Genomic DNA, 66044 nt, shown 5'->3' with positions numbered 1-66044 from the left:
TCCATATGTGTTTTGTGGACCTGGAGAAGGCATTCGACCATGTCCCTTGTGGCATCCTGTGGGGGGTGCTTCGGGATTATGGGGTTCGGGGCTCGTTGCTACGGGCTGTTCGTTCCCTGTATGACCGGAGCAGGAGCTTGGTTCGCATTGCCGGCAGTAAGTCAGACCTGTTCCCGGTGCATGTTGGACTCCGCCAGGGCTGCCCTTTGTCACCGATTCTGTTCATTATTTTTATGGACAGAATTTCTAGGCGCAGTCAGGGAACGGAGGGTGTCTGTTTTGGTGGCCGCGAGATCTCGTCTCTGCTTTTTGCGGACGATGTGGTCCTGTTGGCTTCATCAAGTCAAGACTTGCAGCGTGCACTGGGGAGGTTTGCAGCCGTGTGCGAAGCGGCGGGGATGAGAATCAGCACCTCCAAATCCGAGGCCATGGTTCTCAGTCGGAAAAAGGTGGATTGCTCCCTCCGGGTTAGGGGGGAGTTGCTCCCTCAAGTGGAGGAGTTTAAGTATCTTGGGGTCTTGTTCACGAGTGAGGGAAAAATGGAGCGGCAGGTCGACAGACGGATCGGTGCGGCGTCTGCAGTAATGCGGTCATTGTACCGGTCTGTTGTGGTGAAGAGGGAGCTGAGTCGTAAGGCGAAGCTCTCAATTTACCGGTCGATCTACGTTCCTACCCTCACCTATGGTCATGAACTCTGGATCATGACCGAAAGAATGAGATCGCGGATACAAGCGGCAGAAATGAGTTTCCTCCGCAGAGTGGCTGGGCGCACCCTTAGGGATAGGGTGAGGAGCTCAGTCACCCGGGAGGAGCTCGGAGTAGAGCCGCTGCTCCTCCGCATCGAGAGGAGCCAGTTGAGGTGGCTCGGGCATCTGTTCCGGATGCCTCCTGGACGCCTCCCTGGGGAGGTGCTCCGGGCTTGTCCCACTGGGAGGAGGCCTCGGGGCAGACCCAGGACACGTTGGAGAGACTATGTCTCCCGGCTGGCCTGGGAACGCCTTGGGGTTCCCCCAGAGGAACTGGAGGAGGTGTGCGGGGAGAGGGAGGTCTGGAGTACTCTGCTCGGACTGCTGCCCCCGCGACCCGGCCCCGGATAAAAGCGGAGGAAGATGGATGGATGGATGGATGGGTATTTCTTACAGTTTTTAAATAACCTTCTGTGGTGTGGGTTAGAGGTGTAAAGTGACTTTTAGTGTTCCAGTACAAGGCTTTATGGGTGCTACAAAAACACTGGGACTGGAAAGTCTCCTAGAAGTGTCCTGTTTGTTAGCATTGACCATGTTATCAGAAACAGCCAAATACCTTCAAAATGGCTCATAAATCCACCCGTTGATGCACTGATGGCATCCTCTCAGTTCATCTCTGCAGATGAAATGTGGGAACAAAATCCCACTCATGACACTAACAAGAAACCATCAAGTCTGCACCCTTCAGAAGGACTGTGTATTCTATTACTTGGTGTATTCAGACCTTCACTTTTTTCACATTTATGTTGCAGGCTTATGCTAAAAATTCCTTAAATTCCTCCATGCCCCCCGCCCCCAGTACCCCATAATGACAAACCAAAAAGAGGATTTTAGAAATTTTTATAAATTTATTACAAAAAAACTTATCACATCGACATAAGTAGCCAGACCTTTTACTTAGTTGAAGCATTTTTGGTAGCAGTTACAGTCTTCTTCGGTATGACATGACAAGCTTTTGCACACCTGGATTTGGGAGATTTCCTGCCATTCTTCTCTGCAGATCCTTTCCAGCTCTGTCAGGTTGGATGGGGCCCATCAGTGGATAGTGATTTTTAGCTCTCTCCAGATATGTTAGATTGAGTGCAAGCCTGGGTTCTGGTTGGGCTAATCAAAGACATTCAGAGTTGTCCGAGGCACGCCTGTATTGTCTTTGCTTTGTGCTTAGGGTCATTGTCCTGCTAGAGGGTGAACCTCCAGCCCAGAGCACTGTGGAGCAGGTTTTCAGACTTGGCTCCATAACCAGGGGATATTCCATGGAACACCTTTGGCCGGACTGAACCAATAGGCATCACTATCACAGCCTGCCCCGGCCTCATAAAATACAGGCAGTCCCGGGTTATGAACATCTGACTTACGTACAACCCATAGTTACGAACCACCCCCTTACTGACCAGAAGTTAAATTTTTGGCCCTCTAACAATGACATGAAAATTCATATTAAGCCTATTATATTGAAAATTCGTGGGGGCGTGGGGGTTATTCTCCAGCTCCCCGCAACCCTGTATGGGACAAGCGGTTCTGAAAATGTGTGTGTGTGTGTGTATTGAAAATTCAAGTTACATACACATCACACGCACATCGTCTGAACCGCTTGTCCCATACAGGGTTGCGGGGAGCTGGAGAATAACCCAGGCAAAACAAGGCGCAAAGCTGGAGGGTGAGGGGACACACCCAGGATGGGACGCCAGTCTATCGCAAGACACCCCAAGTGGGACTCGAACCCCAGACCCCCCGGAAAGCAGGACCTGGTCCAACCCACTACACCACCGCGCCCCCCTCAGGTTACATACAATGATTCATAATAATAAACAGACACTACTTTGCAATGTGTATGAAAACATTGTGTCTCTACAGTGGGTCGTTGGCTCTTGGGTGGGGCCCGTGAGCCCAGATAGGAGTAAAACTTCCTTCTTTTCAGTCGAACCACGTTGCTGTTAACAGTGACTCATGTACGGAACCAACTCATAAGCATTTGCTAAATCCAAGAACACCACACGGAGATCTGTTTTCTCCTTCTTGGCAGTCTGAATCTCATGCCAGATCATTCTGGTGTGCTTCAAGCACCCCAAGTATCCTGGAAGCCCTGCTTTCTGCACAGAGGTACCAATCAGCCTGTTGGCTTTTCAAGTATGCTAACTTCATCACAGGTGGGTGCGGTAGCACAGCGGGTTTAGCCTGTGCCTGCTCTCTGGTGGGTCTGGGTTGCCTTGCAACAGACTGGTGTCCCGACCTGGGTGTGCCCTCTCCCCCTCTAGCGTTGTGCCTTGTGTTGCCAGGTTGGGCTCCGGCTTGCCGCGACCCCACTTGGGATAAGCGGTTTCAGACTCTCTGTGTGTGTGTGTGTGTGTGTGACTTCCTTGCTACAACACCAAAGAAAATCTTCCCTTCAGCACTGAGAAGGCTAGTAGGCCTAAACTAGCCTACCTCAACAGTATCCTTCTCCTTAGAAATAAAAACAGCCATCAACAACCATGAAAATTTTAGTGCACATTAAAGTACCCGGTATGGTACCCCATTTGGGCCGGGTGCAGAGGAGGCCCTTGCCTGCCGCCCTACATCTTGTACCTCTACCCACCTCTGGGGGGACACATCCATTTCCCACTCTATCTCCCCTACATGGGGTATATCTACCGGCAACTCAAGTCCGCCATCATGCTCTTTACCAGAGTATACCTCACACAGATAACCATCCAGCTCCTGCTTTTCTACCCTTAACATCCCAGACTTCTTACCAAATAGAGCCTTCACAAACTTGAAAGGATCTCTGAAAAACACCACACTGGCCAGCTCCTTCTTCCTCCTCCTCCTCCTAAGAGCCTCCGCCCTCCTTAATATAGACATTATACTTTTTATACCTGCCGGCAAAACACAAATACTCTCCCTTTCCCCCTCCTCAGCTCACCTCCATCGTCTTTCAAGCTGCTGCCTTCTCTCCATGACAAGCCACTCTGTCCCTACCTGCTGCCTTAACTTCACAGAACCAGCTTCTCTTTATTCCTCACCTGCATTATTCCAAATCACTCTATCCTGTAGTTATAAAAAACCTCCCCCAATCTATCTAACATACTCTCTGCTGACCCCTTCAACTTACTCAAGATGCCAACTAAATCATTATTTACAGTATCCCATACCCCAAGTTCTCTACTTACTGGCCACTTAACTTTTGACTGTTGCCCCCTTTGACTTTTCCTTCCCTGGTTTAACCCCTCCTGTCTGCACAACCTCACCTGCCTGGCTTTACCATCCTGCAACCCAGTGCCCAGTCCTCCTTCTATGGTGCCAGGGGTACTGATATCCTGCAGAGTCTGGTGTGAAACCTGTCACTGAACTTCAACCGACTGACTTGACTTCCCAAGAAGTAGTGATCAATGCGGGGCCCATGCCTTCCCACATCAAGGCACCTCCTCCTTCCCTGGTGAGCCCTCAGGCCCCTTGCCAATATCACCTTCCTCCACCCACACACACAAATCTGCAACTGTCTTCCATCATCATCCAGACTGGTTCCCCCGATGTACAACTCACTGCTCGCAGCCATTTATATTCTATTAATAGTCTTTATATCCCTTACAACCACACAACATAAACACTCAACTCTCCCTGGTCTGTTATACATATTATGCTTATTTTGCTACATCACTTACCCAACAGTTTTGCTTTGGATTGAGCAAAACACCCCAGTAAGGAGTTAAGTGGCCTTTAATACTGCTTGTTCTTGGGGTGGCCCGTGCTCATGAAAATGGGAAAACAAATTACTATAGAAGTTTGTCATGAACTGGTTGCTTTGTATTGCATGAAAATGAGAAAGGGAAGAGTAAGTTAAAATTCTTGTCATTGTAACTAGACATTTGTAGATTACTTTTGCTGAAATCATGTCTATGATTGATACTCCTATTTTGGTGGAAATTGTTTAGTCCTTCCTACAAGAACAAAAGGAGGCCATTTAAAGGTCTCTTTTTGCACTCTGGGGAAGACAGGTGTAGATATATATTATTTGTGCTGATGATGGCAAATGAGACGTATTGTGGAGTTTTGTAAAGTTTTGAGTTTTGTAAATATTGTCCATAGTTCTTGTTTGTCACTTACTTGGGCACTTGCAGAGGTGCTCTTTAGTTAGGGCTGGGATGAGTTGGAATCTAGGCGATCAATCAAACCCAAAGCTGAGCACTGAGGGTCATGCAGTGGCACAAAACCGTAAGTGGGGCCTGTAGTGCTAAGGGGCAAGCTCAACTAGGTCTTGGAGCCCCGTATCTAACAGTTTCTGGGGGACTGTGACATGACCTGAATGACAAACTAAAGAGGCTCGCTCAGCTGGTGATGCCAGCCAGGTTGTAGGGGGTATTATCACATGACTACCATCTGCTCCATAAAATGGTTTGAAACACTCTACAACCTGTAATTTCAGATGAAGGTTGCAGGGAGAATGATGTTTGCCTGTACCTTGACACTGCAGGGGTAGATGTCACCCTCAAGCATTTTTTTCATCATTGAGGGCATTGCAGACTATGTCTTTTTATTGTGAACCGCTCCAATCCTGTCACTTTTGTGAGGGCCAAGGTCACACAACTGTAGACTGTAAGGGCATTAAATGTAGGTGATGCATGGAGAATGGCCATCAAGCTAGAAACTGTGTGGGCTGTCACTGCTGTGCTTGGTGTGGGGGATAAATAGAGCTATCTGTCCTACAGCTGTCTCTGCAGAAGTCCACCCATACTTTAGACGGGACTTCAAGGATGGTGGTGACTGAGGAGAACAAGAGGCTGATGCAGTCAGCAGAGGCCAGGGAAGAAGGCAGTGAGAGTGGCAGTGGCTGGCATTGTCATGGTTGCGCTTCGCGAGGACGGACTCAAGTGCAGAGTTTTGTAAGCAGACGTTTACTAAAGCCAAATCGGAATCCAAAAGCAAAGTTGAGGGACAGGCGTGGGTCAGGCGATCAGCAAACGTAGTACAGAGGGCTAGACAAAGAACGAGGTCAGGAATGTACAGGCAAAGGTCGATATCGGAAGAGTTACACTGTGGCTTGGCTCGAGAGGAAACAAAGGAGGCAAAACAAGGTTCAGCATCTGGGCTTCCTCGGCGTCTCTCTTTATTGCCATTCCTATTAGGAAACAGCAGGTGTCGCCAATGTGCCGGCTGCAGGGGACATGACAGGCATGGACAAACCTGCTTTAGCTAGCACAGCTGTTGAGTCCTCGGATGGAGCGGTTACTGTTGTCCCTGGCAAGAATAAAGACCATAGTGTGATCAGAAGAAGAAAAAAGTGCACAAAGACGGTGATGGATGTACAGACACAACACCAGAAGGCTAAGAAGCATCTTAATCCTCATCCACCATCCTAGGTGGTCACGGGGTAGTAGGATAGTTGAAGGAACCATCACACCCTTCTCCCCAGGTTGAGATTTCCTCAGACAGTGCTGGGGGAGTTAGACCAGGGATCTGAGGTTGATGAAACTACTGTGTAATTTGAAAATTGAATATTTTATTGTAGGGGCGGGGTGGCACGGCAGGCTCAGCTTGTGCCCACCATGTGGTGGGTCTGAGGTTCGAGCCCTGCTTGGGGTGCCTTGTGACAGACTGGCATCCCATCCTGGGTGTGTCCCCTCCCTCTTTGGCCTTGCGCTCTGTGTTACCGGGTTAGGCTCTGGCTCGCTGTGACCCCATTCGGGACAAGAAGCTTCTGACAATGGATGGATATTTCATTATTTTATTTGCATGTTCTTATTGTTTCTAATGTTTTAAGTTGTTAAATTGTGGTAGTTGGTAGTATGGTGGAAAGAAACTAACTGTAGTTAAGAATCACACGTCTGCAACTATGTCTCTCCTAGTGTAATGCAGAAATTGTATTTTCTATGAGATGTACGTCCTTTTGGAGAAAAGTGTCTGCTAAATGAATAAATGTCAGTGTAAATGTAGTTTAATCTCCTTCTAAATTTGCAGTTTTGATTTAGTTGATGTTTTCCTCCTAAGCAGTTTACAATGCTTATCTACTTACAATTGTTTAGCTAGTTGTACAGCTGAGTAATCTTAAAGGAACTGTCACGACCTCGACCGCACCCCAGATGCAAACACCTAGCTGTAATCAGCAGGGCAAGGTATAAAGAGTGTCACTCCACCACTCCCAGGGTGCAGAATCTCATAGCGGCAGCTGTCTATCCTCCATTATCAACCTTCTAGTTAACCTTGCGTCTCCCTTCCTTGTTCCCCTTTCCTACTCCTCATCCCCGGACCCCGCAGCTTTGACCCTCGCCTCGTCTCAACCACGATCTCAGATCAACGTCTGCACCTTAGTTCTGGCCCAACACCTGTCCCTGACTGTAAGTATTGCTTTGCTCCTTCAGTATTGTAAAAGAAAACCCCACTTTTGGGTCTTACCCATGTGCACTATAGGAACAGTTTACAGTAAATACCTTTCTCAAAGGTGCTGCAGTCAGAAGTGTAATTCAAACCTGCAACCTTTGGATCCAAAGGCAGCAACTATAGCCACTACGCTACCAGCTAGCCCTACAGAGTTTATATTAGAGTCACTTTCTACATCTCAGATAATTTAAGCTCTTTTAAAATGGGATGAATACAACTTATGTATAGTTAACATAAAAAGATACTTCTTAGTTGTGTTAGACCAAATTCTCCATGTTTCAGTTCCATGGAAAAAATCACCAGTTTCACTTTCAGGTTTATGGGTTTGAGCCTATAGGATTCATTTCTGTTAACTTTCTGCTGTAAATAATTTACTAGAAAAACACAGCATATCAGCAGTTCCGGGAGGTCATTTTAAAGGTCAGACAACTGTTTTCCAGCAAAGTAAATAGCAGCATATTTTGGAGATATTTATTTAGTAGTTTTGTGAGTAGTTCCTGAGGTATGTATGCAGTGTTGTATCACATGGGGTTTTTTCATGTGATATATCTAAAATGGTTGTTCCTCAGTTGTAATTTTGGTGCTTACAATATGTTAAAATTGACTTTCTCTTTTAATGTTAATGTTACTAGTATATACGGAGGGCAAAGATTTTTGATTTTAGCTGCCCATAGCTGATATATGTCCTTGTTTAATTAATCACTTGAATGTATTTTGTAAAATCTTCGTAGTTGAATTTTAATAGGAAGCATATTAACAAATTGGCATTTAATCCTCATCCTGGAGATTTTATCTTCATGTGTGTTTTTAGGTCTTCATTAATTTCCAGATATAGAATAAGCCAATAAATGGAATGTATACAAATACAAGAATGTATAATTGAAGAAAATCCTACTGAACGAGACTTTTTTCTTATTGTTTTGTATGTAATTTGGTCAAGGTTTTAAATTATGGGAGGTGTCAAAATGTTTTATCTTGATTGCAGCAAAAGTACAAATTTGCACTTTTTACAAAGTTGAGTGAATTACCCTTTAAAATGCCACTTAGGCTTGTAGCAAATAGCTTGTAGCAGAATATTATTTATTATAAACATTATTAGGTCTCAGTGTTCTTTTCAGGTTTCAAGTTTCAAGTTTCAAGTTTAGTGTCATAGGTACAAGTACCATGTACAAGTATGAAATTCTTCTTGAATGCTTCTCCACAGACTATGGACAAAAACAACAGAAATACTGCACAAAACAAAACAATGACAATGACAGTGAGTAATGTGAATAACATTGACAATGATTAACAGTAACAATAATAACAATAAATAACAGTAGACAGCCCGAGAAATCAGAATGTGAGAATGAGAATACGAATGTTTAAGTGACAGTGTAATTTACCAATGTGCTTGGAAGGAACAGTCCAACTCTAGTTACAAAAGGTGGCACATTGGTGAGTGTTGTATACTCTTACAACAGTAGGGTAAAAGCTGTTCCAGTACCTAGCAGTGCGGGTTCGAATAGACCTGAGCCGCTTTCCAGATGGCAAAAAAGAGAAAAGTGCCCGTGCAGGGTAACTATGATCCTTCATGATGCGCATCATCTTTCTGAGGCAGTGTGTGGTATAGGTGTCCTGGACTGCTGGTAGCTGTGTGCCGATGATTTCCTGAACTGTTTTGATCACCCTCTGTAGGACTTTCTTGTCCTGTATGGGGCAGCTGCCACACCAGGTGTGATACACAGATGTTATCATAGTCCTACCTGTAATAATGAAAGTATCAGAAAATATTTTTGTTTATCTTGCTTGTTAATAAAGGAATATTGTTTCAGTAGTTCAAATTTATTAATTTTAGCTCTTTAAGCCATGACCTGGAATGAAAAATACAGGACTGAATATATCTGTATTGGCAGCAAGAAACAAGAAGAAAATCTGAAAATGGTGCCAATGGTCTAAACCTCCCACTATAGTCTAATTGATTGAAAGTGTGTAGATGGTGGGGGGTGCGGTGCCACAGTGGGTTTGGCCTGTGCCTGCTCTTTTTTGGGTTTGAGGTTCGAGCCCTGCTTGGGGTGGCTTGTGACAGACTGGCGTCCCGTTCAAGGTGTGTCCCCTCCCGCTCTGGCCTTGCACCCTGTGCTGCCAGGTTAGGTGCCGGCTTGCTGCGACCCTGCTCAGGACAAGCGGTTTCAGACAAGGTGTGTGTGTGTGTGGGCGTGTGGATGCTCTTCAATTATTTTATTGTAATATGTGAATGAGTTATTGACCTGTTTGACTTTTAAATGCACATCATTTACTGTTCTGTTTACCCAGTTCAGTCTGTATGAAGTTTGCATGTTCTCCCTGTGTATGTGAGGGTTTCCTCGGAGTGCTCTGGTTTCCTCTCACAGACCAAAGGCATACAGTTCAGGTGAACTGCTGACTCCAGATCGCTTATAGTGTGTGACTGGGTGACTGGGTGACTGAGTGTGTGTGTGTGTGTGTGTGTGTGTGTGTGTGCGCGTGTGTGTGGCTACCCTGCGATGGACTAGCATCCTGTTCAGGGTGTCCCAGCTGTAGCCCTCAGCCTATTGTTACTGGGATAGTCTCCAGACTGCTATGACCCCAACCAGGACAAGCAGTGAATGAAAACGGATGGATTATCTGACATTAACAAGTGCATTAATCAGGTTGTTTTTTGTATGTCTACACCTGATGTCTACAGAGACCCTTACCTGGTGTGTCCCAGACTAGAGTTCTGAGGTGGAGGTGCTGTCTCAGAAATTAGTCACTCTGGGGAGTGTAAGGAGATGGAAACTTCTTCAAAAATGAGTCTGAACAGAGGGGAGCTGTGTATGTTTGTGCTTCTACACATATTTTGAGATGAACTCAGTCCTGCCTTAAACCTTTGTATCCAATAAATAACTGAATATTTATTATATTGAGGGGGTGCGGTGGCGCAGTGGGTTGGACCGCAGTCCTGCTCTTCGGTGGGTCTGGGGTTCAAGTCCTGCTTGGGGTGCCTTGCGGCAGACTGGCGTCCTGTCCTGGGTGTGTCCCCTTCCCCCTCCGGCCTTACGCCCTGAGTTGCCGGGTTAGGCTCCGGTTCCCCGCGACCCCGTATGGGACAAGCAGTTCTGAAAATGTGTGTGTGTGTGTGTGTATTTATTATATTCAATTATTATATTAAATTTATTATATATTATTATAGAGGGTGCGGTGGTGCAGTGGGTTGGACCGGGTCCTGCTCTCCGGTGGGTCTAGGGTTCGAGTCCCAGTTGGGGTGCCTTGCGACGGACTGGCGTCCCGTCCTGGGTGTGTCCCCTCCCCCTCCAGCCTTACGCCCTGAGTTGCCGGGTTAGGCTCCGGTTCCCCGCGACCCCGTATGGGACAAGCGGTTCAGAAAGCGTGTGTGTGTGTGTGTGTGTGTGTGTGCGCGCACGCGTGTGTATGTATGTATATTATTAAATTTAGATGTTGTTCAGAGAGTAGAGCGAGTCTGAGTGCAGCACTGCAAGTCTTCATGGTAAAATGAAATATGGAATATCTGTGTCCACTGTGTGCAGCAATGAGACAAGGTTCACTGAAAGATCTAAGTGACAGACAGATGTTGACTGGAATGTCTATTAGAGGTTCCTATTTGTGACCACAGAGTCCAGCAGGAGAGAACAGCCTCACCTGTACCCAGCTGTGTGTCCATGAAGAGTGACTGGTCAATGGAACACCCACTGAAATTCCAGCAGGGACAGTTCAATGGAAGGTAGAAATTCTTGGAAATTAAGATATGTCTGTGCTGTCTCCATGTTCATGTGACATATAATATCTACACCCAAACACACACTGTCTGAAACTACTTTCCCAAAGCGGGGTCACAGCGAACCGGAGCCTAACCCAGCAACACAGGGCACAAGCTTGGAGGGGGAGGGGACACTCCCAGAACAAGACACCAGTCTGTCACAGGGTACCCCAAGCAAGACTTGAACTCCAGACCTGCCAGAGAGCAGGACCCAGCAAAACCCGTTGCACCGCTGTACCGCTGCACCACCATGCCCCTCTATGCAGTATTCAGATAAGCTTAACTAGGAGGTTACAGTGACAGAAAGACTTACTGGAAAGTCTACTAGAAGTTTCTTATTTGTGACCACAGAATCCAGCAGGAGAGAACAGACACACCTGTACCTAGCTGTATGTCCATGAAGAGTGACTGCTCAATGCATCAAACACCTAGTTTCCAACAACAGTTTCCTACAGAAGAAGACAATTATCATATACTACACAGCCCTTGTGTCTTTTCTATTTATTACTACTTTTTATATTTTTTTCTATAATTCTTTTGTCCATATTTGCCTGTATTTACACTAACGTTTATTTAGCAGAGATCAACTGGAAAGACCAGAGTCAGTACACCACCAGGCAGATTTATCTACTATTTTCAAGGTACATAACCATTACGACTACTACTGTAAATGTAACAACAGTTGAGCCCTTCTGGGACTTTGACTAGAACACAATTTTCATCTCTGCTTTCTTAACCTGTTCACAGTTCCTTCCCTGCTGTGCTGACAAAGGGGGTTGCAGGTATTGGAAAAACTGTGTCTGTGCACAAATTTATTCTTGACTGGGCAGAAGGAAAAGCAAATGGAGATACTGATTTCATATTTGCTTTTACTTTCTGGGACCTAAATCTGATGAAGGGTAAAAACTACAGTCTGATAGAACTCCTTCACCACTTTGTTCCAGAAATGAAAGAGTTTGGATCAGCTGAGCTTGAAAGGTGCAAAATCTTGTTCATCTTTGATGGTCTGGATGAGAGTCGACTTCTTCTAGATTTCCAGAACAGTGAGAGCTGGTTTGACGCAACAAAGTCAACATCTTTGGATGTGCTGTTGACCAACCTCATTAAGGGGAATCTGCTTCCCTCTGCTCTCATCTGGATAACCTCCAGGCCAGCAGCAGCAGGTCAGATCCCTCCTGAGTGTGTCCACCAGGTGACAGAGATACGAGGGTTCAATGATCCTCAGAAGGAGGAATACTTCAGGAAGAGATTCAGTGATCAGGATCTGGTCAACAGAATCTTTACACATGTGGAGTCAACAAGGAGTCTCCACATCATGTGTCATATTCCTGTATTCTGTTGGATTTCAGCCACTGTTCTTGAGAAGCAGTTTGATAATGAAGGTCGTGGAGAAATCCCCAAGACTCTGACACAGATGTACACACACTTCCTAATCCTTCAGTCAAGTCTAAAGAATGAAAAGTATCAGAAAAATCAAGAAACTGAGCTTGATAAGATTTTAAAATCAGAAAGACAATTCCTTCGTAAACTGGGGAAACTGGCTTTTACAAACCTCCATACAGGCAATCTCCTATATTATGAGCAAGATCTGAGACGCTGTAACATTAATGTCAATGAAGCTTCGGTGTACTCTGGAGTATGTACAGAAATCTTCAAAGAGGACTATGGACTGCATCAAAGGAAGGTTTACTGCTTTATATATCTGAGCATTCAGGAATATCTTGCTGCTTTATACTCACTTTTATATGAAAAAGCCACTATTAACAAATCAATACTATTTCCCAATAAGACCTGGTCTGACTTTCTGAACAGTTCAGTGGATAAGGCCTTACAGAGCAAGAATGGACACTTGGACCTCTACCTCCGCTTTCTTCTTGGCCTTTCAATGGATTCCAATCAGAGTCTGTTACAAGGGCTACTGCCAGAGAGCAGAAACAGATCATTTGATACTGAAATAATAGTCCAGTACATCAAGGAGAAGATCAGGGAGAATCTGTCTCCAGAGAGAACCATCAATCTGTTCCACTGTCTTAATGAGCTCAATGACAATTCTTTAGTGGAGGAAGTCCAAGGTTATCTGAGCTCAGGAGAGCTTTCAGCAAAAGACCTCTCACCTGCACAGTGGTCAGCTCTGGCCTTTGTGTTACTGATGACAGACAAGGAACTGGATGTGTTTGACCTGAAGAAATAAATCAGATCAGAGGAAGGTCTTCTGAGGCTGCTGCCAGTGGTCAAGGTCTCCAGAACAGCTCTGTAAGTACTCATGTCCAATGTTTAATTCATTTATTGCAGATTTGATATATAAATTTTAGCTTTACAGGTTGCCGCTATTCTTGTGGGAAGAAAACATACAAAAAAATCTGGGTCAGTTCCTCAGATAACAGGGTCTCATGCAATGAAAAATGTGTACAGTGGCATGTGAAAATATATACTCTTTTTTCATGAAGCAATCTTTGTATTGCTCAGTATTGTAGCATTTTTGTCAATTACAATTAAATGAAAAAGTATTTAACCCAGCAGGGGTGCGGTGGTGCAGTGCCAGAGCGGGTTTGGCTGGGTCCTGCTCTTAAGTGAGTCTGGGGTTCGTGTCCTGCTTGGAGTGCATTGTGATGCACTAGTGTCCCCTCCTCCTCCGGCCTTGCTCCCTGTATTGCTGGGTTAGGCTCCGGCTCGCTGTGACCCCTCTCAGGATAAGCGGTTTCAGAGTTTCAGACTGTGTGTGTGTGTGTGTGTTTGTGTGTGTGTGTGTGTGTGTGTGTGTGTGTGTGTGTGTGTGTGTGTGTGTGTTTAACCCTTTCCAGTTTCCTTTGCTTTTGCAGCTTTTTGACATTAAATTTGTTCACATATTTTTGTTAGTTTGAATAGTTTATGAGGGGATGCGGTGGCGCAGTGGGTTGGACCACGGGCCTGCTTTCCGGTGGGTCTGGGGTTCAAGTCCCGCTTGGGGTGCCTTGCGACGGACTGGCGTTCCGTCCTGGGTGTGTCCCCTCCCCCTCCGGCCTTACGCCCTGTGTTACCGGGTAGGCTCCGGTTCCCCTGCGACCCCGTATGGGACAAGCGGTTCTGAAAATGTGTGTGTGTGTGTGTGTGTGTGTGTGTGTGTGTGTGTGTGTGTGTGTGTGTGTGTGTGTGTGTGTGTGTGAATAGTTTATGAATGGAGCCTGAAAGAGAAAAACTGACAGTGTGGAAGACAAGGAAATGTGCAATCATCGGCGTGAAAAAGCCATTGCCTCTTCACAGTCTTGTTGTGCCTAAGGTCACTGCAGTGTCAAAGAGAAATATTATGATAATAAAATGTCATACATTTTTAGCACAGTCAGTTGCTTTACATGCTGTTGAAAGAAAGTGAATTCATAGAATCTGACAATAAACAAGCTTGTATTTACAATTTCTTGATTACCATTTAAATTTACTACACACATCTTGTGATGCATCTTGACATGTGATAAGTGACATGCAATCTAGAATCATGCAGGGTCATCAAGCACCGCTGTCCAGGTCACCAAACCATGGTTTATCAGACCCTAGCCTGTGACTAGGTAGCACAACCTTAAACCCACTGCTCACATTTTCTGATCCACAGCTATCTAGATGCCTTCTCCACAGTATCAGTAACAACAACCTTCCACCAAAGCCTCAACAACCTACTTCAATAGGCACAGACTTTGGCCTCCATCCATTTCAGCTGCACTGTTCCATCAGTTTCTCATACTTCTTTTTTTGCTCATTGGCATTCTCCATGCGTTTTTCTCATGCTGCTGTAAGCTCCAGCAGGACAACGTGTGTAGAAAGTTTAGACAGCAGTGTTGGGTACCGTGTGTGGGAACAAGGCAGCAGCAGTTGTGGAAGAAGTGAGATGGAGATCAGCAACTTTTTGTCCTGTGCCTCCATTCAACTCGGTTCCCTCTTGTCCAAGGTTGTTACCAGACTCTGTGGATCTGTCTAAACGTTACATTCCCACAGTGTCCCTCCCTCCACTTTCACTCAACAGGGAACACTTGCGGCAGATCACGAGACACCCGCATAAAAGGGGAGTTAAGAGCGCAGCAAGGTGTAGAACCTCCGTTCAGCCTTGCTTCTCGCTCGTGTGCCTGCATCTTGTCTCCCATTTACCTCGGTTTCCCTTTCCTTGTCCTTCTTCCCGAACCCTTCTCCCGTGTCTTTGAGTCCTCCCGGTATCCCTTCGACCTCCAGCCTGTCTTTTGCCTATGTTCGCACATCTGTGACCCTTTGCCTGGTTTTTTGGACGACGAGTTTGGATCTCCCTTAATAAAGCACCCTGAGCTCCGCACTTGGACCTGGCGTCTGTCTTCCAGGAGGAAAACATGACACATAGCTCCTGGTGTTTTGTAGAACCGCTGCATACTGTTTAAAGGTAGTTGTCAATTTCTTCCTTACAGCAGAGCAGCTGCTCACTGCTGCCCCAGCAGCCATCTCTGCTAGAAATCCTGCAACAGTGACAGTCTGTCTTTTTTAAAAAATACATCTTTACTCCACCAGAGCAGCTCTTTCATCCCCATTCATTGAACTGCTGTTACAATACTCTGTTCCCTATTTACGTAGAGTGGTTACTTTCCTTCAGTCCTGGGTGTGTCCCCTCCCCCTCCGGCCTTACACCCTGTGTTGCTGGGTTTGGCTCTGACTAGCCGCGACCTCGCTTGGGACAAGTGGCTTCCGTAACTGCGTGTGTGTGTATGGGTTACTTTCCTCACAGAAGGCTGAAAGCCAGGCTTCCGACTCAACCTGTCCAGACTGCCCTCTTTATGCTCTGTCCAACATCTCTCCAGCTGCCACCAGTTTCTTCTAGGTTGTCAACCAGTATATTTTTGTCAAACATCCCAGCTCGTACATTTATCACATGCATCTTGTGATGTACCTGGACACTGCATCAGTCATGTAATTGCAACACAGTATAGTTCCAATTCCTAGTCATACAGTTTTTGCAGCTGCTGTGGCACTCCATATTTAGGAAAATATGACAGTAAAAAATGCTGACAGTGGTGCTTGAAAGCTTGTGAACCCTTTCGAACTTTCTGTATTTCTGTATTAATACGACCTAAAACGTGACCAGATTTTCATGTAAGTTGTAAAACTATATAACAAGATCCCTATTAAACAAATGAGACAGAAACATCATACTTGTTCATTTATTTCAGAGAAAATGATCCAATGTTACATACCCATGTGTGGCAAAGGTATGTGAACTTTTGCTTTCAATAACTGACCTGACTCCCTTGTGCAGCAATTAGCTGACCTTTGCAACTAAATGTTTCCAGTAACTGTTGATCAGTCTGCACATCAGCTTGGAGGAATTTCAGCCCATTCCTCCTTACAAAACAGCTTCAACTCAGGGATGCTGGTGGGCTTCTTTGCATGAGCTGCCTGCTTCAGGTCCTTCACCAACATTTCTATAGGATTAAGGTCAGGACTTTGACTCAGCCATTCCAAAACATGTACTTTCTTCAGCTTTAACCATTCTTTGGTAGAACAACTTTAGTGTTTAGGATTGTTGTCTTGCTCCATGACCCACTTCCTGGTATTTGCTGCTACAACTCAGAATTCATAGTTCCATCAACAATGGCAAGCCATTCTGATCCAGAGGCAGCAAAGCAGGCACAAACCAGGACAGTGCCACCACCATGTTTCATAGATGGGATGAAGCTCTTATGCTGAAATGTGCTGTTGGCCCTTTGCCAAAAAAAAATAAAAAACTTCTCATTTGAGCCAGAAAGTGCAATTTTCGTCTCATCTGTCCACAAAACATTATCCCAATAGATTTCTGGCTTACCCATGTGGTATTTAGCAAACTGTAGGCGGGCAGCAATGTTCTTTTTGGAGAGCAACGGCTTTCTCCTCGCAGCCCTGCCATGCACACCACTGTTGATCAGTGTTCTTCTGATGGTGGACTCATGAACACTGACATTAGCCTATGGAAAAGATGCTTTTACATGCTTCCTGGGGAGGGTAACAATGGAGTTGAATTTCTTCAATTTGTACAGGATGTCACTAACAGTAGACTGGTAGAGTCCAAATTCTTTAGAAATGGTTTTGTAACCTTTCTAGCATGGTGAGCATCAACAACTGTTTTTCTGAGGCCCTCATAAATCTCCTTTGTTCAAGCCATAAGATACTTCCAAAAACCTGTGTTATGAAGATCAGACTTTGATAGTGAAGCCCTACATTTCTGTTCTTGAAACAATGTAGGGCCACCCCCACCCACATCTGATTGTCATCCCATTGACTGAAACACCTGACTTTAATTTTCCCTTCAAATAAACTGATAATCTGAGAGATTCACATAGATTTGCCACACACAGATATGTAACATTGGATCACTTTTCCTCAATAAATAAATTAACAAGTATAATGTTTTTTTTTTGGAGGGGGGGCGCAGTGGTGCAGTGGGTTGGACCGGGTCCTGCTGTCCAGTGGGTCTGGGGTTTGAGTCCTGCTTGGGGTGCCTTGTGATGGCCTGGCGTCCCGTCCTGGGTGTGTCCCCTCCCCCTCCAGCCTTATGCCCTGAGTTGCCAGGTTAGACTCTGGCTCCCCACAACCCCATATGGGACAAGCAGTTCAGACTGTGTGTGTGTGTGTGTGTGTGTGTGTGTGTGTAAGTAATGTTTTTGTCTACTTTATTTAGTTTTAGGACTTGGGTGAAAATCTGAGGGGGAGGTGCGGTGGCGCAGTGGGTTGGACTGGGTCCTGCTCTTCAGTAGGTCTGCGGTTCGAGTCCCGCTTGGGGTGCCTTGTGACAGACTGGCGTCCCGTCCTGGGTGTGTCCCCTCTCCCTCCAGCCTTACGCCCTGTGTTACTGGATAGGCTCTGGTTCCCTGTGACCCCGTATGGGACAAGCAGTTCTGAAACCGTGTGTGTGTGTGTGTGTGTGTGAAAATCTGATCATATTTTAGGTCATAGACTTTCAAGCACAACTGTAGGCTGGTTCATGTAAATTAACGTTTTACATGTGAAAACTTCAAGTCTTGCACCACTTTAGTGGTATGTTTTATTTATAAGCATCTGTCCAAATTTGATAATTTTAAGGCTGAACCAGTGCGGACTGACAGAGAGATGTTGTGAAACTCTGGTATCAGTTTTCACCTCAAACTCTTCACACCTGAGAGAGTTGGACCTGAGTGACAATGACCTGCAGGATTCAGGAGTGAAGATAATCTCTGCTGGACTGGGGAACAAACATTGTAAACTGGAGATACTGAGGTCAGTACTACTGGGGAATAAACACTGTACATGATCAGTAATGTGTGTGTGTCAGTGAGAATACAATGTTGAGTGTATGTGTGTGTGTGTGTATTTCTCTACAGACTATCTGGCTGTTGTGTCAAAGAAGGAGGCTGTGCTTCTCTGGCTTCAGCTCTGCATTTGAAGCCCTGTTCACACCTGAGAGAACTAGATCTGAGCTACAACCACCCAGGAGACTCAGGAATGAAGCTGCTCTCTAATCTACTGAAGAATCCACACTGTAAACTGGAGACACTGCAGTAAGTAGTCTGTGCATGTGTGTGTGTGTGTGTGTTGTTACTACTAACCCTTTATACATGTGTGTAAAAGTAGTTCTACCAAATGAATGAGTCCATGTGTCAGTGTGAGAAAAGTATAGTGCTCATAGTGTCAGTTGCTCTCCCACTGTCACAGGGCTCTGAGTTTCCACACACACTTCATAGTCAGGTTGTGTGTGTCTCTCAGTCACTGTGTGTCCTTCTGCTTCTCCTACAGTGTGGACCATGGTGGACAGTGCAGGATTAGACCAGGACCAAGGAAATGTAAGTGTGCTTGTACTAAATGCATTTTAAATTACAGAATTGGGTGAATAATTATGGTGGCTCATAGATATTAACTGAGAATGTTGTTTTTTTTTTTTGAAATAGATGTGAAGGTGTTTAAGGTAACTTTCATAAATGATGTATAAAAGATGTATAGATCTTATTTTTATCAATTTACATTTCTGCCATACAATTTCAAGGGGTTATTTTTTCCCTATTAAGAGTAACTCTTACAACTACCAGTTGAAAAACATGGTTTGGACCATTAAATCACAACCACGTGTTGTGGTAACATGTTGAAGAGATTATTTGTTCAGGAAAAAATAATTACCAAAGAGTGAATAGACAACATATCTGTACAGCACAGAAGGTCATGTTGTCACTTGGCAGTAAGTAGGCTGCATTTTCACTCAGTGGACAAATGAAACACTTTAATACACTGAATTTTGAAAGTATCAGTAACTTTACAGAAAGCAAACTTCAGTAGAAAATCATGTGGAATACAAAGTAGATAATCATTGAGCAGCATGGTTGCGTAGTGAGTAATGCTGCCATGTCACACTGTCTGGGAGGTGGGTTTGATTCCTGCTGAGTTTTCATGTTCTCGTTTCATGTTCTCCACATGTCTGTTTCCTCTGGGTGCTCTGGTTTCCTCTCACAGTTCAAAGACATGCAGTTCAGGGGAGTTGGTGATGCTAAATTGCCATTAGTCTCTGAATGGGGGAGTGACTGTGTATGTGCGAGTGTGGGTGGCCACCAACGATGAAGTGGTGTTCTGTCCAGGTTTTAACTCCCCCCCAGCCTTGTCCCCAATGCTTCCAAGAAAGGTTCTGGATCACTGCAGCCCTGCTCAGGATAAGTGGTTATTGTAATTGGATGGATGTATACTATTGCATTGATATCTATTGCACATTTAAACAGGGATTAGGTAAAACCAATATACAGTGTGGGGATTTTTAACACAATTTTAAATGTTTCTTTACCCTTTTCCATCTGCAGACTTCTGTCAGCTCACACTGGCCCACAACACAGCACACAGAAGCCTGTATCTGTCTGAGGACAACAGGAAGGTGACTTGGAGGCAAAAGGAACAGAAACATCCTGATCATCCAAACAGATTTGACTCTTTACCCCAAGTTCTGTGTGTAGAGAGTGTGTCTGGTCGCTGTTACTGGGAGGTTCAGTGGACTGGAAATGGTGCTAAAATAGGAGTGACTTGTAAAGGAATCAAGAAGAAAGGAAACAGTGATGAATGTCGGCTTGGATTTAATGACAAGTCCTGGGTTCTCTGCTGCTCTGATAGGAGATACTTTGTGTGGCACAATAAGAAATGCACTGCCATACCTGTACCCCCCTCCCCCAGAGTAGGACTGTATGTGGACTGTGTGTCCGGTACTCTGTCCTTCTACAGCGTCTCCTCTGGTGAATTGACCCTCCTGTACAGGTTCACCACTATATTCACTGAGCCCCTCTATCCTGCATTTTGGGTTCAGCGGGACTCCTCAGTGTCCTTGTGTGAGCTGGATTAGGAAAGCAAACACACATACACAACATTGTGTAGTAACTGTGCTGAATGTGTAACTAATGTTCTAATTATAAAATGTCATTCTATAAACGGTTCATTCAGGCTTCTGAGTTTGATTTCATCCTCTGATTTCCATGTTCTGGTGGAGCTTCTATACTCCAAGCTTCCATGTTCCATTTCTTTGGTTCTTGCTGCCTTCTTTGGAAGTCTTTACGCTTTTTCACTGTCAGATTGAACATTTGTTTTTTGGCAGACTTCTTGACAGTTTCAGACTGAACTGTATTTCACAATTTTTAAAGATTTAAAGATTTGTTTTCTTACTATTTAGTCCCAGATATAGGGTCACACAAAAGTAGTACCACAGAGAGATCTTGAGCCCATAATCTTTTTCTCTCCGAAGACAGGCCTGTGTGTGTGTGGATGTTGCTCTCAGGGGTTTGAATTTCTTCGTTTGCTTTCATTTTTTTTTCCTGCTTACTATTGCAGTGGAAGGGGGTGCGGTGGTGCAGTGGCGCAGGGGGTTGGACCGGGTCTTGTTCTCTGCTGCGTCTGGGGTTCAAGCCCTGCTTGGGGTGCCTTGTGATGGACTGGCATCCTGTCCTGGGTGTGTCTCCTCCCCCTATGTCCTATGTTGCCAGGTTAGGCTCCAGTTCCCTGCAACCCTGAATAGGACAAGCGGTTCAGATGGTGTGTGTGTGTATATTGCAGTGGGTCACACCTTTTGGTTTGTGTTATTTTAATTTATACAGTCAACGGTGTTATGGGGCCTACGCTGTTACTTTATGAAACAATTGCATGAGTTGTCCACATAAAGTCATTACCTGGAGTGTCAGGGGCATGGGTCCTGCTATTAAGAGAAATAAAGCTTTAAAATTCTTCAGAAAAGTGAAGTTAGCAATTGCTTTACTGCAAGAAATCCATCTTTGCCCAACAGAGCATTTGAAACTGAAAAAATAATATGTTTGTCAAGTTTATTTTTCTTCAGGTTTATCTGAAGTTCTGGCTCGCTTTCTGGACAGCATTTTACACTTCTGAATGTTTATGCCTTGTGTCATGTTGAGTGTAGGAGACCAGGAGAACAGACTCAAATGCTGATGCTTAAGTCACTTTATTTGTATCACACCAGGGTTGCACCCACAGATCAGATCAGAGCAGAGCAGAGCAGAGCAGAGCAGAGCAGGAAGCCTTGGAATATGGGTGAGGAGAACCTCTCTCAGTTTTAGCTTCCACGACCAGGTGCATTGGAGTGGGTGCTTTTATACTGCGTCTCCGGGGTTGTCACCGGAAGGTCGTGGTGGTCGTCAAGCATGTGCTTGCTAGGCGTGCAATCATTGGGCGTGCCAAGGGTGCCAGTGACAGTACTCCCCTCCCTACAGGCGGCACCTGCCGCCCTATGGCATGAAGGAGGATGGCCCCTGGGGTGGGGCCTGGGCCGGTCTGGATGGGACCTGAGGAAATCAGCAACAAGAACAGGGTCCAGAACATCAGACGCGGGCACCCAACGCAGCTCCTCTGGGACATAAGCGTTCCAGTCAACCAAGTACCACAGGCCCCCTCGCCATCGCACGCATAGAATGGGTCCTCATCGACTGCCACTGACTTGACTGGCGGCCTCGATGTGACATCACCAGGTGCCTGGAGAACAGAGGACCTGCACGGTTTGAGCAAGGAAACGTGGACAGTGGGGTGGATTTGCAAGTCTGGGGGCAACTGCAGCCTATAGGAGACAGGCATGACCTGACAAAGGACCTCAAAGGGGAGCTGTGGTGGAAGCGACTGATATCCTGTTGTAGTCGCTCCACTTGCTCATTGGACTGGGGGTTGTAGCCAGAGGTGAGGCTCACCAAGATGCCCATCTTTGTGGAGAATGCCTTCCACACTCGCAAGGTGAATTGGGGTCCACGGTCAGACACAATGTCCTCAGACAGACCGTATAGACAGAAGACTTGTTGGAATAGTGCCTCCACCACCTCCAGGGCCGTGGGCAACCATGACAAAGGGATCAGGTGGTAGACTTTGGAAAATCAGTCAATAAAGGTTAGTATCACAGTCTTACTATCTGAAAGGGGTCTACTAGGAAGTCCACTGCTACATGAGACCAAGGCCGCGAAGGCACTGGCAGTGGTTCCAGCAAGCCAGCAGATCTCTGTGTTGGAGTTCTAGCTTGGGAGCAGATTGTACAGACCTCCACGTACTCCTGGACATCCTCCTGCATGGAGGGCAACCAGAACCTCCCTTGGAGGAGGGACAGTGTTCGACGCATGCCGGGGTGACCAGCCATGGGAGAATCATAAGCCCACTGCAGGAGTGTTGGTTGCATTTTCACAAGCACATATTTCTTATCTTCCGGTACCATGGGTGGACTGGGCTCCTGAAAGAAGTGCCAGCATATTAAGGCTACAACACAGTTCTCGGGTAGAATCGGTTCGGGGTTTTCGGTCGGGGCATCACTGGCAGACAGCCGTGATAGGGCATCGGCCTTCATGTTCTTAGAGACCGGCTGATCATTCATTGGCATCCATCAGTCTAGAAAGACCATGGAATTGCGCCTTGGTTTTGTCCACTTCATGGTGGTTTGCATCGCCGGCCATGACTGTGAAGGCCCAATCGAGAGTGACAGTCCTTGCCGCAGTTGCAACAGATGTGCTGGGTGCCATTCATATGTTCCACTTGAAGCCTGACCTTCCTGCGTCTTCGCCTCTCCTCAGCCTGTAGTCGCAGCTTTTGTTCGCCACGTCCCAGACCTTGATGAAGTTCCCGCCTCTAGCTGCAACGATCAGTTGCCAGCTCCTCCCAGCCGTTCACATTAATGTCAAGCTCTCTCAAATCCTTTTTGCACACATCCTTGAAGCGCAAATGAGGCCGTCCGGTTGGACGTACAGCAAAGGCCAGTTCCCCATACAGGATGTCTTTCGGGATCCTTCCATCATCCATCCGACAGACGTGCCCTAGCCACCGTAGCCTGCGTTGCCTGAGGATGGTCTGCATGCTTGGCAATCCAGCCTGATTAAGGACGTCACTGTTAGTAACTTTGTCCTTCCACGAGATCTGGAGGATGTGTCTGAGGCAACGCAGGTGGAATGTGTTCAATCTCTTCTCCTGGTGGGCATACAAAGTCCACGTTTCACTTCCGTAGAGCAGAACTCCAAGAACGCAAGCACAGTAAACTTTGATCTTAGACCGGCTGATATGATACAGTAAATTGGAATCTGGTAAAGAACAAGGCCCATTGGGTCTGGTATGGGTTCAACCGGCATGCTTTCTGAAGATACTTTAGGTTACGGTGGTCAGTTAGTACCACGAAGGGGTGCGAGGCCCCTTATAACTACTGCCTCTATTCCTCCAGGGCTAATTTAATAGCAAAGAACTCTCAATTTCCAATGTCATAGCTCCACTCGGCTGGAGGCAGCTTTCGTGAGAAGTACGCACTGAGGTACAATTTTGGTGGGTCACAGCCCTGACTCCGACGTCTGAGGCATCCACCTCCACCATGAATGGCAGTGTGGGGTCTGGGTGTCATAATATTGGTGTTATCGTGAAGCAACTCTTCAACTCTAGCAACGCTCATTGTGCCTGCTCACCTCAAGTCAGACAGGTCTGCTTAGGTGCCGTAAGGGCCGTGACGGGGGCAGCTATGGAGCTGAAACCCCTGATGCATTTCCTATAGAAGTTGGCAAAACCCAGGAATCATTGCAAAGCCTTAACAGTTCTCTGTTATAGCCAGTCAATCACCACCTGAACCTCTTCTGGGTCCATAGCCACGCCCATATCATTCAGGATGTAGACCAGGAACGGCACTCTTGACTCGTAGAAGAGACATTTTTCTCCCATGACATAGAATTGGTTTTGCAGGAGCCATTCTAACATTGTCCCTACCTGGAGGATGTGCTGTTCCCAGGTCTTGGAGAAGATCAAGATGTCATCCAGGTACACCAGGATGCAGTTATCCACGAGGTCTCCTAGTAAATGATTGACAAACTCCTGGAACACTGAGGGTGTGTCAGACAAACCAAAAGGCATGACCAGATACTCATAATGACCCAGGGTGGTGCTAAAAGCGGTCTTCCACTCATCTCCCTCCCTGATGCGATTAGGTTGTATGCACTTCGAAGGTCCAATTTCATGAAAATCTTTCCACTATGCACTCATTCTAAGGCTGCAGTGATCAAATTCAGAGGATGGGGGTATCGCACCATAATAGGGTTCAACCCACAATAGTCAATGCAGGGACGCAGGCCCCCGTCCTTCTTTCCCACAAAAAAGAAACGTGTAGAGGCTAGTGTTGTGGAAGGTTGAATATAGCCTGCCTTAAGTGCTTCAGTAATATACTCTCGCATGGCCTTTGTTCAGGGAGAGACAGGGGGTACCCCCGCCCACAGGGGGGTGTGTTTCCGACCTAACTTTCTTTGACTTCTTTACTGATCTCAATATTTGGTGGAATTAACACAGTCTGTATGAGTGTTTTACCTTGGTTGTTATACCTGTTCCAAAATCTACCAGGCCACCTTTTTTTAAAAATGAGAAATCTTGATCTCTAGCTTCATCTGGAACAATAAAAGGCCAATTAGGTTATCTAAACTTTATCAACCTAAAGATAAGGGTGGAACTTTTGTGCGGAATACAAGATTTTACTATTGGACTGTACAGATTAAACAAATAACTAATTAGTTCCAGGCTAGACCAGAGTTGCTGTGGGTGGGTATGGAGTCATCCCACCCAAGACTGTTAAGATCTTTGTTTTTCATTCAGAAATTTCCTAAGATCCCATCTTTATCCAAAAAATTTTCTCATATTCAACACTCGCCTTCCTTGAATAGATTTTAAGAGACACCAGGGGAACCAAAACCCAGATCTACCCCCACCAATTCACCACATCAGACTCCCGAAATGGCTGTCTAAAGGGGTATTGGATATATCATTTTTATTTTGCAGATGAATCACTGGTGAGCTTCAACCTTTTAAGAAATAAATACTTTTGTTAGTTGTGTCCATAATCCAGGGCAGCAATGAAGTGACCAAGTTATAGGTATTTGCTGCCCTGGATTATGGACACAACTAACAAAAGTTGAGAATCAGCTCATCACACCAAATGATTCCAGGGGCATGTTTTCTGAATTATATACAAGTTTATCAAATGCTGGCACTTGCTCTTTTGATGCACTGAGGGAGATTTGTGAACAGGACCTTGAAGTGACAATTTAGCGACCGTGAGTGGTCGTCTATGTGCTGAAGTCTTCTCAGTGTGCACCTCCCTCAGCATCTAGGAAAAAACTTCAAATTCATTCACGGAATTGATCTCAGTCCAGTGCGCCTTTACAGTATGTTCCCAGGGATGTGTCAACTGTGTTTTAAATGTAAAGCCTCTCCAGGCACTTCCATCCATCCATCCATCCATCCATCCATCTTCTTACCCGTTTGTCCTACTAGGGTCGCGGTGGCAATAGGGAATGCAGAGCAGCGCAGACGCCCCTGTCCACTGTAACTTCCTCCAGCTCAACCTGGAAGATATCCAGCCACTCCCAGGCCAACTGGGAGATATAATCTCTCCAGCGGGTCCTGGGCTGACCTTGGGGTCTTGTCCCAGTTGGCCATGCCTGGTATAACCCCAAAGGGAGGCACCTAAGCGGCATCCTTACTAGATGCCCGAACCATCTCAACTGGTTCCTCTCAATGTGGAGGAGTAGCGGCTCTACTCTGAGTTCCTCCCAGATGGCTGAACTCCTCACCCTGTCACGGAGAATGAGTCCCACCACTCTGCAGAGAAAATTCATTTCAGCCACTTGTATCCATGATCTTATTCTTTCAGTCATCACCCAGAGTTTATGACCATAGGTGAGGGTAGGGACATAGACCGACTGATAAATAGATGTAGGACTACTCTGACATATTCTGACAAAGAAATGTATTTTAATGTTGTGGACTACACCTGAAGTTCCTGTAGTAGTGGAGTTATGTAGGTATGAACTAGTTATGGTTAATTCCTAATCCTATCCCAAATCCTCTAAAAGTGGATGATGGAAGTGTTTAAATTTTTCTCACTTGAAAAACTGATATTTAATTTTCATAACAATTCCAGTGAATTCTGGAACATCTATATAACCATCTGGAAGTTATTAGAAAGGGCTACATGATCAGAAAAGTGATATATTGTAATCTTGAGACCCTCAGCCCTTGCTCTGTGTATGTGGACGTATTTACTTTTTCTCAGTGTACTGTCTGTCTGTATGTTTCAGACAGCGTGTGTGTGTTTTTGTCAAGGGGGACCTTCCGGTCATGAAATGTAAAAGAGTTGGGAACCACCGGTTTTACACACTGCACACGGTAATGTTTATTGAGGTCTCAGAGGCTAAACACTGACACAGCTTTGAACACTTGAAACACAACTGATGATGTGATGTCAACTACACTGATACAATGAACATGCAGCCCTGAACACAGCACTAAACATGGAACACAGTAGGTCTCACACACTAAAACACCAAGAAATTACTGCCCTACTGAGGTCTTAGCCCCACCCGCATCTCCTGTTGTGATGCCACTGCTATGACCTGCCCTCACCATGACCGGGTCAGGTCTTCTAAGAGGATTTCTTGGTTTTGACGAGGCCCTTCTCCACCAGGCACCTGTACAACTCCTGAATGTAGGTGTAGATACACTTCCAGTCCGGCTCCTCCATCCGCAATAAGTCATCTACATCCAGCAGTGGGGGGCAGTCAGCCAACTCTCTGCAAAATAAAAACAGACAAAGATGAAAAGTGACCCTTGGGAAGACACTGCAGAGCTTACATGAAATGTGCACAGCATGGGTGTGTGTGTGTGTGTGTGTGTGTGTGTGTGTGTGTGTACAATGGCACTGACTCTGCCACCCTGAAGGCTGTGTGGAAGTTGTTTCGACGCTCGCTGGCCTGGAGTGCACTGTAGTCAAAGGCCGTAGGAAAAAAATTGTGAACCAGGGCACAGAAGGCCAGTCCATCACTCCAGCTGGACGAGAAGTTCTGGATGTCCACATTCTGCTCCATGGAGACAGGAGACCATGTATAAAGAAACGATCCTCTGCTACTACATTGCTGCATGTGTTTTGCCGTAGTCTTGTGTCATATCCATCCATCCATCCATCCATCATCTATGTATCAGTGTATCTATCTATCTGTTTGTCTATCTAAAAGGCAGATAAGTAAACAGATGGACAAATAGACAGATGATGTACATGCTGTCCTGCAGAAGGATTTCTAAAAATACCTAAAAGCCATCATGTGAAAAATCACAGCACATAATTATCAAAACTAAAAAACTTTACTGTAAACTGTGTGTGTGTGTGTGTGTGTGTTCCAGGTTTATTTCTACAGGTACAGCTCCTTGCAAAACTATTCAAAACCCTTGAAAATTATCCAGAGCATTGTCTGGATTACAAATTATATGTATAAATGTTATTTATATTTTTCCAATCAGTATTTTTATTGTAAAATCATATACTGAAAAACTAAATTTTAGTAGCTGTCTTACAGTGCTTGGGTGGTGCAAGAGTTTGCCAGAAAGCATCTGAATGTCGTAGCTAAGATGCGGAAAAATGTTTTGTAGTCAGATAAGACCATAATAGAGTGCTTGGCCAAAATTCAAAATTCTATGCATGGCACAAGACTGACACTGCCCAGGCCTCAAGAAACACCATCCCTACAGTGAAGTGTGGTGCTGGCAGTATCATGCTGTAGGGATGCTTCATCAGCAGGACAGGGTATCTTATCAAAACTGAATAAAGAATAGATTGCGCAAAATACAGAGAATTACTGCAGGAGAACCTGCTTCAGTCTGCTGAAAAAATGAAGTTTAGGAGAAATTTCACCTTTCAGCAGGACAATGATCCAAAACAGAGGGTCAAGTCCTGACCTCAATCCTACTAAGAATCTGTGGCACTATTTGAAAACTAGAATCCACAAGAGTCATCCAACCAACCTGAACAACCTGCTGCAGATTTGGCAAGGTGAATGGGGAGAAGTAACTTAGTGTGCACAGTGCACAAAGCTGTTACCCCAAAAGACTTAAAGCTATTATTGCAGCAAAAGGTGGCTCAACCAAATATTAATTTGTGGGGTTTGAATATTTATGCAAGCAATTACATTTCAGTTTTTCTTTTTCATTAAGATAGGACCAAATAAAAACTCATTTTGCCTTTGATAATTTAGTGTGAGAGCTTAAGGGTTCACAATGAAAATGCTGATTTGAAAAATATGTCTAAGTATTATTTATAATCTAGACAATGTTGATAACTGTCAAGGGCTTTTGAATATTTCTGAAGGCACTGTATTTTCAGTCATGCTGAGGTTCAGACGAGTATAAGTGGCATGGATGGGTGAATTCAGTCCATCTCAGGCCGAGGTGTCCTCAGTGTGGACAGACAATTTAAGGAGCTGTGGCCTGCAGTTGGGTATGATGATCAGCACACTGACCTCGTAATTGCGGGTCTTGGCGCGACACCAGTCCAGAAGCATCTGCTTGACATTCTTGTTGTCGGTTCCTGAACCAGGAGAACGCCGGGTCCTTGGGATTCGCACCACAGCTGGACCCATAGGGCTGTGGAGAGACACTGGGGCTTGAGCACAAAAACACAACCTTAGCGCAGAAGTTTGAAGGACACAAGGAGAACACACTCCTTTGGAGCTCAGTCTGGTGTCACTTCCCCTCACCCTCCTGCCTCCCTTTCCAGCTTTTGGGCCCAGGCCCGAGGGCTTGGTGCTGCAGCAGTCTTGGGCTTCATCATCTGCTTGCGTTTCTCCGCCTGTCTCCTCTCCAGCTCAGCCACACCTCCACGGGCTCCACCAGCACCCGGCAGAGCACTGAGGGAAAACAGGTGTATTATGGGGATCACATGAGATCAGAGAGAGAGAAAGAGAGAGAGAAACAAACAAACAAAAAAGAACCCTTTAGAGCCACACCTGCTGACTGCCATTCTGGATGATGAGCAAGGGACAGTCTGTACCTGCTGTCCTGCAGACACAGAAGAAGACAGAGAGGATGATACTGAGCTCCTCAAGGTACAAACAGTGAGTTACAAACAGAAATATTTTGCATTTCGTTAGTTTGTTTTCAAAGGAACTGAATTTAAACCCCTGGTCCTGTAAGTATAATAATAATAATAATAATAATAATAATAATAATAAGAATCGTACAAGGAGATTTGTGGCCATCTCACCAGACACTTTAGTGTGAGCACCAGGAGTACTTCCCATTTTTAATTCTTTTCACGTTACTCACAGTAAGAAAGAATGAGGTTAAGGTTAGGAGTAGCGTAATGGTTACAGTCCTGTTGTTCCATACTTGAGTGAGATACTGTGAATTGCTTTAGCCCTACCCCTAACCCTAACTCTAACCCTAACCCCTCACCCTAACCCTAACCCTAACCCTAACCCTAACTCCTAACCCCTAACCCCTAACCCTAACTTTAACTCTAATTAGCCCCTAATGCCAACCTGAGAACCATGGAGGGAGAGATTAACTTCCTTCACCTCACCTGGACCACTCTTTTGTGACCCTGCAGTGGCCTCCCTATGGGTCACTCCTACTTGGAGGCGGTCCCCAGGGGCCCTGGGAGGCTCAGATGGATCTCCACCAGGGGACAGGCTGAGGGCCTCAACACTGTGCACTGCATCCTCCAGCTGTGACAGTAGGTGGATGGGGAAAAACGAGAGTCAGTTATGGACGGTTAGACAGAAAGGTACATTGACTGTGATAACTCTAGATATATAATCTATACAGTTAAGTTTGGCTACAGTAATTGCAGCTTTGAAGACAGCGAGGTGTTGATGTGTTTTGTGAAAGATAGAAAAATGAAGTGTGTATGTATGAATGTGTGTGTGCATTGACAGTCTGAAGAAGAGATTACAGTGCAGTGAAAAAGTATTTGCCCCTTCCTGATTTTTTTTTTTTTTTGCATATTTGTCACAATTAAATGATTGAGATCATCAAACAAATTTTAATATTACACAAAGATAAACCGAGTAAATACAAAATGCAGTTTTTAAATAATGATTTCATTTCTTAAGGGAAAAAAGCTGTCCAAACCTACCTGGCCCCATGTGCCCCCTAAACCTAATAACTGGTTGCGCCACCCTTGGCGGCAACAACTGCAATCAAGCGTTTGCGAAAACTGGTAATGAGTCTTTCACATCGCTGTAGAGGAATTTTGGCCCACTCTTCTTTGCGGAATTGTTTTAATTCAGCCATATTGGAGGGTTTTCGAGCATGAACGGACTGTTTAAGGTCATGCCACAGCATCTCAATCAGATTTAAGTCTGGACTTTGACTAGGCCACTCCAAAACCTTAATTTTGTTTTTTTGAGCCATTCAGAGGTGGACTTTCTGGTGTGTTTTGGATCATTGTCCTGCTGCATAACCCAAGTGCGCTTGAGCTTGAGGTCACGAATTGATGGCCAGACATTCTCCTTCAGGATTTTCTGGTAGAGCACAGAATTCATGGTTCCATCAATTATGGCAAGTTGTCCAGGTCCTGAAGCTGCAAAGCAGCCCCAGACCATCACACTACCACCACCATGTTTGACTGTTGGTATAATGTTCTTTTTTATGAAATGCTGTGTTAGTTTTATGCCAGATGTAACGGGATGCACACCTTCCAAAAAGTTCAACTTTTGTCTCACCAGTCCACAGAATATTTGCCCAAAAGTCTTGGGGATAATCAAGATGTTTTTTGGCAAATGTGAGATGAGCCTTTGTGTTCTTTTTGGTCAGCAGTGGCTTTCGCCTTGGAACTCTCCCACGGATGCCATTTTTGCCCAGTCTCTTTCTTATTGTTGAATCATAAACACTGACCTTAACTGAGGAAAGTGAGGCCTGCAGTTCTTTAGATGTTGTTCTGGGTTCTTTTATGAGTTCCGGATGAGTCGTCGTTGCGCTCTTGGAGTGATTTTAGTAGGCCGGCCACTCCTGGGACAGTTCACCACTGTTCCAAGTTTTCTCCATTTGTGGATAATGGCTCTCACCGTGGTTCGCTGGAGTCCCAAAGCCTTAGAAATGGCTTTGTAACCCTTTCCAGACTGATACATGTCAATTACTTTGTTTCTCATCTGTTCGTGAATTTCTTTAGATCACAGCACGATGTGTTGCTTTTTGAGATGTGCTTCACTTTGTCAGACAGGTTCTGTTGAAGTGATTTCTTGATTCAACAGGTCTGGCAGTAATCAGGCCTGGGTGTGGCAAGTGAAATTTAACTCAGCTTTCCAAAAAATGTGGTTAATCACAGTTCATTCATAATTTAACGGGGGGGAATTACTTTTTCACATGGTGCCAGGTAGGTTTGGACAGCTTTTCTCCCTTAATAAATGAAATCATCTTTTAAAAACTGCATTTTGTATTTACTTGGGTTATCTTTGTGTAATATTGAAATTTGTTTGATGATCTTAATTATTTAACTTGGACAAATATGCAAAAAAATTTAAAAAATTAGGGAGGGGGCAAATACTTTTTCACATCACTGTATCTTCCATTTGGTCACTAAGGAACATGGACAAGATATGGAATCCGCTGACTTCAGCTTCCGGAACATTCTTGGCTTACCTTGAAAAAACGTACAACAGGTGTGTGGACACAACACACACACAGATACACCATCAAAATCCGGTTGGTGTTACCTGGAGTGCTGGTCCTGATTCGGGCTTTGGGTTTGTCTCTGTCAGCAAGAATAGAACATGGAGCTTTTTAAAATCCGTTTCTGTAGTTCAGCGACCTTTAATAATAACATTAATGTAGACACACACACACTTTCAGAACCGCTTGTCCCATATGGGGTCGCGGGAAACTGGAGCCTACCCGGCAACACAGGGCGTAAGGGGAGGGGACACACGCAGAATGGGATGCCAGTCCGTCACAAGGCACCCCAAGCGGGACTCGAACCCCAGACCCACTGGAGAGCAGAACCCGGTCCAACCCACTGCGCCACTGCGCCACCGCACCCCCTTAATGTAGACATTGTTTATTAATTTGTGAGAGCACTACACGGGGACACGAAAAGCTGGGGCATGGAGTGTGTTTACATTCAGAATGTGTGACTCAGCATTGTGTGTTGGCTCTCTGCGGTGTCTTGCTTGGTCCAGGGTGTGAAAAGGACAGCCTGCTCTACATAAGAAAGAAACACACAGAGTTCCCCGAACAAGTGAGTGAGTAAGTGAGCGAGCAAGTGAGTGAGTAAGTTAAAGGGAGCAAGCAAGCATGCAAATAAGTATGATAGAGTATGTGAAAAAGTGAATACAAGCATTTCTGCATCCATCACTGACTGTCACCTGTATCCAGGTGGTGGGACCTCCACCTACCTACAGGTGTGTAAGGGATGCTCATTTACATCAATTCGTTGTGTACACTTTTCTGCAATGAACACTATGTAGTAGTGTAGGCCCATACTTTATCTACCCAGGGTGACCTACACTGCCAGATATAAGCACTTGCCTTCGGTGTTTCCCGCGCTGCAGGTCGCCGCCCCAGGAGCCCTGCTGGAGGAGGAGGACGAGCTGTCCCTGACCTGGATAGTAAAGGAGAAACTCATGTCGATGCTGATCTCCTTGGCCTGTGGTCACAGCTGCTGATTGCCTGGTTTGCTGATGTTGATCCTGCTGATCACAGGTCCAGATCTCCCAGGTTACTGCTGCTAATCTCTTTGCTCACCACTGCTTATCTCCCTGGACATGGCTGCTGATGTGTCTCCTAACAGCAGCTCCTCAACCCTCTTTCAGTCCAAAAGCCACGTCCCTGGGCTCCACGATTGGCCCCCGGGCTGGTGGAGGAGGGGCCGTACTGAGGCAGATCCATAAATGAAGAGGAAGAGGAGGATGCCCCACCACCCTTATTCTAAAGCAGGATGGTTTGTGTTCCAGTAATTAACTCCTCCTCTCCTTTCATCTTATTTGGCTGCCTGTGTCCTCCTTCCTCGTTGGACCTTCTCAACAGCCTGTGCTGTTCAAACCCCAGCTTTTGATGATGGGACCATCCAGAGGACCAGAAGGATGGTGCATTGGCCTGTTCATGCATATAAGGGTTAAACCAGGCCAGCCAGCAGGAGGCGCTGAAGAGCAGTGCGTGGAGGGCAGCCGGTAGCAGCAGCAGGAGGGGGTTAAACAGGAGGAGTGGAGAGAGAACAGCGGGAGGAGCAGGGGAACATGTTGCCTTATTGAGGCAAAACTGAGCAGGACAGAACTTTGCAGGGATGTCATGTTTATATGAGTCATAGGAACATTCTCTCTCACACATACACACGCACTCACATACACGCACAACCACAGCCACAAGATCCGACATGTGCCAGAACACATGAACACATATCCATACACAGACAGGGAACAGATAAAAGAGACACTCTGGCTAAAGGATCCTCGCACTCAGAGCCGCCCCATTTACTCGCACCCTGAACCAGCTAAAAGTCGAAAGCCACTTTGGACACCTGTTGGGGACGCCTCACACTAAGAACTATGGGTCTCTGAAGGACTTATCATTAGATTTTTGCAGTGCGGTGTGGTGTCCCATGTGGGTCTGGGGACATTTGATCCAACTCTAAGCAATCAGATGAGGTGTTTCCCATCTCCCCCATACACACACTCCGGTTAAATGGTATTTACTGTATGTCTCTAATAGAAAATGTCCTACTAAGTAGTTTCTGCTTTGAAATTGTAATGAATCATTTTTCTGTGTATTTCAACTGTGATCTTCAATGAAAGAAAATAATAATAAAAGATAATAATCAATAAAAGATTGATTCATACCACATATGCACGAAAAAATCTGTCACACACTAGTTTTAATGGTTAGAACAATGGCAAAGTGGTTGTAATGATGCATAAGTGGTTTTTCCAGGAGGTGTACTGTATTTGCTGTTCATGAGAATTTAACAAAATAATTTTTAAAACTAATATGAATAAAAAGGAATTTAAATAATAATAATTACAGAGATAAAAGGGAATAAGTTCGTAAACATGGTAGCAAACAAAGACCTAGAATTAAAACAAAAACAGACTCAGATTTATCTCATTAGTTTTAGATCTCACCTGGTCTCACAACACTACACATCTGGTCAAAAAATCACATCAGAATCTTCACTTCTTGAGAAGGCTGAGGAAATTTGGCATGCCAAGCCGAATCCTCAGAAGCTTCTATAGGTGTGCAATCGAGAGCATCCTCACCAGCTCTATCACAGTGTGGTTTGGAAGCTGCACAGTACAGGATCGTAAGGCGCTACAGCGAGTGGTGAAAGCTGCTCGAACCATCACTGGAACGTCTTTACCATCACTGGAGAGCCTATAGCAGGCCAGAACCATTAGGAGAGCCATTAATATCATCAAGGACAATAGTCACCCCCAGCATAGCCTTTTCACACCCTTACCATCAGGCAGATACTACAGGAGTGTTAGAGCCAGAACCTCAAGGTTGAAAAACAGTTTTTACCCACAGGACATCAGGCTTGTGAACAACACCCATCTACTGCCTCTCCACCCATCACAGCAGACACAGTTCATCCTCTGAGCCTGAGAGGTGTCAACTACCCCCATCCCTCCTACACACACATACATATCCACAACGCCAATATCATCAGAGACCACAGACTATCTCCGCATGCCTTGCATACACAAATACACAACCCCCTTCAACTGCGAATAGACGCAATCTGCCTCTGCAGGACTTTGCACATGTAGGTCTTCCATGTTTACATTGCGCACTGCACACTTTATATATGTATATAACCTCGTTTCTTGTATTTTTGCACTAATAGTAATTCTGTGAATTTGTGATTTACGCCTTGTTTTTCTTTCCTTATGTACTTACAATTTATGTCATAGGCTGCTGAGAGGATTCACAGAGTAAGAATTTCATTGTATGGTGTAACGAACTGTTTACTGTACACATGACAATAAACTCTTGAATCTTGAATCTTAGTCCCATGAGCAGAGAACACTGAGGTTTGTAAAAGTTAAGGAGATGCTTCTTTGCGTTTTGTGGGCAGCAGACATTTATCTGATGTTTTTTTTTCCCCAAGTGACTAATAACTATTCACCCATTTATATAACTGGGCAACTTTATGAGAGCAATTTTCTAGGCTAAGTACCTGGAGTACTTAGTACTAAGTACTAAGTACTTTTTTGGAATCAAACCTGCAACCTTTGGGTCCAAAGGCAGTAGCTCCAACCACTGTTTAATTGCTGGAAGAATCTTTCTTTTGATGCTTTAGTTATTTTCAGGTTGGTGAAAAAATGTGTTATAGTTTATATTATTTTTTCCCATGAGAAATATGGGTAATTTGACTTGTGAATAATGGTCCCTGCCTAAAGGTGTGTTCTCAGTGGACAAGTGAGGCCTGTTAGGCAGGAGACACACGTACAGCAGTTGTACTGGAAGGCAAAGGGCTGCCCTAGGGTGTGTGAAGTGGAGGACAAAACCTCAACCAGATACACCACCCACAGGCAGCAGGTAGTGTACTGGTTAGCACCATTGCATTGTAGTCAGAATAGTTCGGATTTGAACAGGGGGGTTGCTACAACACCCTTCATCAAGGCACTTTCTTACATTAAAATAGTAAAAATTACCCTGGTGTAAAAATGGTTGAATCAGTGTAAGCAGCTCAGTCTGTGAAGTAATACTGTAAGTCTCCTTGGAAAAAAATGTTAGATAAATAGATGACCGTGTGAGACTTTCCATCACTTATGAAGTTATCAAAGTTACTCTTGGTGTCAGTGTAAAGAGAGTAGTGTTGCTGGTATCCCAGTTGGCCTCAGGGTGAATTTTACTTGTTCATTTTTCATCACATTTCCATGTCTCAGTAAGAACTATAAAGGCAATAAGTGGAATCAGATGGTTCTCGGCCAGGTTAGAACAAACTGCTGAACTCGCCATCCCAGTGGAATTGGCCTGATGAATGACATCGCACACATCTCTGAGCAGCCGGTCACACCAACTGGCATTTGGTAGGAAAAAAACACAGATTTAAGAAACCACTGAGAGTCTTCAAATAATACTGTATTTAAATATCTTTTTTCCACCATTGTAAAATTGACATTTGTCATTTTCCTTCATAACACATGGCTTCTGTTCTCCCAGTAACAATAAAACTTGGCTTCATAGTAACATATGGGAAAGATTAAAGACTTTTTTTAAAAAATAAATTACAGTAAAATAATTACATTCCTATTTATGACCTGCTGAATCTCAACAGCACTGATGAGCTCAGAAAACTGCAGGTAGAAAATATAACCTTTCAGTTAGATGCTACTTTAACTTAGGATGAACTTCAGCCTGGTGCGGTCAAAATGGCACAGTAAATGTCTAGTGAGCAGCCTGTCCACAGAAAGTCCAATTAGAGAAACCCGCACCGCACCCAGAGCCAGTGGGATCGGTCCACTGTGAGCTATGATCTAACCTACAAAATCGGCTCACTGTGCAGTAAGAACCATCGCTATCGGCCCATTGTGCAACAAGAACCATCATGAGTGGACCGCTGTGCAACACGAGCCATGGCAATTAGTCCACTGTGCACCAAGGACAATTGTGAGTGGTACACACGACCCATCCCAATTAATCTACTGTGCAGCAGGAACCATCACGACTGGTCTACAGTACACCAAGAACCATTGTGATTGGTCCACTGGCACCAAGAGCAATTGTGACTGGTACACAGTGCACCACAATCCATTCTGACTGGTCCACTGTGCAGCAAGAACCAGCAGGATTGGTACGCTGTACACTAAGACCCATCGCTATCTACGGTCCCTGAGACAGAAAAACATACAGAGTTCTGATCACACTCCCAAACATTACATTTGATCAGCTGAACCTTTTTGGTCATGACCCCTGTGAGGCGGGAGTTTAACCAACACTTTGACATTTCAGAACATACCTGTGAGACCTGACAGACCCAGTTAACCGAACCTTCCAGTTCATAAACTGTGCTATATCATATCGTTAAATATAAACAGTGTCATATTATACAGTGTTAATATGCAAACAGTATCTTTGAACAAGTGTAAAATAAATATTGACATATGATTCTTTGAGGTATGGCATTTCACACCACTGGTCATTTCCCCAAGTGATGTCACAGGAATTCTGTAATGCAAAACAAGGCAAAAAAGGGGAGCAAATCAAAATTAAGAACATAAAACACAAAAATAATCACAAAGGTGCAAACATTTTTTTCTATAATGGATGGAAGAGATCCTAGGTTTTGTGCGAAAATTTAGCGACTTATAGCAACTCATGCCATGGTCACATGCTGATGATACACATGGTTCATCCACCAGTGTGGCACTGACACCAGTCTTAACAACGGGTCGACGCAAGGCATTCTGGGAGACAGGGGACTAGAGTGATGCCACAAAGTATGCTGACAAATGAAAGCTTGTAGCATCACTGTGAGGAATCCTGGGAAATGGAAGGCTGCCAGAAGGCATGCTGGGAAACTGAGTTCTGGTTTAACACCATGAGATGTGAGCTTCTGTCACACCTTACAATGGCTAAAGCTAAAGATGGACAACAGGAGTGCAACATGATGGGAAATTTACCACAGATAGCAAAGCTATCACTCCCTTTATACATTTCTCCTTAACACAGCAGTGTATCCAGCAGCGGACGTGACCACGAATATCCCACTTCCTATCTCCTTGCAAGAAAACAAGCCAAACAAACAAACAAAAATGAAACCCTGTTTTGCATTAATCTGTAACAGTCACCACTCATGTAAACAACCGTTGACGTTAAAGTAGACAATGAAGACACTCAGTTTAAAATAGGTCCATGTCCACATAAGAAGCTGCCTCAAAGTCCAGCGTTCACACACAGCAAGTGTCCTTTGAAGAGAACCACACTCTCACTTCCTACCCCTGCCCCATGGCACCTGTTGTCATGTGCTCACAGTGTTGAAATTTACAGTGATCAGGTAGGATGAGATGACTGTACTCTGGTAATTCACTGTCTGGTGCGACCTGCAGTGCAGCCACTAAGAGGTACCAAACATACAAGAGTGCTGTGAGACCACACCTCTCAACAGCTCCCCAAACAAGCTCTTCGGAGCTCCTAGTGGCCACTGCTGGTACTGCAGGTGATGGAGTTGATGCACTGCTGGCAGGCCATGCCCCCCGCAATGCACCCTCAGTCAACTTTCCCTGGGGGCTTGATGCCCTGTTGCCCCCCATCCGACTCGGGGGAGGGACTGCGCATACAGCGCGAGTCTAAGTACCCGCCGATGTACTCGGAGTTCTGGTAGATGAGCACTCCGGAGAGCGTGAGGACCACACCGGCACAGCTGAGTGCAGACAGCTTGCTGTCAAAGAGCAGCTGCGAAAGGAGCAGATTGCCCACCACAGACAGGTTGCCCAGAATATGCAGGGTGACGGCGGAGGTGCGTGTGATCACGCAGCAGCTAGCCAGGTTGTACAACACCGAGCTGAGACAGCTGAGCAGGATGAAGAGCCAAAGGCAGCGGTCGTAGTGCAGCGGCGACTTGAGGCCGGCCCAGTTCTCCAGCACGAGCGCCGCCACGGCCAGGATCAGGAAGCTGGGGATGGCCATGAGGTAGAGAAGGAAGACCGAGTGGATCTTCTCCTCCTGCAGGAGGATGCCTGGTAAACACACACACACAAGAGCAGAAGCTGTCAGAGTTCAGGGAGGGGACCGCTGTGCAGTGCTGTTACACAAAGACATCACTGAACTGGAACTCCTCATGATTCATTCAAACTTAACCCAGTAAGGAGACAAAGGGGCTCTGTACAGGAATGACGTCACCGTCGTCCATAATCAAGATAAAAAAAAAAAAAAGAAAACGTTTCGGGGGCGGGGCTTTGAAACGGAGCGCTACTATTAGTTCACGCACCGGATGCCCCGGAGGTGCGGGGCGGATCTACAGGAAGCGGAAACCTGGGAGACTAGTGTAGCGCAGACGTCACCTAAAATGAAATTATTAAAAAATAAATAAATAAATAAATTTGAATTAGAATTAAGATGTTCGAGGTTATACAGAGTTATTAAAGATGTTATCTGTTTATATCGCTCTGGTTAAATATCATATTCGCACGTTACGTATGAAAAGTCTTTGACTAACTACTACACAGGGAAATAAATATAAACTTTGGCTCCGTGGGCTAGCCTACACGCGCAGGTTGTCTATCGATTGGTGGTCTGGAATATGGCTGAATGCTCGTTAATCTGAGCAAACTCGAAACCCGAAATACTGAGCTCCAGCCTGATGAAACATGGAATAACAAACATTGTTTTTTTCACAACTCGTCGGACCCAGACAGAGCGCAATTACTCACACCATTCACACAGTATCGCTTTTCATTAGACGTCTCTTCTGTTTAAAGACAGAGTGCGGATCCCAGCATTTAACACTTCATTATACGCGTGTCAAACACAAACTTAAGAATTATAACGTAATAAATTAACACACAACGAGCGCCTCCAGTATTTTAAAGGGGGAAACTGCCTGCGACATGCATGTGTGTGTGTCTTAGTGCGGGCACCAGAACCGTACTAACTCCATTTTAATTTTCACTAAAATCAAAGCAGTAGCAACATAATATTCTTATTTCAGAAAGAAACGATTCAAGCAGTTGCAGGGCCTAATAACGAGCTCGAAGAAACAGGCTGGAATCAAAGCAGTTACGCCGTAACCACAATTGACAATTGTTATGATAAAAATCAAACCAGCTACACTGTGAGACAATTACTTGTGAGTCACACTACTATCATTGCAGTTGGTTACAGTGTAACAAAAATAATCATGCAATCAGACTAGTTACAGTGTAACCTGAGCTATAATGATCATGTACTCAAACTAGTTACTGTGTAACAAGAATTATGACTCTATCATTAGCTCTATCTATGGGGACAGCCGATAAAGCAGTGGTTAGAGGTACTGCCTTTGGATCCAAGGCCATAGGTTTGATCCCCACCTCTGGCTGTAGTGCCCTTGAGCAAAGTACTTGCCCTAAATTGCTCCAGTAAAAAAATTACCCAGCTGTATAAATGGGTAAGTAATTATAACTAATATTATGTCACTTTGGAGAAAAGCATCAGCTATATATGTAAATATTAAACTATCAAACCAATTATGATGAAACCAGAACTATAATAATTACGCAATCAGACCAGTTACAGTGTATCCAGAATTACAATAATCCTTTCAAGAAACACTGATTTTAGAGCAGCACCCATAATTCCAGCAGTCACACAGGGGCTGGACTCACTCTGCTGGATGGACTTGATCCCGCGGAGCATGGTGGCGGCCAACACGAAGAGGCAGCCCGTCTGGTCGAACTGCACCTCGCCAAGGACGCTGAAGGAAGCTCCAAGGCAGATGGGCATCATCGCTGTGTACTTAAGGATGTGATGCTGTTTGCCCAGGACCAGGCTGGAGATGGCCAGGGTGAAGATGGGTGTTGTCGTGTAGATCATCTGGGCGAAGGAGAGCTGCACGTAGCTCAAGCCCATGTTGCCAAAGGCAATGCTGGCACAGAAGGTCAGGCTCAGGAGGAATACTTTGCACTTGGCTTCGGCTCGCAGGTGGCCGTCCCCTGCCGCCACGTGGGGTACCAGCTGCAGCTTGATGAGCCCGTAGTCCACGACGATGGCCGTGAGCATGTGCAGAGCCGACAGCAGCAGTGGGTACCGGAAGTTGTACACGGTGAAGATCCACTTGTTGAGGCTGGAGATGGTGGTGCCAGTCACGAGCCACACGGACACGGCAGGCACAAGGTACAGCACCTCCGGAGGCCTCCTCCATCTCCATCCACCTTGTCCACTCGCCACCCTGCTGTCCACCATCCACCTGCAGCCTTCATCTCCAGTCTCCAGCTCTGCGCTGCCCTCCGTGCGCGCTGTGGCCCCACATCCGGAGAGGCCATCTGCGGTCATTGTGTTCGCTTCATCCTCTCCTCTGGAATGAAATCATGCGCTGTGTTCTCACACACACAGAACTGGAGGCAGTGATGAGCACCCACTGAAGGTGCCCTGTGTGACTGTCCAAGATGGCGAGCTGTTGTCCCGGCCGGTGACACACCGAGACCCGCCCAGCCACGCGTGGGCCACACGGGGGTAACAAACAAACAGTCCGTTACTAGGATACGGCTGGAGGAGGGCTGTGTGGAACGCGCGCCGGGACCGCTTCCCCCCGCCCCCTCCTGCCCCGGTTTGAGAACGGAACACGTCCCGACCGGCTTACCTGCCGAGCTCGTGCGCGTCCATGTGAAGGAGCGATGTCGTCATCGCCGCAGTGCAGCAGCAGCGCGTCCTGATGGGTCCCTCACTGTGAGTCTCTCTCTGTTCCTCCCGTGTCCCTACCGTCACGTGCCCCTGGGACCCCGGCCGATCCGCCGCGGCTCCGTCCCCCCGCGCAGCGAACAGCGCATCATCGCAACCCGCAGACCGGCACCACGCACAGCGTTTTTTACACGTTTCCACACGGTACGGGTACGACGCGACATTACAGCGCGTGGTCCGCCATGATGACACGGTGAGAGTGTGTTACTAAGTTTAAAGCGACATTTACGAGCGCGCGCCCGAGGGGCGGTGTCGGGAGATGGACACAAAATAACACCACGTGGGCATTCTGATATGTGCACTGATGGACTCACCGTGCGGCGATCTCTCGGGAGAAAGGGAGAAGGTGTCAGATCCCAGAAGATCCTCCGAGCTCCTGTGCCTCTGAGATGATCAGCGCAAGTCCAGATAAATCAAACGCGACATGATCTCTTTGTACAGTTCTTACGCGTGTCACTCAATGACAGCACTGCCGTGTGAACGCGCTCTGTGATGTGTGTTCACTCACTGTCTCCGTCATCGTGACACGCTGGAGACCCCCCCACCCGCCTCGCGCGCTAAAAATAAACACGGAAAAATACCGTCGTTACGGGGCTGGGCGAAGCAAGTGGACGTCTGAGACATATGGACCATAGTGGCACTGGGAGTACAGCATGAGGACACTGCATCATGATCATATCAATGCATCGTCCCTCCATCATGGCATCATCTTCACATCATCACACATCACCACTTCATCATTACTTTTACATGTATTCATTTAGCTCACGTGTTTCTCCAAAGTGACTTACAATGTTAAAAACATCATTGCATCTCCGTAACATGAGTATATCACCACATAGTCAACAAAATTGCATGTCATCATCACTTCTACATGACAGCATAATTAAAAACACCATCAGAGCTTCATCTTTACATTGCTATATTGTCACTCTACAAGATGCCTACATCATCACATCTCTATACCATCACATCTCCATAACACCAGTACAACATCACATAGTCCACACAACTGCACATCATCACATCACCACCACATGAGCACAATGTCATTAAAAACACCATCAGAGCATCATCTGTACATTGCTATATTGTCACATCTCCACAACACCTTGATTTCATCATGTCCACAAAATCACTACATCTCTACACCACATCTCCAAAAAACACTCATCATCATCACCACATCATCTCCACATATACTTTGGTGGACTTACCACCACAGAAATGCCGTCGTCGCCCCACCTCAGTTGAAATAGGAAGCTGCCCTTTGACTTTTTAAGGATTACATGGAACGTGTCACTGGGGGAGTGCTTGGAGTGTGACACATGGGATACCTGCAGCCACAAACGTGGCATCACGTTCTAACCGGAAAGGAGGTGTAACTGGTCTCAAACTCTTGACCTTTAGTCCCCGCCTGCACAAGTCCTCACAATGAGTACACAGAGCCCACAGATATGAGGATGAATATATGGAAATTCAAGCACAGACACACACACATATGTAAATCTTTGTGAAGGAGGCCCATTGATTGTCAGACACACACGCACGCATACTCACACTGTCTTGGATAGTGCACAAACCTCACTGCTGTTGCTCGTGTGTGAGAATATAACCACAGCAAGGCAACCAGGAACCAGGACAAAGACACACACATACTCTGAGTACTGTGTGTCTTCCAGGATATCAGTGGACTGAGCTAAGAGAGCGGTTGTCTGTAGCCAGTATGGTCAGGTCTCCTTCACTGGACACATTTGTAGTGACCCTGGCTGAGTAAGAGCAGGAGTAAGAGTACTGCTGGTCACATGGACAGTGCACAGAACTTCTCGACAGTGACTAGGAGAAAGAGAAGACACAGCGGGGAGGTTGGGTCAGTCACTGGTACTGCTGCACTTTGGGAGCCAGTTTTGATGGCAACTCCCAAAAACTGCCAAGAAGATCCCCTTCCTTCGTACTGGTACCCGACCATACGGGTTTATTGGTTATTCTTTCCCGGGTGGGGTCTCCCCCTAGGTTCAGTTTGTCAAGGCCTGGCTAGGAGCCCCACCTGGCAGCTGACTTTTCCTTGGAAAAACAGTTTGATTGTTGATTTTATTGTTTTAATAGTATTTGCTATTTAATAATTCTTTAGAAATCTGTGTGGGTATGATATGCTATAAATGTGTGTTTTAATATCATTGAAAATAATAGAGTAATGTTGGAGTGTTTATTTTTAAGATGACTCAGGTACTTATGGGTTATTCACAATTTTTTACAGTTTTTCTTAAAACACTTAAAGGTAAAGACTTTTAAAGTCCCAGGTTTTTTGTTTTCTTTTTTTTCTGAATGTGGTTATTTGTAATTGTTTTTCACCTCTCATGGTTTTTACTGTCTGTTGTGGAAAGACAAGTTTATGTGCAAATGAGTGAATAATCTCTATCATTTCTATGATGAGAAAGACTTTAATGAAGTATGATGTGGAGGTATTTTGGAGTGTTTTTTATGGAATTCAGTAAAGCTTGTGTGTGTCCAGGGTAGCTGTGTGTGTATGTTCTGGGCCCAATGACCCCGGGCTTCGAGCTGCACTGCCCACAGAAAGGCAATCAGCTTTATTATCCAATAAGAAGCACCATTGAGTGGCAGAGAAACTCACATTAACTTGCGGTGCTCCATGGAGGGGTTGGGGGGTGGGGGGACTCCGGATGGGTGCAACTGCAGCTGTGCTCCTCTAGCACTTCTCACTCTTACTCACTTTTTCACATGAGCCCTGAAAAGTGTGTGATGAGGAACTGTACTAAACCATATGTTCAAACACATTAACAATGGCTCTCTATGAGGATTTAGCTTAAGTCCCAGAACGCATATTGTAAAGTAGCTCCTTTTCCCAGCATCACTCAAAACTCATGATATCACCTATTCACTCGAATCCAAAATCACTGAAGCACAAAGAATTAATGGTGTAATGGCTTTTGCAGTTCTCCTTTTCTTTAATTGAATTCCTGAATTATTACAAGCCCAGTTCTGTACAGAGGCGCAACAACTCAGTTTCTCGTCACCATTTACTACAGAAATATGTCGAAATGAGGAGCATTCTCAAGGAGTTTTGTCTCTCTAAAATTATACCAATTGTGGTAAAAGTTACCATTTTCACCAAAATTTTGTGTAGAATTCCACAGGAAAGCCATCAGGCCCTGGAGCTTTTCCAAAAGACACTGATCTTCAAAATCAGTTTCCAAAATCTGCTCGGGAATAAATGGGGCTGTGATCATCTTTCCAAAAATGATAGTTCTGCTGGGAGACCAAACCCCATGCCCAAGTGGCATTACCGTGTTGTATATCCACAGTGTAGATGTGAGGCCTTATTGCAAACATTTGCTCAATAGCCGGGGGCTGCGGTGGTGCAGTGGGTTGGACCTGGTCCTGCTCTCCGGTGGGTTTGGGGTTTGAGTCCCGCTTGGGGTGCCTTGTGGTGGACTGGTGTCCTGTCCTGGGTGTGTCCCCTCCCCCTCTGGCCCTACGCCCTGTGTTACCGGGTAGGCTTGGGTTCCCCGTTACCCCGTATGGGACAAGCGGTTCCAAAAACGTGTGTGTGTGTGTGTGTGTGATCAATGGCTTGTCTTTGTTCACATGCTGTGTCACTGCGTAAGAAGAGTGCTCTATAAAATAAATTGAATTGAATTATTCTTGTGCTTGTTTATTCAACAGGTGGTCATGGTCATGCAGCTGGAGTTAAATGGCATGTTACTGATGGGGTCTGTTGTGCAACCTTCCGGGGGAGTGCTCACTGAGCACTTACTTTACACATTCTCCAGCTGACCGACATCAGCAACTGGAAAATAAACTGCGTTGCGTCCCAGGTGTTCCGTGTCGGCCCGGAGGTGTGGGTGTGGCAATCTGAAGTCCACAGTGAAGCCTGTCCAGGCCAAAACTGTAGTGGCACATGCAGACAGTGGAATGCAAGAGCTCCAAGCCGAAGTGAAAGCTTTGAAGCTTCAGTTAGCTGAATGTTCCGCTTTTCTGCCTGCTCATCCTGTGGTGGTCCAGGAGTCCAGCATGGTAACAACTGACTCCACTGAACATCCTGAGGATGGTAGCGAAGTGAAAGCTCTGAAAAAAGAGATCAGAAAACTCAGAAAGCAAGTCAAGATTATGTCAGTTAAGCCTGCTACTGCAGTCATTGATAAGTCAGATCCCAGGCCACCGTCCTCAGCTATACCACAGCAAGGCTCACTCCCATGTCGTAGACAGGGTGGGTTTTTCTGTTATCGCTGTGATGAAGACGGGGATATGGCTGCAAAATACGACAGACCGGAGGACCCACAGAAAGTGATCCAAAAGTTCATTCGTGCACAACGCACAGTGTGAGCCACTAAACAGAGGTCAAGTGTTTCCGCTGAGGGTAGCCCCTCAGATATTCATGTGAGTAGAGGCTTTGCCAGTACCCAAGCTAGCTGGTTGCCTAAAGAATTGGTGGGACCACCCTCCATTGTTCAGGTCAAGATGGAAGGGAAGATCTGTACAGCCCTGCTTGACAGTGGGTCCCAGGTGACAATTATTTTTGACAGCTGGTATAATAAGCACTTGAAACATGTACCATTGTGTCCAGTAAGCAGGTTAGCCATCTGGGGTCTACGTGATTCTGAAGATGGTTATTCTTATCAAGGATATGTGCAGGTGGAGTTGGAGTTTCTGCAAAAAGGGATGACTGATGGGAATCCCATCAATGTTCTTGCTTTGGTTTGCCCCGATCCACGCTGTTCTGATAACATTCCTGTAATGTGCAAAGGGTACACCCTTTTGTCTTTGGCACACAGGAGGATATGAGTGCTGATCCATCCTATTCGTTGAATGTGAGCACTCTTAAGTCTCAGGCAAAGACACTAGCCTAGATGGGGCATGTTCCCCCCCACGCTGGAGACAAAGTGGCCGATGTCAGTTGGATGGGTCCCGACCCTTTGATTGTTCCTGCTGCTGATGAGCATGTTGCAGTCTGTAAGATTCAAAAAACCCAGTCTATGGGGAAAAGCATTCTGATTACAGAGTGAGCTCCCACTCTTGCTCTCCCTTCTGGTGTCCTGGTACAGCCCACTGTGTTATTTTTATCAGCTGTCGATAAAGACAACTTTCTGGTTATGTTGCACGAGTCATTTAAAGATGCTTTCATTTCAGCTGGCACCATTATCGCAAATACATGTCACTGACACAGTGACTATTGCAAAGAGTAATGACAGCAAGAAGCCCACAAAGATTGATCCAGCCTTGTTTGACTTTGGGAATTCACCCGTTTCCAAAGAGTGGAAGATGAGGCTATCACATAAATTAGCTGAACGAGCCAATGTGTTTTCACTGAATAAGTGGGATGTTGGTTTGGCAAATGGGGTGGAACATAGGATCACACTTACTGATGATAGGCCATTTTGAGAGAGGTCCCGGCATTTGGCACCCACTGAGCTAGACGATTTGCGGCGTCATCTACAGGGACTGTTAACAGCAGGTATCATAAAGGAATCCAGAAGTCTTTTTGCATCCCCCGTAGTTATTGCCCAAAAGAAATCCGGTCAATTGTGCATGTGTGTAGATTACAGGACTTTGAATTGCCACACTATCCCCAACCAGAGAGATTCAACAGGACTTTTTTGTCCATGTTGGGAACATTGGACCCCAGGCAGAAGCAGAGCTGGAGTCAGAAGATCAGTCAACTTGTGCATGCCTATAACTGCATGAGAAATGAGGCGACTGGCTACTCCCCTTTTCTGTTGATGTTTGGTCGGGAAGCTCGTCTGCCTATAGACTTGTGTTTCGGTGTGCCACTGGCGGGTGATGACGGAGTGCAATATTAACGGTATGTCACTAAGTTGAGAGCAGATTTGAACAGAGCTTATCAGTTAACTAAAGAAACTGCTGAAAAGAATTGTGAATAGAACAAGAGAACACATGATAAATTAGTCAAGGACCAGGTTCTGGAAAAGGGAGACCGTGTACTACTGAGGAATTTTGGTGTCAGGATTAAGCAGAAGTTACAGAATAGGTGGAGGTCCTTACAATATATTGTGGTGGGGAAAATGAAAAATCTGCCATTGTACCAGATCAAGCCTGAGAGTGGTTCTGGGGCAATCAGGACAGTTTACCGTAATCATCTACTTCCCATTAGATGCTTAGTGAGAATATCAGGGAATGTGGATGAATCCGATCCTCTGCAGAGATGAGCAACTAGGCTGCAGAGTCTCTCAAAGACAAAACAATTGGTTTGCAATCAGAGGAGTGATTCCATGATGAGAACGGCTGTATCATCCTTCTCTGACTTAGATTCTGAGGTGGTTACTGAGCCTTTTACGTTCTATGGACAGAACTGGGAGAATGTGTTACCATTAGCAGGAATATCTGGTGTGAACCGGGCCCCCTGTGGAAATGAAAGTCACAATCCTTTATTAGCAGGGGCTGGAAGTGAAGTTGAATTAGGAGGGGTTGAAGCTGCCAGTCGAGAGTACGCTCTCGAAATTGAAGCGTTTCCTACTTCAGGTTCAGTGGTGGAAACTGATCTAGAAGGGGGAGCAGGCGACCAGGATGGTTGTGAGGCGTTGCAGGACAACGTGTTGTCTGAACAGTCAAGAAGGGAGAGAAGACCAGTGGTACGGTTTACCTACAATGAGCTTGGAAAACCTTCAGATTGACCACTAGATATTCTGAGCAGAGGAGTACTTGTTGGCTGTGGAACTTATGGAGATAACCGATGCTGTTCCAGCCACACAGTGTGGTGTCACCCTATGGCGCTGTGCTCTTGTTATGGTACATTTAAGTGATAATTCTTTATGAAGCTGCTATATGAGTTAATGATGATAGGTCATCAATTTATTAGAAGGGGGAGAATGTAGCCCTGTAGCACTACTAGTTTGTGTGTTCATTTTGAAGGTTTAAATAAAGCTTCATCAATTTGTTGAGTTGTTGGTTGAAGTCATACCAACACGTGTTGGAACAGGTGCAACCTACACATTATGTCAGTTTTGCATGTATTGTAAATTGAGTGGGGTTCAGTTTGGGGAAGACCCAATGAGAGGAAAGAGGGATGGAACAAATGTGAAAAGTTTCTAGATTTTTCTAGAAGGGTCTGGGAGAGTGAGAGTGCTCCAGAGTGTGAGGAGGTGATATTTTTCTGGTTGCTTGAAGAATGACCAAAGAGGCAAAACATCATTTCACGTTGATTGCGTATTCCCAAGGTTTAAGTTTCCGTGGTGTACGTTGTGGTCCCACGAGACATTCCGTTAAGAAACGATGAGTTTTCTTGCCACAGGCTGCAATCAGGTTTGCAACGAGGGGTGTTTTATGTGTGTTTGAAATACTCTGGCACAAATCATTCATTGTGTGCAAGCAAAAGAAGGTTCTGTAAGAAACTTGTGAAGTCTGTTGGGTGTCGAAATGTAGCAATGAGGTTATGTGTTTGTAATACTGGAGTGTATTTTTGAAGTTCGTGTTTTCTTTGTGTTTGGTTATTTGCATTTGTAATTGGTGTGATCTGATTGGGGTTAGTATTGTGTATTGGACAATAACTTTGAATACTTCTTTGGCGCGGATCCTCCTCCCTGGTGGGTCTGGGGTTCGAGTCCCGCTTGGGGTGCCTTGCGGTGGACTGGTGTCTCGTCCTGGGTGTGTCCCCTCCCCCTCCGGCCCTTTGCCCTGAGTTGCCAGGTAGGCTCCGGTTCCCCGCGACCCTGTATGGGACAAGTGGTTCAGAAAGTGTGTGTGTGTACGTATTTCTTTGGGTTTTTTATTTACATGGTGTTTGGAGAATTTAATAAATTTGTTTGTTACTGAAATAGTTGAGTTGGGTTATAACATTTTAGTTAGAATAGAACTGTCACACCTGCCAACTTGGTAACAAGCAACACCGGCAGCTGATCAGGGTCTGGGCACATAAAAGGGCAGCCCGGACCATAGGAGGCTGCGGAACCTTGTTCAGCCTCGTTACTCACTCGTGCTCCTAGTAATTGCTCCTCGTCCCACTCCTCGTACTCGACTTCCTGGTTTGCCACAACTCCTTGCCTGTCCTCTGGATTCCGTTTCTCGGATTCTCCCTTCGGACTCCGTTCGTACATCAGTTTCTCTTGCCTGTCTTCTCGACCATGTCTTCTGGATTGCCCCTTGAACAACCTTCCTTTGCCCCGTACTTGAGTCCAGCACACCCACTCCGGGAAACACCGTGACAGAAGGTTCCTCCTTTACCGCAGACCCAGCGAAGCTGAACCATGTATTGGCGGTGTTAGACGCTCGTGAGGCACGCCTGGCGTGGATGAAACAGACGCTTTCTGACCTCATCACAGCCTACAATGTAATGGTAAGCACACTGAAAACAACAGTCGACGCCACCACGACGCGTGCATCCACTCCTGCAGCACCTAGCCCACCAAACACAACACCGTCTATACCGCGCAATATGCACTTATCCTCGCCAAACCGTTTTGAAGGTACGAAGTGCTGTTTCCACCAAAAACAGATCGCCTTTTTAGGTTTCATTCTGAGCCGGGAGGGGGTGGCTATGGACCCCGAAAAGGTAAGGGCAGTACTCCAGTGGCCGAGACCCACCACCGTAAAAGCCTTACAACAGTTCCTAGGCTTTGGCAATTTCTATCGCTGTGTCATCCGGGGCTTTATTACTCTGGCCGCACCTCTGACAGTCCTAACCTCGTCTAAAATGGCCAGACTCACCTGGACAGATGACACACAACGCGCCTTCAACACCCTGAAGGGAAGGTTTACGACAGCACCCAACCTCCGTTATGCCAATTCTGATGTTCTGTTTGAGGTGGAGGTGGATGCTTCAGAAACTGGGGTTAGGAGCCGTACTTTCCCAACACCAGGGAGACCCCCCTAAACTTTACCCATGCGTCTTCTTCTCAAGGAAGATGTCACCGGGCGAGAGGAATTACAACATCGGAAACCGAGAGCTCCTGGCAGTCAAGATGGCCTTCGAAGAGTGGAGACACTGGCTGGAAGGGGCTCGTCATACATTCGTTGTCCTTACGGACCATAAGAATCTGGAATATCTGCAAAAGGCAAAGCGCCTCAATCCCCGGCAAGCCAGGTGGGCTCTCTTTTTTACCCATTTTAACTTTACTGTCTCCTATCGGCTGGGTAGCAAGAACACCAAGGTAGACACCCTCTCATGCACGTACGACTGAGAACCACAAGAACGAGGTCCCAAATACATCTTGCCTCAGTCTTGTTTCTTGGTGCCGATACAATGGGATTTTAGCCAGGACCTAGCCAGACCCCGAGCTGTAGAACCCGAACCTCCGGGTAAGCCCGCAGCCAAACAATATGTACCCGCCGAGTTGAGAGCCACAATCTTACAATGGGCGCACGACCACCCTGCTGCTGGCCACCCTGGGTACAGCAAGACCCAAGCTTTTCTCCAGAAGCATTTCTGGTGGCCATCATTGCCGGAGGACACCCAAGACTACATTCGGGCATGCCAGGTATTTGCTCAAGTCAAGCCCTTGAACCAGAAGCCTACGGGACTTCTGGAGCCCCTAACTGTACCAAACCGTCCCTGGTCCCACATAACCTTAGATTTCCTTGTGGATTTGCCTGCCTCGGATGGTAAGACCACTATTCTGACTGTTGTTGATCGTTTTTCTAAGGCTTGCCATCTGGTGCCCCTCCCCAAGCTTCTGACAGCCATGGAAACCGCCGAACTTCTCTTCATCCACGTGTTTCGCCTCTTTGGTATGCCAGAAGACATTGTGTTGGATCGAGGTCCCCAGTTCACATCCCGGTTGTGGAGGGCGTTCTGGCAGAAATTAGGCGTGTCTGTAAGTCTCACGTCGGGGTACCATCCACAGGCAAATGGGCAAGTGGAGAGAATCCAGCAAGATATAAGCTGGTTCCTGCACAGTTACTGTATGGAGAAGCCTCAGCAGTGGGTAAGATACTTACCTTGGGCTGAATACACACACAACTCCCTACCTCACGGGTCCACTGGTTGCTCTCCGTTTCAGTGCGTATTGGGTTACCAACCCCTGTTGTTCCCGTGGCAACAGCTTTCAGTGACGTGCCAGCGGTGGACGAATTGTACCGGGCCAGGGCAGAGGTTTGGCGGGATGTTCAACAGCACCTCCTTCACAACCAGAACCAGATGAAATGCCAGGCGGACCGCCGAAGATGCCCGCTTACCTTCTCGCCCAGGCAGAGAGTCTGGTTGTCCACCAGGGCACTCCGGGGGTCTTACCTCCCCAAGAAGCTCTGCCCACGGTACATCAAGCTGTTCAATGTCTTCTGACGTGTCACCCCGGTCTCCTACCATCTCCAGTTGCCTGCTCACCTAAGGGTCCATCCCACCTTCCACGCCTTGTTCCTCAAACCCTGTGCAGTGTCCTTACACCAGCCACAGCTGGCTTCTCCTCCTCTGATTCCCCTACAGAACGGAGGTGCCCCTGCTTACACCATGCGGGCTTTGTTGGACTCCCGTCAATGCAGAGGCATCCTGCAATACCTCGTTGACTGGGAGGGCTATGGGCCAGTAGAGTGCTGCTGGGTGGCTGCTAAGGACATCCTGGACCCGGACCTGATTGCAGCTTTTCACAGTGACCATCCTGACCATCCTGCGCCCAGGCCCAAGGGTCATCCCCGGTTCACCGTCGAGCGGCAAGAGCCACTCATGGAGCGGGGGGTACTGTCATGCCCGCCAACTCGGTAACAAGCAACACCAGCAGCTGATTAGGGTTTGGGCACATAAAAGGGCAGCCCGGACCATAGGAGGCTGCGGAACCTTGTTCAGCCTTGTTACTCACTCACGCTCCTAGTAATTGCTCCTCACTCCGCTCCTCGTACTCAACTTCCTGGTTTGCCACAACTCTTTGCCCGTCCTCTGGATTATGTCTCTCGGATTCTCCCTTCAGACTACGTTCGCACATCGGTTTCTCTTGCCTGTCTCCTCATCCATGTCTTCTGGATTGCCCCTTGAACAACCTTCCTTTGCCCCATACTTGGGTCCAGCACACCCACTCCGGGAAACACCGTGACAAGAACCCAGGGCACCACCCTCACAGTCAGGTAAAACGGAGGGTGCCACTACACATTCAACAGGGAACACCTGCGGCGGATCACGAGATGCTCAGATAAAAGGGAGCTCAGAGCGCGGCAAGACACAGAACCTTAGTTTAGCCTTGCTTGTCGCTTGTGTTTGCATCTGCTCATCTGACTACCCCAGTCTTCCTCTCTCCTTGTCCATGGTTCCAGAACCCTTCTCCCGTGTCTCCAAGTCTTCCCGGTATCTCTTCGATCCACAACCTGTCTTCTGGATTCTCCTTTTGCTTACATTCGAGCCTCGGTGACCCTTCGCCTGGGTTTTTTTTTTTTGGACAATGAGTTTTAGATTTCCTTTAATAAAACACCCTGAGCTCTGCACTTGGGTCTGACGTCTGAGCTCCATGAGGAAAACTTGACAACAATGCAGTGATTCCTCTTGAACCCAAACTGCTGTACAGTTTTCTAATTCTGTCTTTACTGCTCCCAGCTGTACAGATCTCAGAGAGCTTCTTATCACTGATCTGGCCTTTTGAGTGCAGGGCATCTTCGATAGCACTGAAGTTTTTCACTCTTCTAATGATTTCATCACTGTAGCTTCTCACAAAGTCAATTTAATTCATATTAATCTAATTGTTCAGAGTGTGATTCTGTGAATCTGTCTCCCTGAACATAATTCAGATGAGCTCAATTCATTTTATTTTATTTTGAGGTCAGTTTTTCACTTCTCACCAGGGTGGCCCAAAATGGTATACACACATGAAATTATGGAAATACTTAGATATTATACAGTACTCAAGGAAACTGATTTAGTTAATAGACTATCTTCCTTTATGTAGACTGCTTATTCTGTACTCTTTATTTTTTACAGAAATGAGAACCATAATGAAAGCCAAGTTGCAAAAATATGTTGATGCTACCCTTGTTAGGGTTCTTGGTAAAAATAAAGTAATAATGTATGTCCATCATGTCACTTTTTGACAAAACCAAAGCTGGGGGAATAAACTATAAATCAATTTAGCTAAAAGAATTAAAAAAATTGTTTCAATGTGGCTGCATTTGAAAGAAAAAAAAGTACTTTGCATCTAGTTTGACTTTGTAATAACATGATGTAAAAGCACAGCTTAATCATTTAGGGATTGTCATTTATGAATCTGTTACTTTTAATGAGAATTTAGACTAATTTTAAACTATGGGACACTAGAGTGTAAAACAGTGTAAAAGAGGAAGAGTAAAGAAACTTACTCAGCTGTGTGAGTTCAGGTTCATGCAGCTATAGTTCTTTCTGCAGTGCAGAATGTCCCTTTCAACCCAAACCCCTGTAGTGTTTTCTGATTCTGTGTTTACTGCTCCTAGAAAGCTTCTTGTCACTGATCAGGTCTTCTGAGTACAGGGAGTCTTCTACAGGACTGATTCTTCACTCTATTCATGATCCCTCCCTCACCACTGCACATCAATGGAACAACTGTGGAGAGAGGCAAAAGCTCCAAGTTTCTCAGTGTGCACATGATGGAGTACCTCTCCTGGACTCTCAACACCACCTGCCTAGCCAAGAAGGCCCAGGAGCACCTCCACTTCCTACAGAGGCTGAAGAGAGCCAAATTCCCCCTCCCATCCTCACAACCTTCTACAGAGGGACGACAGAGAACGTCTTGACTAGCTGTCTCACCATGTGGTACAGGAACTGCACAGTCTCTGACTGCAAGACCCTACAGTTAGGGGTAAGAACAGCTGAAAAAATCATTGGAGTACCTCTACCTACCATCGACACCTCATATAAAAACTGCTGCATCCGCAAAGCCACCAGCATTGTGAACGACCCCTCTCACGGACTCCTCGCCTTTTTGCCATTTGGCAGAAGGTATAGGAGCATCCATGCCACCACCAGCAGACTCCGCAACAGTTTCTTCCCTAAGGCAATCAGATTACTCAACATCCCGCTGCCTCCCAATGTTCACCTGGCACAAACAGCTAACCCAGCATGACTTCATACACTACAAACAGCGTACAGTTTACAGCCCATGTTCTGTGTATTTATTGTCCTGTACTCATCTCACACTGTGTATTTGCACTTTATGTAGTGCTGTGTACTGTTCTATGTTGCGCTATGGTCTCTGGAGAAACAACATTCCATTCCACTACATACAAGTTATATACAGAAATGACAATAAAAACCACTTGAACTTGATCACATTTCTGTACCTTCTCACAGAGTCAGTATGTCCTATAGAAACTAGAAACATCAGTGGGTCACAGAACATTGTAGATGTCTGCTGTTCTTGGATTGCCCTCGGAGAAGATTGTAGCAGCTCTCAAAATTTTCTTTAATTTTATTTATTTTTGATCAATTTTGTTGAGGAATTGTCTCCTTATTGATTTCTAAAGCATTTGAAATCCACATTTGCAGTTCCAAAATTGATATGCAAATGACAGGTTTAAAGTGAGAGTTGCTTTATGTTCTCACACAATGTGCTGTGACAGTGAGTGATCAATTAAATGGATCGTGGTTCTTTTTGGGTGAAGTCTGAGTGAGTGTTGAACGTAATTGTTTTTCAGTTCTTAATAGGCGAAATGTGAGTTGGTGCCATCTACTGGCAGGATCTTGTGTATTTTATGTAAAACTGAGACTTCTATGCTTCCTCTCTGACAGGAAGTAGTAAGTTGTTCTGTTGTTATCGTCAGTACACATGGTGAACTCCTCTCCTAATCTCTCTGAATCTTTCCCGTCCTCAGCCCTGCAACAGCATCACCTGTATGTTTCAATTCAATTTCACTTTATTGATGTTATAGTCTTTATTTTGTTGCGAGATAAAAGCTGAAAAAACAGTTTTCAGCCAACAACCCTGCATCAGTGTGGAAAGGCCTGAAAGACATCACCAATTACAAGACACCATCCCCCAGCACCATGTCAACTCAACAACTGGCCGACAATTTGAATGAGTTTTATTGCAGGTTTGAAAAACTCTGTCTCACATCCCACACCCATTCTGACCCTCTCTCCATGCATCGATTAACACCTCCAGTAACCCCCACCTCCCCCCCCCCCCCCCCCCCGCACATTTGATCTGTGAAGAGGAGGTGTGTCAGGTCTTCCGCAAACAGAAGACAAGGAAAGCACCAGGCCCAGACGGTGTCTCACCAGTCTGCCTAAAAACCTGTGCTGACCAGCTGGCCCCTATCTTCACAAAGATCTTCAATAGATCACTGGAGCTGTGCGAAGTTCCTTCCTGCTTCAAATGCTCCACCATCATCCCCATCTTGAAGAAACCCAAAATCACAGGACTGAATGACTACAGACCTGTTGCCCTAGCATCTATGGTCATGAAGGCATTTGAAAGACTGGTGTTGGCCTACCTGAAGGACATCACTGGACCCTTGCTGGACCCCTTGCAGTTTGCTTATCGAGCAAACAGGTCTGTGGATGATGCAGTCAACATGGGACTGCACTACATCCTGCAACATCTGGACAAACCAGGGACTTATGTGAGGATCCTGTTCATGGACTTCAATTCGGCCTTCAACACCATCATCCCACACCTCCTCCTGTCCAAATTAACCCAACTCTCTGTGTCCACCTCCATCTGTCGGTGGATCACCGACTTCCTGACAGACAGGCAGCAGCTAGTGAGGCTTTGAAAATGTTCATCCAATACTCGCACGATCAGTACTCGCGCTCCCAAGGATGTGTGCTCTCCCCACTACTCTTCTCCCTGTACACCAACGACTGCACCACAAAAAATCCCTCTGTCAAGCTCCTGAAGTTCGCAGATGACACCACACTCATCGGCCTCATCCGGGTTGGTGACGAGTCTGCTTACAGACAGGAGGTTAAAGAGCTGGCTGTCTGGTGCAGTCACAACAACCTGGAGCTGAACACGCTCAAAATGGTGGAGATGATTGTGGACTTTAGGAGAAACACCTCAGCATTACCCCCACTCACCATCATGAACAGCACTGTGGCAACAGTGGAGTCATTCAGGTTCCTGGACACCACCATCTCACAGGACCTGAAGTGGGAGTTCCACATAGACTCCATTGTGAAGAAGGCCCAGCAGGGGTTGTACTTCCTTCGCCAGCTGAGGAAGTTCAATCTGCCACAGGAGCTACTGATGCAATTCTACTCTACAGTCATCGAGTCTGTCCTCTGCACTTCTATAACTGTCTGATTCAGCTCAGCTACGAATTCAGACATCAGAAGATTACGGCAGATAGTTTGGACTGCTGGAAGAATCATCGGCACATCCCCCCCAGCTCTCAGAGAACTGCACTCGTCCAGAGTCAGTAAAAGGGCTAGCAAAATCATTCTAGACCCCTCACGTCCAGGCCACTTCCTCTTCGAACCTTTGCCATCTGGCCGGTGCTACAGAGCACTGAACAACAGGACTGCCAGGCACAAGAAAAGTTTCTTTCCTCAGGCCATCTACCTCATGAACAGCTAAATGCCCCCTAGAGAGTAAACCAGTGCAATACACAACACTATTTATCTTTATAACTATTTATCACATCATATCTCTTACTCACACTCCCTTGCATTGGTAAAGAATATACCTGTACCTACATACAATGTCACACACAGTCTAGTGAATATTTTTTGTATATTCATATTGTGTACTTTATATTTGTAGCCCCTACGCAATTGTTCCCATGTGTAGTTGGGTATTTGGGGTGGAAAATAGTTCTATAAATATGGAGAGGGTTATGGTTTTGTATCGTGATGTTTTTTTTAATTCCTATATTGTACGTTTTTTTTTGGTGTTTATTATTGGTAGGAAAAATGTCATTTATGGACTGCCCAATCGGTGCTGGTGAAGAAAGTGCTCGCGACCTTTTGGGGCGGGAGGTTCCGGGGAGAGAAGGGGAAGAAGACGGAGTAGGAAAGAGAGCTGGAACACCGCGTGGGGAGAAGGGGAGTCTTTTTGAGACCGGGCTAGGAGAACGAGCTGGTTTGGGTTCGTTCTCGCTCGGGTGTTTCGATAAACTACGCGAGCATAACAACTAGCGAGCGTGCGGTCAGTTGGTTTTGAGTAGTTTAAGGGAAAGAGGGGGAACGGAGCACGTGTGGGAGATATCGATCGCGTTGCACCTAGTAGTTTTTTTTCGGAGTTGTGGGGCAGTGGAAGTGTTAGGGTTTGGCCAGCGCGACTGGACCCGGAGAGAGTGTCGCCAGGACTCGCCATCATCGCTCCACCCTCGCTGGAGAGAGGGTGGATGTGAGGACAGGTTGCTGTCGGTTTCCTGCGTCGCACGAAAACCGTTAGTAACGGCGGGGAACTTCCCTCGGTGGTGGACAAACTAAGTGCTCCAGAATAAAGCACGCCAACCAGCCTGTACCAGAGACTGAGTCATATAAAAAAGAAAAAAAAACCCGGGCACAAAACAGTTTGTTTTCTTTGTTGGTGTGAATAATGTTTATTTGTGTGGACTAGTTTTATATTAAGGTTCGTTGGGTTTATATTTCACCTGTTGTAACTGTCCCTGTGTGTGTGAATGCTTCTTTTTTTGGGGGGGAAGGAAAAGGGCTGTGGTTGCAAAGTGCGATGCATGGGAGGTTTGTACTCACAGTATAACATATAGCTGCACGACGCTGGGTCTCTCCTCACGCTAGCCGCTAGCGAGAGTCATACCCCGCGATTGGGGAAGCAACAGTACACGCATCCAAAAGTTGTGTTGTAGACACCACCGATTCACCTCCCATAGTAATGTTAAAAAAAACATCAGAATTGAGTGGGTGGGCTACATATTTTTTCTATATTTTTCATCCTTTATTCCCATATTCTGTCTTCTCATCTGTGTCTCGTCACTGTCATTCTGTCTGTGCTGTGGAAGTTTCTGTCACCGAGACAAATTCCTTGTATGTGTGAACATACTTGGCAGTAAAGCTCGTTCTGATTCTGAGATATTATAATTTGGGTAGTTATGTTAATAATTTACTGATGGTGGTTCTTTCTGGGTGAAGTTTGAGTGAGTGTGGATTCTTCTGGAAATACTGTATAGAAATTCCATGAGAATAGTAGTTCATAAATCAGCGAATCTGTAAGGATTCATTTAAATACTGTATATGTACTTTTGTACAGTAGACTAACTGTGGTGCTTTATGGTTGTATATTCACTTGGATATGGGTTATTGACGTGTGTTCATTTCTTTGTCTCTAGTTTCACTGTTGCCTAAAACCATTAAACCTGTGCTCAAAAGAAACACTTGTCTTCAGAGTCGTGTGAAGGCTGGGAGTTTAACTGATTGTCAAATCACTAAGGCTGTGTAGAGAACAGTATACACAGAGTTTCTGTTCTGTAATGACTGGTTTCAGTTGTTTTTGTTTTGTTATACATGACAATTCTAATGTGGAATTTAATTGCATAACATATATTTGGAGAACTTGCATGCCCATGCTGACAGGACAGTACTTTTATTTATGGGTTTTGACTGTGCCCACTTGCTGCTACATGCTTCATTAAAGTACACGTTGTGGAAAAGATACTTGTGTCTTCATTTCCCTCTTCACCACCCAGCTCTACAGTATTAATATATTAATATAATGATTCTGTCTCCACACTTCCAGTGTCATAGCAACGGGACTCAGGAAGGTGACTGACTCAAGTGCAGATGGAGTTTTCGGTTTTATTAGCAGTCCAGGAGCAGGCAAGAGAATGGTCGAGGGACAGGCAAAAGTCAGGCGATCGGCGAACAGCGATGAAAGGACAAGACAAGAATCATGGTTGAGTAGAAAACAGGCAAAAGGTCGGTAATCCAAGAATTGCTGCAGCAAATGCAGCTCGAGTGGGAAACAGCGGTCGCTCATTACTGAGGTTCCGCATTGAGAACCCGTCGGCGTTGCCTATTATCTACTATCCCATCAGGGAGCAGCAGGTGTCGCCAACATGCTGGCAAATGGTCGTGACATCCAGAACAAATGAACACATACATTGTTTCAAATAATATGACTGCTATAACAGTCAATTTGTCATGTAAGGAACCAACAAAGACACACAGAACACACCTGAAGGAGAAGGATGTGTCTCTCTTACCTGTGTCAAACCCAGGCTTGAAAAGCAGGTGGGTTCTGACTGATGCTGTTGAGTGCGACCTGAGAGTGTGTGTTGTGCTGCATGGAAAATATGTGTGTATTTTTTACACACCAGTCCCTCTGTTGCATTAATGCTGTATGTATATGACCTTTCAAGACCCTTCAAAGGCCCATATACCCGTGTTAAGATGTAACAATGTCGGAGTTCTGGCTTAGAACAAAGCCTACTTTCACATTGAAAAAAAGGGGAAGTGTGGTTCCAGTTCAGGTTCGCAGCACTTTGGTACCGTGTCCACCCTATACACATACACATACTCCATACCACACCTGTGCAGACAGCCAGGTCATCGCTCAGTCATGTGGAGAATGTGGGAGCGTTGCTTTAGCATACTGGGGACTTGGAACAGCCAGTAAAGGTAAGCCATCAAAAACAAATGATTATGACTCTGTGTGCACTTTTAACTGTCACTTCTGACACATTTCAAATAGAGTTTATCAAACACAGAATAATCTGTAGGTAACTCACACTTCTCTTATGAAATGTGATTGCCACATACAAGCCTTTTTCAAAGTTGTTTTTCTAGGAAAGTAATGTTTTTTTTCCTTTCTTCCTAGAATAGTACACCTTTAGGGATGTTTTGAAAGATAAATTTGGTGAACATCTGTTGTTTGTATGAGACCAGCAGCTTCATTTTCCTCCATGTCACATTTCCATCTTGCATTCCCAACACTGACAACCAGGGGTCTCTATTATGCCTTAAGTGCCAACACCTACACACTGACTGAAACTGCTTATACTGAGCGGGGTCGCAGCAAGCTGGGGCCTAACCCAGCAACACAGGGCCCAAGCCTGGAGGGGGAAGGGACGCACTCACGATGGGACGCCAGTCAGTCACAAGGCACCCCAAACAGGACTTGAACCTCAGACCCACCAGAGAGCAAGCACAGGCCAAACCCGCTGCTCCACCACACCCCCTTCCTATGCACATTCCATTTACAGTAATTTACTTAGCAGACACTTTTCTCCAAAGCAACTTCAGATGAGCTCTATATATTGTTATCAGTCCAACACACTTTATTCACCAAGGTGACTTACACTGCGAGATATGCTACTTAGAATGGGTCACTCGTCCATACATCAGTGGAACACTCTCTATCACTCACTAAGGGTCAACCTGAACAGCATGTCCTTGGACAATGGGAGGAAACCGTAGCACCCAGAGGAAACCCACGCAGACATGGGGAGAACATGCAGACTCCCCACAGGCTGAGCAGGGATCAAACCCCTGTCCTCTTGCACCACCCAGGCGCTGTGAGAGAGCAGCACCACTCGCTGTGCCACCGTGCGCTGATTTGATGTGTCTGGTTCAGTGTCACACACCATCACATGAATCTGTCTTGATCCACACCTCGACTACGATCTTGGCTTTTATCCTACTTTGACCACGAACCTGACATTGACCAACTCTTTGACCATGACCATGAACGTACACAATTGCTACTATTGTGATAGCCTTCCTCATCTCTGTCCTCCTGCTCAGCACCATCTGTACTGTCATATCCTCGCCTTCAGCAGTTTGCGTTGGCCCCCGGTCAGACAACATCCACAACTTGATTCATATTCTCAGTCACTGTATAAATATGACATGAATAAAACATTTGTTTCAGTACAGCGGTGAATCGTGTTTATCTGCACAGAAAAAAATTTCAATAAATGTATTCTTAAAACAGTGTTTTACACACTTCACCCTGGCCTTGGTGCACTTACAGACTGAGACACGTGGGTAACTGGGGATGGAGTCCTCATACTATGGTAAAGTTGGGTACACTGAAATTTGATGAGATTGGTCTGCTCATGCAGAAATAACTTACAAATTTCCTGTTTTCAGGTAGCAAGTGCAGCTCCATAACTGTATTGGATCATCTACAGTGACACACAGGGAGGATGTTTCTGTGCCAAGCGGTGACCAGGAAGGAAGCAGCAGTGGGTGAACTGAAAGTGTTTTTGCTATGTTTACTTTTATGTAATTTATGTACAGTAAAGGGTCACAGTAACATACAGACAGAAAGTGCTTGTAGCTGGACTTGAATCTCTGAATCTAAACTGAGCTAGGCTACTGGGGTGAGGACTGGACCCTGGACCAGTACATAGAGAATGCCTATTACCTTAGACAACCTGGCCCGTGAACAGCTGCGATGCCCCTGGCAGGTCTCAAGGGACCCTGAAACTCTGTTTAACCCCCCAGAATCCATGCAGATTAGCCAAGGGCACCTGACTCAAGAGACAGCAGCGACTTCGTGAGGGTCTTTGCCTCCACTGCGGCTGTCCCAGCCACTTCCAGACGATATGCCCTGAACAGCCATCCGCAGGAGCTCCCTAAATGCGGCCCCCAATGAGTGATCCCTTCCATCTGGCCTCACAGCTCACTGTTCCAATTGTCCTGTCATTGAGGGTCCTGCAGGTAACCACATGAGCATTTGTAGATTCCGGGACAGCCAGTTGCTTTATGGACACTGCTTTTCCTAGCTCGCATGGCATTCCCACATGAGAATGTGACGTACCATTATGGGTCAGTGCACTCGATGGGCAACTGCTGGGAAAGCATGTAGTGGAGTCCTGCACGAGTCACTAGGACTTCAGCTAGGGGCTTGCTACAGGGAGGCTCTCTCCTTTTTCCTCATTGCATCCTCTGACAACCCAGTTATCCTGGGGTACAACTGGCTGGCCCAACTTGACCCAGTATTCTCCTGGAGTATGAGACAGCTTTTTTCTTAGGGGGAGAAGTGTGCCACCTCCTGTTTTTCTCTGCCCTGTAGAGCCACCAGGAGTAAAAAACCTCACAGAGGTCTTTATTAAGGTTCGAGCATCTGCCCTGCCCCCACTTAAACTGTGGGACTGTTCCATTGATCTCCTCCCAGGAACTTCTCCTCCAAAAGGCAGTGTATATCCATTGTGGAGGGCCATGGAGGAGTATGTGAGTGAGGCTAATACCGACCCCTGCAGGCTTCTTTTTTATGGGAAAGAAGAATGGTGGGCTGTGTCTTGTATTGACTATCGTAGTCTTAATGAAATAACAGTAAAATACTCCCATCCCTTGCCTTTGATCACAACAGGACTGGAACAGGTCTGTGGGGCACAGGTTTTCACCAAGTTGGACCGATGTAGTGCATAAAACCTGATCCGCATTAGAGAGGGTGACCGGTGGAGGGCAGCATTTAGCACTGCTCTGGGTCACTATGAATATTTGTTTCTGCCATTTGGGCGAGCTCATGCTTGCTCCATTTCTTAGGTCCAAGTGAACCATGTGTTGGGGGATTTGGTGAACGAATGCATCCTGGTGTACCTGGACAACATACCGGTTTTATCACTTTCCATGGCCAAGCATGTGGAGCATGTATGTCAGGTCCTGTGCCATCTTTTGGATAATAATCTCTTTGTTGAGGGAGAGTAATGCCTCTTTCACCAGGGGCAGGGGCAGGTTGCCTTCCTGGGCTTCATCCTTGGCTGGCACAGAGTGTAATGGACCCTACCAAAGTTTGGCCAGTGTTAGATTGGCCCCGTCCAACCTCCATAAAGACTGTACATAGGTTCTTCGGGTTTGCAAAATTCTACCGCTGATTCATTTGTGATTTCAGTAGCATTATCGCACCCCTTACATCCCTGCTCAAGGGAAAGGGTTCCCGGCTTATTTGGTGGCCAGAGGCCCTGGAGGCATTCCCGGAGCTCAAACAACTGCTTACAACCACCAGGTGCTCCGGCACCCCAATCCCTTGTTTCCTTTCATTGTCGAAGTGGATGCTTAGTTTGCGGATGTAGGGGAGGTTCTCTCACAGACAGAGGACCCCTGCAGAGCTCCATCTTAGTGCATACTTCACCAATAGGAAACTACTGGCCTTAAGTTAGCGCTAGAGGAATGGAGGCTCTGGTTGGAAAGGACCGCTCACCCATTCGTGGTCTTTACGGAGTACCAGAACATGAAATACCTACGAATACCCACCGACTTAACCCCTCGACAAGTCCGTTGCGCTCTCTGTTTCACCAGGTTCTGGTTCACCGTATCATATCACCCGGGCTCGAAACACACCAATGCTGATACCCTGTCCACTCTTCATGAAAAGGATCCAGCCCAGGCCTCGCCAGAAATCATCCTGCTAAAGTCATGCTTTGTGGCCTCTCCACACTGGCAGTTTTCACAGGATCTCTGGAGGGTCGAAGAAGAGGATCCCGAAGCCATGGACAACCCCCTGGGCAAGGAATATGTCCCAGCAGGGATGCAGTCACAGCTGTTCCAGTGGGCACATGATGCCCCGGCAGCCGGCCACCCAGGGAGGCGACATACTTTTTCCTTGCTTGAAAAGAGGTTCTGGTGGCCCTCCCTTTGTGAGGATGTACAAGAATTTGTGGAGGTGTGCGAGGTTTGTACCCCAGCCAAAACTCCGAACCAAAAGCCCACGGGTTTTCTGGAGCTGCTCCCAGTTCCATACCAGCACTGATCCCACATAGCAAGAGATTTCCTTATGGACTTGCCTCCCTCCACTGGTAACACCTTGATCCTGGTGGTTATAGACGGATTCTCCAAGGCCTGCCATCTAATCCCATCGCCTCGACTCCCCACTGCTCTAGTTACAGCTGAACAACTGTTTCAGCATGCGTTTCGCATATTTGGGTTGCCAGAAGCCATTTTTTTCAACTAAGGGCCACAATTCGTGTCCAGGGTATGGAAGGAATTTTGGCAGAAACTCGATGTCTCCATCAGTCTCACCTCCTGTTACCACCTCTAGGCTAACAAAAACTGGAGCAGCTGAATCAGGACCTCGGCCGCTTCCTCCAGAGCTACTGTGGCCAGAAATGAGACCAGTGGGCAAGGTTTCTGCCATGGGCTAAGTATACCCGTAACTCTCTCTCGCACTCCTCCACAGGGTTCCAGTGTTTCCTCGGGTACCAACCTCCCCAGTTCCCATGGCACCCTGGCTCCTCAGATGTTCCCATGGCAACCTCCCCTGTTCCCATGGCACCCTGGCTCCTCAGATGTTCCCATGGCAACCTCCCCTGTTCCCATGGCACCCTGGCTCCTCAGATGTTCCCACCGTTGATGCCTTGTTCCTGGTTTCCTCCATACTTACGTATCTGTCGCAATTTCCATGTCTCTCTGCTTAAACCTTACAAAACTTCACTGCTCCAGGCATCCTGAAGAGACCCGACACCTTCTCCTTTGGAGGTGGATGGGGCACCAGTCCGTGCCCTTCTGGATTCCATCATAGATGTTGGGGCATGTACTGCCTGGTGAACTGGAAGGGGTATGGCCCAGAGGAATGCAGCTGGGTTACGATGTAGTCAGACTCCGGTGTGCAACATCCTCAACTTGTCCTTCATCACAACTTTCTCCGGGTACAAAGAGCACCACTCCACCACTTTCCAGTTGTAGAATCTCATCTGAGACAACTGTCCCCTCTGCGCTCTCACATCCTTCTATGCTACCTTATTTCATGCATGTTCCTTCACCGTCCCTTACCCCTGCTCCTCGACTCCCTGAATCTGACCACCTGCTTCATCCCTCGACCATGACTTTGGATCCTTGCTACCACCCCGCTCACCGATCAACTGACAATTCACTTGTCCCTGACCACGAGTACTTATCTGATCCCTCTGTTCTGAATAAATGATCCTATACTTGGGTCCAGTGTCCTCTGCGTCCTCTGTTCCCCATGACACAGATTTTCCAGAATTCATTAGAACTGCTATGCAAATCAAATGATAATTTTTCTTCTTCTTTTTTGAAAAATACTTGCCATCTTTACTTTAAAATAAAAACATTTCTTTTACAGAATTCATAGTTGCATCCCACACACTGACTGAAACCGCTTGTCCCATGTGGGGGTCACAGTGAATCGGAGCCGAACCCAGCAACAGAGGCTGTAAGGGGAGGGGACACACCCCCGATGGGACGCCAGTCTATCACAAAGCACCCCAAGGGGCACTTGAACCCCAGACCCGCCAGAGAGCAGGACATGGTTAAACTTGCTGCACCACCACACCCCACCTCATAGTTACATTCGGAATGAAATTACTTTAAATTCCAGACAAGTTCACAGAAATGGTCCCCACATTTTTACATTAAAATTATCACAGGCAAACATTTGCAATAATGCTCTTCTCAATATCATCCTTTTTGTAAAAGTAAATAATTCAACCAATGAAATTGAATTAAACTCTAAAAATACAACCTCTGTGTCTTGCACTTGATGGCCAATGTGAAACTAGTACATTAAATTGGATATTAATTAACATATTAATATTAACTGGCATAGCTTTTGCAAACTTTTTAGAAATCAGTTCTAAAATGAAATGTCTAATTGCAGCTTCCCAGTAGCAGTTATAAGAAAATCAAAATACACACACACACACACATTTTCAGAACTGCTTGTCCCATACGGGGTCACGGGGCACCGGAGCCTACCTGGCAACACAGGGCATAAGGCCGGAGGGGGAGGGGATACACCCAGGACGGGACGCCAGTCCGTCGCAAGGCACCCCAAGCGGGACTCGAACCCCAGACCCACCGG

The 66044-nt window shown here is 46.0% G+C and overlaps 3 protein-coding genes across 4 annotated transcripts; 1 reads left to right on the top strand and 2 right to left on the bottom strand.

The window, feature by feature from the left end:
• The first annotated feature begins 5476 nt into the window (after nucleotides 1–5476).
• Nucleotides 5477–20164, top strand: LOC108930654 (NLR family CARD domain-containing protein 3-like). The gene is given in 6 exon segments (XM_018746018.2): nucleotides 5477–5556; nucleotides 11605–13110; nucleotides 17977–18072; nucleotides 18177–18353; nucleotides 18589–18635; nucleotides 19635–20164. Coding segments are annotated over 6 exon segments (2436 nt in total).
• A 6315-nt stretch (nucleotides 20165–26479) lies between these two features.
• smtna (smoothelin a) lies at nucleotides 26480–33502 on the bottom strand. The gene is made up of 8 exons (XM_018746021.1): nucleotides 32611–33502; nucleotides 31800–31837; nucleotides 29666–29810; nucleotides 29091–29142; nucleotides 28842–28991; nucleotides 28605–28728; nucleotides 27019–27170; nucleotides 26480–26885 (listed from the first exon to the last, which is right to left on the bottom strand). The coding sequence occupies exons 1-8, from the start codon at nucleotides 32705–32707 to the stop codon at nucleotides 26738–26740; spliced, it is 906 nt and encodes a 301-aa protein (XP_018601537.1). The 5' UTR covers nucleotides 32708–33502; the 3' UTR covers nucleotides 26480–26737.
• A 2648-nt stretch (nucleotides 33503–36150) lies between these two features.
• slc35e4 (solute carrier family 35 member E4) lies at nucleotides 36151–43608 on the bottom strand. 2 transcript variants are annotated; one of them, XM_018746026.1, is made up of 3 exons: nucleotides 41772–43608; nucleotides 40386–41074; nucleotides 36151–38759 (listed from the first exon to the last, which is right to left on the bottom strand). In XM_018746026.1, exons 2-3 carry the CDS (start codon nucleotides 41050–41052, stop codon nucleotides 38290–38292), a joined length of 1137 nt encoding a protein of 378 aa, XP_018601542.1. In that variant the 5' UTR covers nucleotides 41053–41074; nucleotides 41772–43608; the 3' UTR covers nucleotides 36151–38289. The 2 variants fall into 2 exon arrangements, with proteins under 2 accessions (XP_018601542.1, XP_018601541.1); XM_018746025.1 differs by having other exon boundaries at nucleotides 40386–43608.
• Nucleotides 43609–66044: the final 22436 nt, after the last annotated feature.

Source organism: Scleropages formosus, chromosome 6 (assembly GCF_900964775.1).
Source record: "Scleropages formosus chromosome 6, fSclFor1.1, whole genome shotgun sequence".
In the NCBI taxonomy this organism is placed as follows: Eukaryota; Metazoa; Chordata; class Actinopteri; order Osteoglossiformes; family Osteoglossidae; genus Scleropages; species Scleropages formosus.
The sequence above is the reverse complement of the archived record's forward strand: the minus strand, read 5'-3'. Positions and strand labels throughout refer to the sequence as shown.

Coding starts and splice junctions, on each gene's coding strand:
- smtna (XM_018746021.1), bottom strand. CDS start 32,707: ATGAGTTTCTCCTTTACTATCCAGGTCAGGGACAGCTCGTCCTCCTCC. Junction 28,992..29,090: donor TCCAGAATGGCAGTCAGCAG/GTGTGGCTCTAA, acceptor GTTTTCCCTCAG/TGCTCTGCCGGGTGCTGGTG. Junction 26,886..27,018: donor ACAGCCTTCAGGGTGGCAGA/GTCAGTGCCATT, acceptor TTTATTTTGCAG/AGAGTTGGCTGACTGCCCCC.
- slc35e4 (XM_018746025.1), bottom strand. CDS start 41,052: ATGACCGCAGATGGCCTCTCCGGATGTGGGGCCACAGCGCGCACGGAG. Junction 38,760..40,385: donor GATCAAGTCCATCCAGCAGA/GTGAGTCCAGCC, acceptor TGTGTTTACCAG/GCATCCTCCTGCAGGAGGAG.